Here is a 52,102-nt window from a genome sequence, read left to right as displayed (position 1 = left end):
TAAAAATACATACAAATTACACACAGAATGAGTGATGAGACAAAAGATAAAGAAATAAGTGTTTCTAAAATACACAGATGTTGGTTAGGGAGGAGAACTGCAATATAGTAGAGATTGGATCTCTATCTAATTATAACTCCTAGTATTATGTATCCAGGTATTCTTCGGAGGGAGATATCACAGGGAGTATGGTATTCAATTGTATGGATACGGAGTAAATTTCAATCTCAGTATTGAGAGTGATGCTTAGCTTAATGGCATTTGCCATTAAGCTAAGCATCACTCTCAATACTGAGATTGAAATTTACTCCGTATCCATACAATTGAATACCATACTCCCTGTGATATCTCCCTCCGAAGAATACCTGGATACATAATACTAGGAGTTATAATTAGATAGAGATCCAATCTCTACTATATTGCAGTTCTCCTCCCTAACCAACATCTGTGTATTTTAGAAACACTTATTTCTTTATCTTTTGTCTCATCACTCATTCTGTGTGTAATTTGTATGTATTTTTAATTTTTCCAATATTTTTTGCTGTTTATATGCCGCCTCATACTATGATACAAGGCATTTTAAATTAAATATATAACTAATAAAAGTTACGTTTTAACTTTCAGTGCGTTCCCCTATACAGCCTTTTTCTCCTTTGTCAAAATATATCGTATTTCTGTTGGGAACAGCACCCCCCTTGGTATAAATACAAATTCGGGGGTCTCTCTTGCCATATTTCAATTAAAAATCTTAAATAAGGTTGTGCGGGTATATACCCAACCCTGTAAGGGGTTAATCCAAATGTGTTTAAAAAGTGACAGGAGCTGATTGGTTGGTGCTTTATCTCCATCCACTTAGGGATTAGTAAATAGACCTAAAACTAACCAGAAACCTATCATTATTTTACTTTAGAGCACACTTACCTGCATTTTTTGCTCTTCTACATTTCAAGGGTCGGGGATGGAGTTGAAGTCATCATTTGGGGATCTTAGAAGAAGGGGTGGGGCTAAAATAACTAAAATTACATACATGATTTTAATCATCTTAGCCCCTCCCCAGAGAGCTATGATTGCTGTTATTTGACTGGCAGAGGAGGGGTATGTGGGTGTGTCTAGAGGCATGCAGGAGGGGATTAGTAACATTAGTACTACAAAGGGTAGCTCTCCCGATAAGAGCTTCCCCTGTGCGATTGCCGTCAGTCCCCGGACTTTCGCATTTATGACCCATCTGCACATGCACAGAGTGACACAGCTGCCGCAGGGGATACTGGCCCAATGCGGAGAGAAGCCCATAGGCTTCTTAAAAGTAACACAAGCTTTTGCTGGCAGCACACTCCACATGGGAAACCCTGCATCTGGGGCTTAGGGCCCAATTCAGCCCTGATCGCCGCCATGATGGTTATTGGAGGACCACGCATGCACACAGTATGCATGCGTGAGCCCTCCTTGGGGCCACAGCCAGTGCCGTCTTTTGATCGCAGGCCATACGCTGACTAATCGTGGGTGGCATCACATCGTTTTCTTGAAGTGCTGCCCAAAAAAACCGCAGGCGGGCCCAGCTGTTGGGAGGGATTCTGATGTCTCTTCCCACGGCCATCGCAGTGTTGAGTAAGTATTGACTTTCGCGGCGCTGCATAAGGTGGGAAGGGGGTGCGGTTACTAAGAGGATGATTGAGAGGTGGGCGTCTTTGGATCATTGCACGTCCTGCAGGAAGGTGTTACCGCTTAGTGCCAATGATGTATAGACCACATTCAATAGGGATTTGTGCAGTTAGCGCTGTGTTACTCGCCTTCTCCTACTTCAAGTTAAACAGTAAAATATAATTTTCTATTTGTCTTTATTTTTTTTATAATTTTTTTATTAAAGTATCACTTCACAATAAATAGTAAACACTCAGTAATCATGGCATGTAAGAGGAAATACAATGAACGATGACCACAATTACATAGAAAATCACATAAGCAGTATGTGGGGTTCCAGTAGTCATCGTATCATCATACTGTATATGGAACATCATAGTTATGACGTGTAAGAGAAAATACAATAAAATTATATGGAGATAAACCTAAAGATATATAAGCAACAGCATGTTGGGTTTTATTAGTAGTGTATCCTCATATATAGAGCATTATGTTGACCAATAATTAAAGCCTAACTGTTATATATATATATATATATTTATATATAACGTGCAGAAAGAAGCGTCACTCCAGGTACTTGTTCCATACCTCCCAACTGTCACGATTTTAGAGGCATTTGTCCCACCCGCGGCAGGCATTGTCCCGCTGCGGGGGGGTGACAGTTGGGAGACCCCCAATCTAGTAGAATAGACGCTGTGCGCATGCGCACAGCGTCTATTTTCGTATGAAAATGAGGTTGTGGCTAATTAGCATAAGCCGCACCCTCATTTGCATACGCCCCGCCCCTTTTCGGACGCTCGCACGGCTTTGCCGCGCGAGTGTCCCTATTTCATACGGACAGAAGTTGGGAGGTATGCATTGTTCAATAGCAGTTTACTGTAAGTCAACAGTGTTTCGGGCCAGAGCCCGTCTTCAGGACATAAACCTCTGGCCCGAAACACTGTTGACTTACAGTAAACTGCTATTGAACAAGTACCTGGAGTGACGCTTCTTTCTGCACGTTATTGACAAGCGCTGGTACAGCCAGCGAACAGCGGGCACCCAGGTCAAGATACACAGTGGAGCAGGGGCAAGTGGGGAGTGCCGGACCTCGAATAATATATTTATATATATATATATATATATATATATATAGTCATGGAGACATGGGAGGACCGCCACCCCACAGAAACCACTTCACCAGGCCTAAACACCGAATGATAATGATCTATGTAATTGGGGGATCCCCCATGAGTTCTCTTGTTTCATAGTATTCTGTATTTTGAAGAGAGCTTTTGATTCTGCCCTGGAAATCACCAGGGAGGGTACTAATGTAGGTCTCCCAAGTTGCAAAGAAGCCAGTTATTGGCTGAATTTTATGTAATGTTGTTTCTAACCAATCCATAAAAAAATATATGTTGTAGCTTAATTTTTAACAAGTCTAGAGTGGGTAGGTTTCAGGGGCAAACGCAGGATTTTCAGAAGGGGGTTTCCAGAGGGGCGGAGCAAAGTATGGAGATGGACACTTAGGCGACCCTGTATATTTTTTATGTCCCGCGGGTGGTAGGGGGTATTATATCAATCGCTCAGCATGTAGGGCCTGGATCAGTAATTTCCACTAATTACCCCTTTACTGCACAGATGGTGGGAGATGAGGTGGGAGAAGGGGGCATTGGGCTGAATAAAGGGGCCCTGATACATAACTTCCAGGGTGGTAGGGGATGTTTAATATGCAGAGGAGGGGTGTATAGTGGAGTGGGCTTATTATTCATAATTTTCTGGTGGGAGGACAACTTGCTTGACTGCAGATATCTCCAGTTCCCGGAAATAGATTTCTTAGATTTTAATGGAATTAAAAACTAGAGAATCCCACCTACCAAATGGTATTGGGGATGAGGGGATCAGATTTCAGGAGGCAGAGCAATCTGCCAAGGAGTATATAAAACTACATAGCAGGTGTGTGGAGCTGGAGCAGAAACCAGCTGCTTGAAGGCTGATATCTCTGGTTCTGGGAACAGTAGAGACAAGCTACTAGTGTCCCTCAAAGGTGGCGAGTCCCAGCTTTTGGGATATACCCTCAGAAAAACTCTACATCAGACAGAACCTGAAATATCTGACTGGGAACAGCAATTAACAGGCTTGGATGGGGACCACTGCTTTGAAGTCAGATATCTCCGGTTCCCAAGGTCCAATTTTAAAAATTCTTGTCCTCTTGGAAAGAGGGGACCCTCAGCTTTTATACAATAGCCCTAAGACTCCTGGGGGGGTTTCTGGGTACTCGGAACCCCCCCCTGCGTGTGCTACTGCGTTTGGAGCGATCCATGACTGTAAAATAGCTTTACCTGCCGCTCATTCTTTTTTTCCCAACTAGGTACATGCGGAACGATCTAAGTCGGCTTCAGATCCGGTGTAATAACTGCAGGAGCGGCTGTTCAATGGTCTGCTCTCTGGATTCCATAGACAAACATGAGAGGGAATGTGAATATGGCCACATGTCCTGCATGAACGCTGGTTAGTTTCTGCAAACGATCATTCATAGCATTTCCATTTTAGATATTTAGGGACAGATTTATCATTATTCTTGTTATCACTCCTTTGCCTGCTCTACTTTCCCATAAACAACTCTATTGTAAATCCATGAATTACCAGAAAATGGCTGGAGCGGCCATTTTCCTGGTGGTTTCTGCTGTTCTCCGGCCACTACAGGCTGACGGAGCAATAACTATAATTAAATGGGCACAGGCGTTGCAGCTTGTGGCCCCCCTTCCAGGATTTTATTATTATTAATATTAATAATACATATAATAACAATGTTATTTATATAGGCCTCTATCATTAGCACTATCTCATAGGGTTATATTTTGATTTCTTCAACATGATGGCAGAAGAACCTTCTAAGTATAATCCATTAGAAGTTCCCCATATAAGTCATGTGGCTCTGATCCCTGGAGGTCATTCCTCAGGGACTGGCAGTCAGGGGTCAGGCAGACAATGGTGTTTTTTTTTCTGAACCATCAGCAGGGAAAGTCACAGTCTTCAGGTCATGAGCGAAGGTTCTCACAATATGTATGGGTGTTTGGAGTCATGAACTCCTGGGTACAGGCATAATTTCCCTCCGTGTCGTAACTATAAATTTTGCTCCCCCTGCCAAAAAGTTTGTGGCGCCCCCCCTCCAGGCTCCTCTCCAGCATGTTTCCCCAGCGTGTGACGTGATGATGTCACACGCATAACAGAGTAGCTGAAGCAGGAGAGAGGAAGAGAGACCAGCAGACACTGCTGCTTCATTTGGCTCTGACGCATCCCAGGCCTCCCTAGCACGCCCATCCGCCCATCCTGTACACAGTAGCCAATAGCCAGCTCTGTGTACAGTCAATTGAATCAGTGGGGGGGGGGGGGGATTTGTTGTCTATGCCATGGCTCCACCTGCGCTGTGGCTGACTCGCCTCCAGTGCTCATTCAGTGGGCAGCGGCAGGCAGCAGCATGTCAGTGCGTCGAGTGGGTGCTGGCGCTCACACAGACCCTGCTGCTGCTTGCTCCCCCAAGCGGCTGCTGGGGCTGCCTTACAGTAGTTACACCACTGATTTCACTCCATTGCAAACTGTTTTAGGACCTTGTGCAGATTTGAGCCTTCTAGAGACTGGGGAAGGACAAAATCACAAACCCTCCCCTACAGTGCCTGGTTGCGGAAAATGCAGGTTGTTTGTCATAACCACACTAGTGATTCTGTGACTGAAATCCAGGATGATCAGATAAGAGGAGTCCCAGGCATGGTTAATCAGCCCTGATAGTCTGTTGTCCATTCTGAGGCTGTTCCTCATGGGGGTCTGTGGATTACATTTGCAGACCAGCCTCCTATTTTTTCCTTACAAACATTTTTTATGAAGTTTTCAATTCCGACTTTGCTGTTTTTCTGGACGGTGTCTTTTGTAGGAAGGTCCTTCAGGCAGCTGCTAATTCATATTCACATTGCTCTCTTCCCAATGAAGATACTGCTGAAGGAGAAAAGTGATTTTTGTACTTACTCCCTTTATCTGAGGCAATAGGGAGACACAGACCAAACCGAACCCACAGACCTACCTAGGAAGGAATAAGTGTCTCTCTTCTTCTCCACTCTGACATGGGAACAATTGTACAAGAGGTCAATCCAATTATCGCTGACTTTACTGCCGTATAGTACACTGGCAGGCTCACAGACTTTTGTTCACACCCCCATAGGGCTGCAAACAAAAATGTGCAAGTTCAGGGTGAGATCGGGCCACAAGGGGAGAAAGGGGGGGGGGGGGGAGAATGTAACCCTTTCTGGGTAGGCGTGTACTTGGATAATGTAATTGAACAGTAAGTGTATAATTGATTGAAATAAAGCCGTATGAGATTTGTTCTGCATGCGTCTCCCTGTTAGGTTGCCCTGCGCAGTTTGAGAGAAGACATCTGAATGGTCATCTGTCAGTTTGTGAACATCGGAACCGGGAATGCCCCAGTGGCTGTGGCTATACCATCCTTAGTACTGAGGATTTACAGCATAACTGTATAGCTGAGCTACGAACAGAGCTTGAACTTCTAAGGTAATAGCAGCGACAAAGGGCTACATGTATTAAGCCTTAACATGTGATAAAAGAACAACCAATTCGGTGTCCATTCGATACACTTAGAAGTGCGCGGTGTCCGCTCGCTTCAGGCACCATGCCGTAGTGGATGATAGGCCATGAAAAACCTTGGAAAACTCATGTCCACCTTTTGACTGTTGAACTTTCCATTTTCGATATAATGATTGTGTTGAACTTCCAACCCTGTTGACCTTAGCCATGTCTACCTATTTCAGGTATCGACCTAAGTCCTATAAACCTTCAGTGATCGACAAGCACAAACCCCGACCATAGGGGCAGGGGCCGAATTCGGTTCACTCGGTGTGAACCAGACTCGTCCCCATAATACTTTGATGCATTAAAGTAGAATTCTCCTGTGTGAATACAAGAACCAGAACCAGATATATATTATAAAAAGGCAAATTGAATAACAACAGTGTTGCATGGGACTCTCTCCTCTCTCGGGGCTGGCACACAATCTCCCTCTACAACAGGCATTCCTAACACGGTCCTCAAGGCACACCAACAGTGCAGGTTTTAGTGATATCCAGGCTTAAGCACAGGTAACTTAATTAGTACCTGAGGGATTCTGAATAAACCATCTGTGCTGAAGCCTGGATATCACTAAAACCTGCACTGTTGGTGTGCCTTGAGGACCGTGGTTGGGAAAGTCTGCTCTACAAGATGTGAGGCATATACTCCCCCCCCCCCCCCTCCCGATATTGTGCATAGCCGGTAGATCCTCGTGTAGTGTATATGGGGCTTTACAATCAATTTGTGAAAATGAAAGAGCTAACACTTGTGTAAATCACAAACACCACTGCATAACGAGGCATGTAGTACTGCAGCAGTCACCACGCCTATGTATCCTTTGTCTCTAGATCTGAAATGATCTGCAGACTTGAGGAAACCAAGCAGGAGATGGAATCTAGACTTGACTCTCAGAGAAGACACATGGTGCAGAAGGAGAGTGTTATACAGAGTGACATGGAAGAGCTGAAGGTAACATTGAACTTGGCCTATTATATAAAATTAACTTATGTTCTGCCCATTTGCCACTTACATAGACACACGAAGGGGGGGATTAAATTGCTGGTTGCCTGCCATTGAGGGGGCCCGGCGTCTCTTCTTGCAGTCTTGGTGTTACACAATAATAGCCACTTTGGGTCCTATAGTCATAAGATTTTAAATAGAGAGACAACTCACCTGGAGACACCCCAAGATCCTCCAAGGATCAGCATTCCCACCAGACCTGCGGACCTGATCATTTTCCCAACAATGGGGCAGATGTATTAAGCCTTAACAAGAGATAAATACAAGGGTGATAAAGGGGCAGATGTATCAATCTCCCCTTAACGGGTGAAATCTAACGTTTCCCACTTCTCCTGGCATAACGCTCAGGAGCAGGGACAGATTTCACCCTAATGTATTAAGCTGATGTTAGTGAGTAACGTTAATCGTTAACTCCCCTCTTGTCTTTAATTGCCTTTTTTTTACATCCCAGTTTATCGTCCTCTTTCAGCCAATCAGTGGCTGCCCGGTCTTTTGATTAGGATTTCGGCGCCACCGGCTGCCCGCTCCAGTCCCCCCTTCCTTCTCTTGTTTTTTTCTCATTTTTTTTCAGCTCCTTTGCTGCCCTCTCCCATGCCGTCAGCATGCCGACAATTGTCTCTCCTGTCAGCATACTGGCGCCGCTCCAGTCCCCCTTCCATTATTTATTTTTTGGTCCCTGCTGCTTTCAATCCAACACCCACCTGTTCCCCAAGAGAGCGGGGACACGGCGGGAGAGTTGTCAGAAATAATAATTAAAAGACCGGGCATGCGGTCTCCTGAATGGCGGGGACGCGGCGGGAGAGTTGTGAGAAATCATATTCAAAAGACCGGGCGGCCGATGATTGGCTGAGCTCTCAGCCAATCAGCGGCAGCACAGTCCTTTGAAAAGGATGGTTTCTATTCTCCCGCTCGCTGTCGGTACCGCATCAGGGTATTGGTAGCGGCGGGAGAATAGAAACCATCCTTTTCAAAGGACTGTGCTGCCGCTGATTGGCTGAGAGCTCAGCCAATCATCGGCCGCCCGGTCTTTTGAATATGATTTCTCACAACTCTCCCGCCACGTCCCCGCTATTCTGGAGACCGCATGCCCGGTCTTTTAATTATTATTTCTGACAACTCTCCCGCCGCGTCCCCGCTCTCTTGGGGAACAGGTGGGTGTTGGATTGAAAGCAGCAGGGACAAAAAAACAAATAATGGAAGGGGGGACTGGAGCGGGGCAGCCGGCGGCGCCAGCATGCTGACAGGAGAGACAATTGTCGGCAAGCTGGAGGGGAGGGGGGGGGGGAGTTAAAAAAAAAAAAAAAACACCTAATGCCAGCATGAGGCTGACGAAGAAAAAACATGTGGCTTAATGTCAGGGAAGGCATTAATACATTGCCTGCAACGTTAAAGCTTATAACTTCAAGCAGGAGGACAGCGCCTGAACGTTAAGTTCAGGGCTGCCTCAGGGGGACGTTAAAAGCCCCTTTCATACATTGCCACAACACGTAAAAAAGTCCATTTACTAGTGTTAAGTGCTACTTAAGCACTTAACGCTGCTTCGTACATCTGCCCCAAAGAGAGATAAACGTCCAGCCAATCAGCACCTTACTGCCATGTTACAGGCTGTGTTTGAAAAAAGTCAGTAAGGAGCTGATTGGCTGGACATTTATCTCTCTTTATCACCCTTTCCTTTATCTCTTGTTAAGGCTTAATACATCTGCCCCATTGTCTTGATCACTAATAAAGTATCACAGCGTTCCTGCTTTTGCGCGCAGACTCTGACTCACTTTGGTTTATCCTGGCAGAGTCAGATGTCGCGGCTGATGACTGATGTGCGGACTTTGATGGTGTCAGAAAGGCAACATCGCCAAGACCTGGAGCAGGCAGGCCTGGAGAATCAGGAGCTGATGGAACTACTGAAAGGTCTACAGAGAGAGTGCAGATCTAAGAGCAACAATGAAATACATCAGGCTTCCAACAGCCGCTCCCTAACCCGCCTGGAAAGCATAAAGAGAAAGCCCAGGGAAGTCAGCGTTATATAACTGGTGTAACATTGCGCAGACTCAAACCAATATGAAAAATCTCAGGTATTCTGTCTGTTGGTTGACAGCACTCACTTGCCATCTGCTTGATTTAACAGAGTACTCTCTGCGGGATACGGTCAGTTGGTTGACCTGATGATGGTCGACAGTCATTAGGTCGACATACTGCAAGGTCGACAGGTGTCTAGGTTGACATGAGACAAGGTCGACACATGCGTTAGGTCAACATGGGGACAGTCAAAAGATCGACATGTGGTTTTTCACTGTTTTTTGAGCCGACATGTGCCGACAGCCAGTATTTCATGCCCTACCATTCACTAGGGCGTGGTGGGAGAATAAAATAGTGCGCCCGAAGCATAGCGAGCGGACGCGGTGCACTTAAAACAGTGTCCATGTCGACATTCGGGTCAATAAACAGTGAAAATCCCCTTATCGACCTTTTGATTATCGACCTAACGCATGTGTCGACCTAGACACCTGTCGACCAAGACACCAGTTGACCTTGCTTTATGTCGACACAACGGTGTCGACCTAATGACTGCCAACCATCATTAGGTCGACCCAATGATCCCAGGCCCTCTCTGCATAGACAGTGGGACTTATTAGTCATTCATAGTCTGTCCCCAGGGCCAGCACCAAAAATCTTGGGGCCAGGGACACTGATATCTCTGGTGACATACACCTATATATTACTTACCCCTCAGGAGTCGCGTGGCAGCATCTCTGCCCTGCAGACACAAATCACTCTGAAAATGAGTTTCCGAGTGATCTGTGCATGTGCACTGGTGATGTCCCCTTGGGAACAAGGTGCCAGTAACATGTTCCCAGAGACCTTTGCATGCACAGGAGACTCTGGCATAATAAAAACAGAGTAAAAGCTGCTCAATCAAATTAGTAATGCCCCTCAGGTGCTGAAAGGGAGGGGAAGTGTCCCCCCAGCACACCAAAGGGCATGAGTAATACGATTTGAAGAACCACATAATAGTAGGTAAATCAGAGATCCTAGTTACATATATTTGCAAAACTATGATAAGCCTTCAGGCCTTGGCAAGGCTTCTCTGATACTGGAGGTCCCTACACTGCATGATAACAGCACCCATTCTGGGCCATCTAATTGTCCACTGTATTGCTACATGATAATAGCACTTACCAAAATAACTAAATTGAGAGCCAGTCTATCAGGAGTCACCCATAAATCCTCCTCATGGCACCACAGGAACCAGCAAGCCCTCCAAAGGCAGGTTTCCTCAATGCCTCTTGCACATAATAACACATAATAGAGCGCTTATACTACCATTATTGTTACTAATATCGGTACTTGTTTCTTAGTATGGTACACGATGCCTGCAATGGACCTGATTTCTCTTGAAATCAGGTCCATTTTGCCGGCAAAGGCAAAATCGTGGGCATCGCGTCGGTCGCGGCCATTAACATAGCCCCCGACGCGACCGACGCGATTTTGCCATAGGCTTCAAGGTACTTGTGTATTTTGGCGGCGCCCCCGATGTCCGTCGTACGACGAACAGATCGCATCGCATCGCATGCCATGCACCCGATGGCATGCGATGCGATGCGACGCGATTTTGACCCCCTATACGACCAAAAATCGTATAAGCACCCTAAAGGGTGCTTTTGAGCACCCAAATGGGTGCTTACAATGTTAAATGCACCCCCACGCCACCCCCCACTATAAACGTGAACCCGAAGCGTGGCGAGCGCAGCGAGCCCGCGAGGGGCGGCGGTACGCGTCCTACGACCTTTTCATACCCCCACTATCCACGTCGGCGTGGAGTTGAGAATAGAATAGTGTGGCGAGCGCAGCGAGCCACCGAGCCCGAAGCGTGGCGAGCGCAGCGAGCCCCGCGAGGGGACGCGGATACCTTCACAGTTATACGCGTCCCCTCGCGGGCTTCACAGGTGTCCGTGGCGACGCGGACACCTGTGAAGCCCGCGAGGGGACGCGTTTACCTGTGAAGGTATCCGCGTGCGCTCGCCACGCTTCGGGCTCGGTGGCTCGCTGCGCTCGCCACACTATTCTATTCTCAACTCCACGCCGACGTGGATAGTGGGGGTATGAAAAGGTCGTAGGACGCGTACCGCTGCGCTCGCCACGCTTCGGGTTCACGTTTATAGTGGGGGGTGGCGTGGGGGTGCATTTAACATTGTAAGCACCCATTTGGGTGCTTAACATTGTATAAGCACCCATTAGGGTGCTTATACAATGTTTAATCGCATCGCATCGCATCGTATGGCATCGTATGCCATGTACAATGGCATACAATTTCAAAATTGTATGGCATCGTGCACTATAGTACGATATCGCGTCGCATCGCATACCATCGTATGTGTTATGGTATGCGATGCGATGGGCGCCGCCAAAATACACAAGTACCGGCTTCAATGTTAAAATATTTTTTAACATTGAAATTATAATGGCACAAGATGAGATGGACTTGATTAAGTCCATCTCACATAGGAAACAATGTGAAATGGGCCAATATGACCCATTTCACATTGTATATGGCCCAGTCGTCACCCCACGATTGACGCGAACCCGAAGCGTGGCGAGCATGGCGGTGCACGTCCTCCGACCTTTTCATTCCCCTACTATCCACGTCGTCGGCGGAGTTGAGAATATAAAGTGTGGCGAGCGCAGCAAGCCGACGCGTATGTCTGTGAAGTAATATGCGTCCCCTCGCTGCGCTCGCCACACTTTATATTCTCAACTCCACGCCGACGTGGATAGTAGGGGAATGAAAAGGTCGGAGGACGCGCACCGCTGCGCTCGCCACGCTTCGGGTTGGCGTCAATCGTGGGGTGGCGTTGAGGGTGTCAAATTGGGGGTGTAGGGAATATTTTACATTGAATCAAATGTAAAATCGGGTCCTAGGGACCCTATTCACATTTGATTCAATTTAAAAATCGCGTCGGTCGCATCGCATGCGATTTGGTCGCATGCGATGCGACTGACGCGATTTTTCCGACACGACCACCCCGATGGAAATCGGTGTGGCCGTGCTAGGAAACAAGTACCCTAATATCAGTTGTGAACTTGACACTGACAGGAATTAATATTGCAATTGTGTAACCTTGTTGCCACAAATGTACACTGTCTTTGGGAACCAGATAAAGCCAAGGGATCCAAATGGATCTTTCACTGCAATCCCAATCTATGTCTTATAAGAAGTAGATGGAACTTCATGAATAGTTGTTCCCATGGACAGCATGTAACTAGGTCTGTGGAGGAACAAGGAATGATATCTCCTGCATATGATCAATGGGTCCAATACTTTATTTTGCTAAAGATGTTTGGAAACTAATACCCCTTTCACACTGAACATCAAATTATCGGCTGAAGCAGTTGTATTTTGTTCAATGTGAAAGGGTCAACCCGGGTCTTAAATCCCGGGTTGCCAGATTTGCGATCCGAGTTGACCCTTTCACACTGAACTGAAATACCGATGTAATTAATACCCTTTTCACACCAAGAAGCAAATTACAGAGTTAAAGCTTATTAAACCAGGAATTTGCTGAAGAACCCTGGTTTTTCTGTGAAGTGAAATGGTCAACCTGGGTCTTAAATTCGGGGTCGCCGACCCTGCTCTTGACCAGGGTCGGTGAGCTGGAATTTTCACACAACAGAAAAACCAGGGTTTATCAGTAAACTTCCCGGGTTGAAAAACTTTAACCCAGTAATTTGCTGATGGTATGAATTGGGGACAGTCTGCACCCGGCAAAATGACCCAGCATTAAAAAAATGCTGGGTATTTGCCAGGTGGGTGGTGTGAAAGGGGTATAAGCAACTTAACTGGGTCGCATATCTGAAAATCCCAGGTTATTGCATATAAGTGCTCATGTAGCAAAGCTTCCAGCCAGATCCAGTCACACACAGAGGTGTAACTCTGGGAGGCAATGGAGTCATCTTCCCCCGGGCTCCTGCTCCCAAGGGGGCACCTCTCCTCCCCTGCAAGTTTAAATCCAATAATCGAAAGCTATCGATATCACTTATGTGGCTGAGTTCTGAAATATATTTATGTGCTCTCTCTCTCTCTCTATGCCCCCATATACTATGCGATTTAAGCCCAATTTTGCCCGATTCCAATGGATCGGGCCATGAAATTGGCCCAAATCGCATGTGTAAAACATCCAGACATCCATTCCGTGCTCATCGGATGGGAGTCGGAGGTCGGACGGGCGCAACATAAGATAAATCTTAAACTTTTCTCAACTGTATTTGACTAAATATACACTAAACTATTAGGCACTTATTAAAAAACAGAAAACGGTGGGGGGGGGGGGGGGATAGAATACCTCTATTAAATAATCAGTACGGTGAATAGAGTTGGTTTAAAAAGCTGCAGGCTTCTAGTGTGTTGATGTCTACACACTTACTATTTTGGCTCTGTTTATATCTTAAGGTGCAAGCAGTGTCAATTTATAGAAATGAAAAAAGAGATGGAAGCACTGCGCTGAATTTAAATAGTCACACCACCTATCAATTTATGTATTTATTTATAAATTATAATAATTTGTTATGCTGGCCACCACAAATTAAAATATGTGCATTGATGAATTAAAATTTCAATAACTTCAAAGAGATATAATAACAAATATGGTTATGAAACATATAATATCTATTTGCTAAATGTAATTATGTCGTAATCCTTGTCAGCAAGCCCCCCCCGGCCTCATTCGGCAGATGGCAAAACAGAGGATATCGCTCACCTTCCACCAACATCACCACTCATTACAATCACCAGGACCCCTGCTGTGAGTACCGTGAGCTCGATACCACAGCAGTTACCTGCAGCAAAAACTGCACCAGCATTCATGGCAAGTAATTTGTTATAACCAAGTGACTCTGCACCGGGCAGGTTGAGGATTGTGCAGTGCATGTATGAATTTGATCTCACCACACAGCAGTGTTTGGATTGCTACATACATTTAGCAAATAGATAATAAATGTTTCATAACCAGATTTGTTATTATATCTCTTTGAAGTTTTTTATTTATTTCATGTATCTAATGCACATATTTTAATTTGTGGTGGCCACCATAACAAATTATTATTATAATTTATAAATAAATATAATTATCATACCAATCGATTGGTCATGTGAATTGATACGTGGTGTGACTATTTAAATTCAGCGCAGTGGTTCCATCTCTTTTTTTTTCATCTGTATTTAAAACAAGTAGTGAAATGTCAGTACATTATATAGCTTATATTTAAAATAATGGCATAAACAAATGCTGTAACTATATCAGAATATTATCTAGGACACTGAATGTACAAACAAGGAAACTGATTGGTAGCAGTTCCGTGTCAGACTTATTGTATAATACACATTATATAGTGATATTCCGAATGTCACTGATATTGAGTACAATACATGTCATTTTTATTCTCCCCCATCACCTGTATCATGTTTATGTACTACTGTAATCTCTTTATCTTCATTAAAGTCACTGAACTAAGACTAATTGCATTTTGTATGATTTGGCCACAGACATTTTGTCTATGTAAAAACGGTCGAGAAAATTTTTATGACAGAGAGCTTCTGTTAAACTGGATTACATGCAAATAATGGGGCGGCTCCGGAGGTGGAGCTGCAGCACTGCCCAGAATTTAAATAGGGGAGTCCCACCCACTGCCACTCCAAACAGACTCACTGGCAGTTGTTTTTACCCCCCTTCCTATTTGAATTTTGATCTCTGCTGCAGTTCCGCCTCTGTAGTACATGGAACTACCATGAAAGTGAAATGAAAAACTTACCTTCTGTGATTGTGTGTTGGTGAAGATCAGGTAAAGCTGATGTATGGGGACACATGATTGTGTCCCCTGGAGGGCCAAGAAGGAAGACATAGGAAATGTGGGCTGGGCCGATAAGATGAACTTGTGTGCATATTCAGGATGATCCCATATTGCATTCTTACAACATTTGGGGCATTTTTTGGATCGCTCGGTGCAATCCAAATATGGCCCCAACCCTGATGGTTGGGGTTTGAGCATGTGCATTTCTGCGCATGTGCAAACTCCGGCTGCGAACGGATTCTGCAAGATACTCACTTGCCAGGCTGTTCACTGCGGGGAGGGAGCGGACAACGGGCTGGAGCAGCGGAACAACCAGCATTTTATGGGCCTCTGTATGAAAATCAAGAACCTTTTTTGTGTTATCTGCGTTTCCAGTTTCCTGCAAGCTGTGGGACATGGGACTAATTGTTTAAATTAGCCAACTTTGTGTGTGCGAAAAACAGGATGGTGGACTAGGTAGAGCAATGGGCGTCTTTTACGGACCTTGCTGTTTTGGTGACCAAACTCTACTTTGGACGACTAGTGTGACCCCAGGAAGCTTGGAGCAGCGTCCTGAGGTAACCTGTGCAAAGAAAAGGAGGGCAAGGGCCCGTAACCTGGGTGCGCATGCCAGTAAGTTAAGAGACAGAGGAGATAGACCCTGGAGTCACAGCAGGGAAGTGGTGGTCAACTCTAGTAGGCAGAAGTCATGTGGTGCGTACCCTTTACTGAATGCAGTGCAAATTGCCCTTATGAATCAGCCTGTTTATGAGTGAGCATTAGAGAAGGGTAGTTACTAAATCCCTGGGGGCTAAAAGACCTTTCACACCCAGCACTGCCACTACCCACACCTCCACTGGTTGCCTTTAGTAACCAAGTGGTGAGCATAGTCCATTCGGGCTTCCCAGCTCCTCCTCCTCCTCTGCCCTGTCACATCAGGTCTAGACCTAACAATGAGAGAAGGGGGAGCATGCTGACCGCAGCTATCAGCAGTACAGGGAGAGTGTTGTATGTTCTTAACCCTATAAGCTATATTATTACCAATCAACATTCAGTCACATCATCCTGTACCTGCTCCGTGCATGCGGTTGTTGATAATATAAAGTAAGCTGCATGTACAGGCGACAGAGGACATTGTTATCAGCCCGCGGGAGCACGCACCATTAACGATATTACAAACAATATTGCACAGAAGGGACAAAATGACTGATGATTTAAACTATCGCTTACGGAGTATGGGGCTTATGGCTGGTGCCACAGAATGCTTCAGTAATAAACAGCTCCATAACTTTCTGCAATAGAATAGGGATTTATTTACTAAGATGGGATGTTGCTATGGGCAACCACTTATGTGGTTGGACACGAACATGTGTCACTGACTTCATATAATAGAGGAAGACAGAAACTCCATACACACTAGCTGATGGGGGCAGTGGCTGATATGGTTAACCATATCGGCCGTCGATATGGTCTGTACACACTGAACAATATCGGCCGCCGATATCGTTTAGTGGGTCCTGGTGAGGTCATCTTTAACCGTGCACATTGTTACCAATATTGAGTGTACACATTAGACGATATTGTGAATATCGCGCAGTAGTCCCTTTCTATGGGGTGTGTATGGGGCTTGACACACGACCCAGGATTCCTGGTAATTTTGTCCCAAATCAAACTGATCCAGAACTTATGGGGCATACACATGTGACAATATGTGCTTAGCGATCTGGGCTAGGCGGATTCCCTTGAACTTCCTGGTTTATCTGAACAAATAAATCCATTTCACTACATATCTTAAGATATAGAAAACTAATATATGGGACTGATGCACTGAGCTTTAAAAAGTGATGAAGGGGAGAGTGAAAAACAACCAGCCAATCAGCTCCTACCTGTCATGTTACAGGCGGAGTTTGATGTGCATGGCGACAATCTTTGTCCGCCTAATATACTACACCAGAATTGTATCATAACTGACATAAATTATTCAATGACTTTTGCATGTTAAGAAAAAAAAACACCTATAGAATGTCAATTGTAAGGCAACATGAGGGACAGTACACCTTATGCACATGGGTACATACATGTATACATGTACTCCGCCAGAATACATTGATCGGTGCTCGCTGTGACAAACTGAAATGGGACAATACGTGGTCCTTCTTATTTTAATTACAAAAACTGCTCCGAAGGAATAAGACCAACACAAAAATTACTATACTGTACAGAAAAATAAAATGTTTTACACACGACTTGTGTATCAAAATACATTTACTATCTCCAGACCCAAGAGCGCCATCACAAAGCACCTTCGTCTGTTGGTCCATTAGTGCTGCGTCTGCCGCTTTCCCACAATCTTAGAAAATATTCACATATATAAGATGTCCAGGAGAGAGAGTTCCTCCCCTATCGTGTAAAAGACCGTATGTGACGCCCCCGGTTGCCATTTCCCCCCATAAACTTTCCCCGAGAATTGTTTCCACCTCCTGCGGCGTTTGTCCAGGATGGTCCAAGGCCCCCACGGCCCCTGGCGGCTCGCTCGCGTGGGTTAAGACGGTACCCTAAACAAGAAATATGAAGATCAGCATCTGGTAAGGAAACCTTTTACAACGAAGATAAACATACACCGTACTCTGGATTGGATAAAACCTATACAATGTATAGGTGGTTTTGTTTTTAGGGGGTTATTCAGAATTATGCGAATTTTCAAGCTGATCGATTATCGAATGACATGCAAGCATCTTAACCGCAGAACAAATGCGCGATGCCAAACAGAGGGCAATTTTTTTTTATTTTTTTAATCAGCGCATTTTTTCGCAGTTCACCCACAGTTTGATTGACAAGGAAGTCACAGTTTGTGGGTTATAACTGCCCGTTTCCTGAGAGTGACCTAAAACACACAGGCAAGCCCAGGCCTTTTCAGGGAGGTTGTGTGACCAAATACAGCAGTGACCAAATACTCCAATGTCTACTAGTAATGCATTCAGTTATAAGCTATAAACAGAATTATAATGTTCATGTTTCCTTTAAATAATTATTGGAGGGTTATCTATTCATATTCACACAAAGGTCAGGAGAGTGGAGATGAATGGAAGAACATACCTGCAGAGCTCTGTCTAAGAGGAGGCAAAGGGCCCCTATCAAAGTTGCTTTGAGCGCCTCTGCTTTCCACATAAGTGCCCCGCGGAGCAGCCTGCGCGGCCCAGTTCAGCACCCGGACTCCTTCACGACGACTGTAGTTCACTAATCACAAGACAAAGACAAATCACTGAGATAATAGGCAACATCTGGAGACAGGAACCTTATGTAGGTGACTCGCATGTATGAAACAGTGATAAGAGTAGAGAAGTATAAAAAAGAAAGCCATATAAAATTAGAACATAGCCCCCTCAATCTGTATGCATTTGATATATTTTTATTAGTCTAAAGGTGCCCCCCCATACACTACGATTTGGGTTCTTTTTACCCAATCTCTTGGCCCAAAACGCTCGAATCGGGTGAAAAGTGTCTAACCTCCGTGCAAATGTGATCAGACGCAGTGATGGCCATGGCTGCCATAAAGATTTATCAGATCCCGCAAGCATGACTGCGATCACGTACGATACATTGTATCCAAAAGTACTGCATACAATGTATCGTATAGGATCCTGCTGCCAGGAAAGCTGCTGGGGAGTTCAGGGCAAGTCGCGTGCCACCTTTAGCCTCCTAGAAGTCACTTGTGTATAGGGGCCTAACACTTAGGGCGGTATTCAATGTCAGGGTCACGGCAGTCGAGCTTGCTCGACCGCCGTGACCCAGTCCCGTTCTCGGTCAGCTCGACCGCGAACACGCAGGCGGGATTCAATGTCCCGCCTGCCGGGGAGCGAAAAGGGGGCGTGGCGGCGAGTTGCGGCCGGGAAGAGGCGAGCTGCAGCCGGCAGCTCGTCACTTCCCGGCTGTTCTCGGCAGAACGAGCCCGCCAGCTTGTGATGTCGGGCTCGTTCTGCTGAGATACCCTGCTCAATGCTGTCGGGGAAGACAGCATTGAATAGGGCCCGGCGGGCATCTCCCCGGTGGGAGGTGCTCGCCGGAGATTGAATATCCCCCTTAAGGTCTAACCTGCCAGGACTGTCTCTGTAGTAACATTAAATGTGTCTTTATTATGAGCATCACAGAGCCTAACACTAATTTTTAATAATGATTTTCGGACTATTTTGTTTTGATCATTAGTAAAGGACAATGAATATTCATTGAAAACATGCATTACCACCAGCATTGGTTTTGCCCATTACATTGACCCGAAAGTTTGAAATGGTCCTGGACCACCAACCCAGGACACCCGTCTGCAAGTACCCCAAGGCATCCAAAGCTGACGCAGCAGCCTGCTTGGGAACCACTAGGACAAAAAGCTGGCTTCAGACGTATAGGACCTAAAATATGGCAGGCATCATATTTATTTATTAACAGTTTCTTATCCACAAAAAAATCCTAGTATACGAGAGTATACATGGCCAAATAAAGTTATTCTGATTCTAATGCAGCATATTCCCTTGCGCTTTACAAAAGGAGACAGTGATACAACAAACTGGGTATTTACAGACAGTCAAAAGGTATGAGGGCCCTGCAAGCTTACAATCATATACTCAAGTATAGTCCTGCACTAAAAATCTAGACTCGCACTTCAGCAGAATAGTGGAAATGGTGAAAGATGCTGTAGATAAAATATTTCCCATGTTCGAGAACTTTATTTTATTTAAAGTCTGAGGTCTCTTCAGTTGTCTTCTATTCTTTATTTGCCTTCTCACTCAGCTAATGTAAACTGTGGAGAAGCAGAAGCAAAAAGCGATGGAGGAGTTTCACGCTTTCCATCCAGTGCCATGCCCCTGAATGTGGACTATACCTTCTACAGTACAAAAAAGGATTAAAAAGCACAAAAATGCATTTATTAAATCTTCATGATCGAACGATTGGCACCAACCTTTGGGAGCAGGCGGAGTGAAGAATCTGCTCTGATTATGGAAGAGTCCTCTGCCTCCTCGATTCCCGGGAAAGCCACCCCGGGACGAAACCTTCTGAGTGACTTTTGGTGGCCGCTTGGGCGGAAGGATACCCACTGGAGGCACCACTTCTTTTCGCTCAGCAGCCACAAAATCATCCACGTGCATGGAGGGCGGGCGGCTTGTGTTCTGCTTCCTCTGGCGAAAGAGATCATGAGGACGCATTGCCTGTCCAAATCCTCCTCTGCCCCTTCCCCGAGGTAGAGGCACAAAGTGGGCTCTTTTTGCTGGCTCAATGTATTCCGACTTGCCACTGGAGGGAGAGAGAATATAGAATTACTGATAATCATCAACCAGTTAAAGTCTAAAAGTGTCTAAGCCCCTAGTATGCTAAGCAAAGGCGATTTCCCTGCCTGATGGAGCCAAAATCCCGGCGGTCGAAATACCGACGCCGGAATCCCGACCGCTGCAATGCCGGGAATTTCTCCCTCTATGGGTGTCCACGACACCCATAGAGGGAGAATAAAATAGTGTGCCCGGTGTAGCGAGCGCGCAAGGGGGGGCCCTCCCTTCTCGGTATTTCGGCGTCAGTATTTCGACCGCCGTAATTCCTTCCCTGCCATGTCTTCTAAATCCATAGAATATAATTCCGTTCCTCGCTTGTACCCACCTTGTAATAAAGGTCTCATTTTTGTGCTTTCCCAGTTTGAAACCTTTGGAGGCTTTCGTCCGACCCGGCGAAGACGGCTCCAACATAAAGGATTTTTCCAGCTCTGCTCTTAAGTCAAAGTCGCTGCAGCATTTTGCAGAAAGGTCAATTAAATCAACTTTCACCTTTAGATAAAAGAAATTCCCTTATTACAACAGGTAGATTGAACGTATTTAGGAACATACACCAGGTCAGATGGCACCCGCTTTTGTATGTCGTACATTACATGGAGTCTGAGATAACAGTAAGTGTGGGCACCACAATGGCACAGTACAAAGAGATTGCGTACCGTGTCAAGGTCAACGTCTGCCTCTTCTGGTTGGAATGGTGAAAAGGACAGAGATTTCAGCTGCTCGTCCATCACTTCTGCTAGAACGTACACAGATCTACAAAGCCATAAATGCATTGGTTATAAACCTGGGGAAGGTGGAACGTAAAGCAACTTATACAGTAAAGACTCTCATAGGGGGCACACGCGGTGCTATTTTGCTTGCGATTCGATTGGGATCGAATCAAGTGGTACACAAAATGCATTTGATTTGACTATATAGTACAGATCTGCACAATATAGTCTTGGCTGCCAAGACTATTTTATTATTCGATTTACACTACATGGGAGCGAGCATTGGATTCTATAAGCAAAATCTAATATCTCACCATGTGTACCCTCTATTAGGACTACATACATGAATTAGAGCATTTAATATAATAAATACTGATGCCAAAATGGCTATCCATCTCTTCTGTAACAAAAACACTGTTTTTAATCAGAACTGTAATAAAATGAATAAAATATTAAACTAAACAAAAACTAATACACTTCCAGTCTCAATCAATTTCAATGAAACCTTTCAGAGCAACAGAACATCTTACAATAGGACCCATCAATGGTTCTACTAGCAACAGTATTAACATATGAGTCACTTGCTCGGTTTCCTTCCAGCCTCAGAAAGGGGTATGGGTCATAGGCTCATCAAGAGGAAGGTCAACAAGGGGTTATGTCAACAGGGTCATTAGGTAGACACTAAAATAAGGTCGACATGGGTAAGAATTGACAGCCAAAAGGTCAACATGGGTTTTTCACTTTTTTTGTTGTCCCGAATGTCAACACTGTGCCGACAGGCAGTATTTCATCCACTAGGGCATGGAGGGAGAATAAAATAGTGTCGACATTCGGGACAAAAAAAACCATGTTGACCTTTTGACTGTCGACATTCCTTGTGTCGATCTAATGTATGTCGACCTGATGACCCCGTCAACCTAACCCCATATCAACCTTCTGAGGTGTTGACCTTGGTGAACGTAGACCTTCAGCGGTCAACCCAATGCATTTCGACCTTCCTCTTGATGACTTGATGACCTAATGACCATATACATCGGAAAGGAGGGCTACAGGCTGCAACCGTTAAGCAGAAACAGCCCAGTTCTCCTTCAGTAGTTGGACTGTAAAGATGATGGACTGTCCCTTCAATGGAGGACATATACAAAGGATCAGTTACCTGTTATTGAACAGATTCTGCAGAGAATCTGTTACAGGAAGAACCGGCTCCACCTCCTGGTCACTCAGTGGTAAAGGCTCTTTGGCAGTTTCGAGTATCTGTCTAAACCCAGCCACATTGTCCAACAGAGACTCCAAATTCTCATCTTCTTTTGACTGCTCCTACAAATGACACACCGAAGTCAGGAAAAGGATTTAACGTTGCACAGCTCCTCCGCCAAACCCGAACATCCAAACTCACCAGAACAAGCTTCTCCAAATCTAGAAGCAGGTTCTGTGCCGACTCTTCTTTGCCGAGAAGCAGCTGCTTGATCTCACCAGGGCTGAGCCCGAGGGTCTTTGAGGGGTGAGCGTTGTCTACTTCCATCAGTCCTCCATCGTCCGTCTGCACAAGGAGAATGATGCACAGAAACCATATTGTTTTCATTTGAGTAAAGCAAGTCTAACATTGTTCAGTGGCACAATACAACGGTGATCATGACACTAATTCCGGCAACAAGGACATTCGCATTGTAAAATCAAAGGTCGGGGGAAAAAAACGGAGACAGAAATATACTGTAGTTAGAGCAGGACTACTTACTATTGGGTCAGAGTTCAGGATCTGTCTCATGAAATCCAAGAATGAGGAGGCCAAGTCCCCGGTGTCTTTCCCGAACCCACATACTACTCTTTTCAGAAGTAAGTAGATGGCATTGCTGTGCCGCCTGAGGGAGCTGAAACACGTGAGCAGTTAGGTTACAGAAATCTAGTGGTTACACTGCATATAAGGGGGATTTAAGAGAGGTGCTTTGTTGCTGTGTCCAGTCGCTTAGTGGGACCCATATAATGGTAGAGAATGAATCAGTGCGGACACACACTCACAGGAGGTGGTCAGGAACTGAACTTGTTAAACGATGCAGATCATGAAATTCAGTAGGAATTTTACACTGTATGAAAAAATATGGTGAATTAGTAACATTTAGGAAAGCCAAATGCTTATTGCTTAGTTGCCTATTTCTAAAGCTCCGTACACACGGAGCAATATTACTGGCAATAGATTGCTGAGCAATCATATCGCTCAGTGTCTCCTTTTCATCAGCGACCAATCACCCCGTATGCACATTCCTGATAGAATCGCACCGTGTGTATGGGGCTTTACAGATGCCAAATTTACCAACAGTGCACACAGGGTTGTCTGACAAGCTGGTAAGAATGATTTATAGCAGTGGTGTCAAACTCATGGTCCTCCAGCTGTTGTGGAACTACTCGTTCCATGCCATGCCACAGGTTTTATATAATGGATTGCTAACTGTGGCAGGGCATGCTGGGACCTGTAGTTCCACAACAGCTGTAGGGCCATGAGTTTGACAACACTGACTTATAGGTAAGCAAGCTGCTGTGTAAATACCATAGCAACCAGGCACTACTTACCATTTTGGGAGCCATTTATCTACGAGCATGATATTAGTGCTTAGAATCGCACTGCAGAATATGATCACATCGGATGAATCTGACAGGAAGCCGTCCTGGTGATGTGCTGACTGCATGTCCAGGGGATCTGTACATGTGAGGTCAGCCAAACACAATGCACAAGGGACAATCCCGGCAGAGGGGTTCCTAGGGAACCCTGCCAGAACTACATCTGAAGACGTTTTCTGGTAGCATCACATTCCCCATAGAAACCTATGGGAGGTATGGCTGCGGACAGGAACGGAGGGGTCACAGCCAGTAGCAGAAATAATTGTCTGTGATCCCTCCTTAATACATTGTAGAGCTACATAATAGTTGTGTCAACCCCACCTAAAACACACGTCCTACATAGCTCCAAATATCAGTTGATAAATGGGCCCCATAGACATTAAACCAATGGCTGCAGAGAATCAAGCTGTCTACTGACAAACTACAGATTATTCCCTCTACTATAGAAGCTTCTTTCCGTTAGCCGTCCATCACCTGAACAATCCAATCAAAGCAAATGCAATCCCAATATCAACAGCCAAACAACGTGTCCCTACTTGGCGACCTGACCACCATAGTCGTAGCTAGAAATGAAATGCTTGTAATGTCTTTATGTAATATACTCCCCCCCCCCCCCCCCTTTTCATCCCTGCTTGATGCTGCACTGTAATCCACAAAAAATTCCTAGTGTGCACAAGCATACATGGCCAATAAAGTTGATTCTATTCTATTTGATTCTATTCTATCACAGGGCTGATCGCACCAATACTCACCCCTGGGGACCACAGTACTCAGTAACCATAGGTTACCTATTTGACTGTGGGATGAAAGCACAAAATTTGTGCTTTAATGACAATCTCTTAAAATTACGAATGGCCAACAGCCTAGGTATCATTACGTAAGGCTCTCAATTACCCTTTCAGGTGGTAGAAGCCATAATCGTGCTCCGAGAGGAACATCATAGTCCTGATACAGGTAAGGAGGGAAGTGTAGTTGCTGTCACTGTTCACTAAAGTCTCCAACAAACTGTCGCAGATGGAAGGCAGATGTTCTTTGCTGGGCAAGCAATTGGAAAGCTGCTCCAATTCCGACACGGGAGCTTCTCCTGAGCTTGGTATAATGAGGGCAATATCCTATGAGAGAATAAATCCAAGTTACAATACAAGCAAGTAAAGCGCTGACGTTCTGGCACATGGGTAGAAAAGGGAGAGTACCTGGTCGCAGAGGTACTGCACAATGGACGCCACATATTCTGCACACTGCTGGCGGATGACGGTGTCCCCTGAGGATTTCATCAGGGTCAGCAGCTCCTGGAAAAGCTCGGTGTAGCGTTCATCGCCTTTTCCTCCGTTTATCAGGTGTAAGATGACCACTTTACATGCTCTGTGGGACGCTAAGGAGTCCAGGAGAGCCAGGAGCCGAGCAGTCTGACCTGTAAACGGTTTCTCCTTGTCATCTGGACCGCTGCAAGAAATAGTAATAGGCTCTCAGCAAACTCCAGCGATACGTTTGGTACTACATATATTATCACACATGTGCCTGCATATTACGCAGGACATTTCTCATTACTTCTCAGTTCTAGGTTTCCCTTAAGAACACAAATCAAATATTGTTGTTGTTGTTTTTTTTCATCTAATTTGTGGACAATGGAAATTTGGGGTATAGTCTCTATCTGTCCCAGTCAACAGCGAAGCTCTCTCCGGTAATTGCATATCCATAGAAGTGAATGAGGATACCCATGCAAAGGGTAGCTCCGAGATATCCCCAAGGCTTCCAGTGTTAACCAAATAGGTGAAAGTACAAATTACATTTTGTAAGAAGTGAAATCTTTTCCCAGTCCATAGGACAACAATGGTGTGTATATTGTTGCAAGAGGACTTTCGTTTTATTCCTCTTCATTCTGTCCTGTGGAGCATGGTTAAGGGCCCCATACATCAGCAATTAATTGTGACAATTTTCAGATATGGAGATGATTGCCACAATTAATTTTAGATGTGTGGGCTCCCCCTTTTGGCAATCCCAATCAAAATCGCCAATCGATTGCTTAATCAGGTTTTTAAACATGTTTAATAATCTGGTATTATCTGCAGATCTTTTTTATATGTGTGGGCATTCCCAATTCGTCTTCTTCATCTATTTACATTATGAACAGCTGAAATGACAATCGATTGGGGCAATTTCCAGATGTGAAGATGCAATTTTTAGATGGAAAAATCTGCCGATCACTGAAATAAATCTGTAATGTGTGGGCAAAGTCAGATAGATTGTAAAATCCATTTATCTGGCCAAAAAATCCCTGTATCTGGAAATCCATAAATTGTGATTGCTGATGTATGGGGCCCATTAGACTGAAAATTGGATTCTAACAGGCAAGGGGAGTGGAAGTATTAGGTAAAACACTTTTATACAACTAGCAGCACAATGTCCATAATCTGGAAATAGAACATCATTCAGAAATCGGATATTACTTTGCTGAGAGGTGCTCGCTTTTTAGGAGTGTTTCAGCCAATCGGTACACTCGATGGTCCTACCCAACTTAAGCTGGCCATACATCTACAGATCGATTGTCATATTGGGGTGGTCGGAACAAAATCCTGGTAATGGATGAGAGCAAATGACAGTTGACCATTTGCTTTGAAATGCTTGAAAACTGCCAAAAGCTGTCATTCAGATATTACCAGGTTTTTGTTCCAATCAGCCCAATCTGACAATCGATCTGTAGATTAGGCCATTAGGTCATTTCCAGGCAAATTGGACAAATTGTGCAGTGTGTATGCACGATTGCAAGTTAGATCCCACACGCTGTATCTTCTGGTTGACCGTGCTGCATTGCTAATCAGAAAACATAGTGTGTTGTGATTCCGCAAGGATCAGGGCAGGACAGGGCGCAGGTGTCACCAAGATGGGCCCTGCCTTCATCAATGATGGGGTACCAGTGGAGGTACTGGACTTCCTCCAAGCTCCCTGATTATATTAATAGAGGTCATGTGAATGCTCAGGGCATGTAATGACATAGCGGCGGCAAAGGCATGGGCAGGCTGTGTTAAAAAGGTGTGGCGCCTTCTTTGTTCCCAACACAACTTCAAGCTGTTCGCTGGATGTTGCTTGGGCTTGAGAAAAGAAATACATCTCAATAATAATGAATAAGAAAAGTCCATTACAAGACCAATTAAATGATTAAAATCAACTTGACATACCACTGCCGGTCTTCCACAATGAGATCCAGCACTGTCCGCATGATCAGGATAGCGGTGGGGGTGGCCAGGTCACACAGCTGGATACAGATGCGTCTGATCATGTGTTCTAGAGGCTGACACGACGTCCCAGAGAAGGACCTCACAATGTCCTGGAGAAGCTTGGCCTGTACATGCAGATGCATGCTCCACAGTTTCCTGGTGTTCAAAGCCACTGCAATGTCCTGTGGTTCAATAGCCTGGAATACAGCACAAAATTTACATTCCAGAACATTTCATTGCAGAACAATGCTTACTGCTCATTGCTTTTACCGGCAAACCTTATGGGCCTATTCTGCGATAAAGATAAACCATGACCAGAATCATTACCTGTGTTGTCTGCATCGGAAGTGGGAAGGGTAGAAGCTCGGATAGTATAATAAGTCCAGAAAAGAAGCCTTCGGGTACTTTTAAGACCGAGGAAAGAACCTCTTTCAACATCAACGACCACGTATTGTTGGCCAAAGTCTCCTCTGATATAGTCAACTGTTCATTGACTCCTTGCGTAAAGGTCAGTAAAATGTCTATGATATCATTCTGGATTTTTTGCTCCTCACCATCCAGCCGCCCAGAAAGAGGTATAGAACATAAGAGCATGTGTAAGTTGACCAGCGTGCATGGGACCCGCATGTCCTTGAACTCAAAGGAGCCGCCTCTCAGAAGCTCTGTCAACATGGTCTTGAGCAGAGAAAGGGTGCATCGAGCCACAGAGATGGTTATTGCCCGGTGCAGCGTAGTCCCAAGGTTGACGTGAAGTCTCCACGGCTGGATGAGGATGCTATTCATTTTCTGTAGGATTCTAATGAAAGTGTCCAGTCCCTCAGCAGAAAAGAGCTGAATAACAGCGAGACTCCACTTAAGGTCCTTCTGTTGCCCTAGAAGGTCATAAAAGTGATATAAGTCAATTTTAACACTTGCTGCAATACATTGATCAATATGTTGGCCATGTCTGCTTGCCAATGGCTAATGTCTGGCCAAAACTATGGTTCCGCTGCATTCAAAGCCTGTCAAATGCAATCACTCTATTTGAACTGCCCTTCTTACACTCTCCATGGTCCAGAGTATTATCTGGATAGTGATCCTGAAAATAGAGGGCACTGGAAGTGGTCACATTGCACAGTGATATGTATAATGACAACTTGGGAAGAGACGGAGGGGCTCACTAAAGAAGGGGCAGCGCTCTCTTGCTTGTTGTGAGTTACAGAGGGCACCACAGTATTTGGAAAATAGTGCACCCAGGGAGAGGACAACAACAGGATGCAGAAGATTCTACAAAATGTCACATTTAGGGGAGTATTCAATCTGGATTCCAACTGTCGGAACCTCCAGACAGTCGGAATCCTGGGCTGTAACCTCGAGACAGTCGGAATCCTGGGCTGTAACCTCGAGACAGTCGGAATCCGGGGCTGTAACCTCGAGACAGTCGGAATCCGGGGCTGTAACCTCAAGACAGTCGGAATCCGGGGCTGTTTTCGTTTCTCTCGACTGCAACTTAATAGTCATAATTCAATAGACTGTCGGGAAAGTCCAAGGATTGGCGAAAACGGCCACGGATTGTCAAATATCGGCTATGAATTCGCCAATCTGCGGCTGTTTCCGACAACACAGATCCGACTTGTTTTAAAGTAGGATCGGTTTTGTGGGAAACTGCGTTCAATCCTGTCAGTAATGGAAGCATTGAATGGGCTGGGGCCGCTATTTCTACCCTTAATCTGAATAGGCTACAAAGAACTAGCAGCAAATTATTCCTGTGTGAGGTGTATTATTATCAGCCAGGAAAAGGACATGCTGATCCCCTATAAATCCAGGGTCCTGGTGTCTTGAGTGGTAGGGAATATACTTGGGACCAATATTTCATGAATAGATCAGTTGCAATTACTAAAAATACACTGAGGTTAAATCCAGAGTATATATAAATACAACAAACTGAACAGATGTTATTTTCAGCATTAGCCCTTAAAAAAGCATAGAACTGTGCTTAGACAGCCCGCATCTCTACAGCAATTGTGGGATTTAAAGTACATGTGTGTTCAAACTGTTGTAGAATCTTTAACTCTGCAACCGCCTGTGAACCACCAGTTTTGGTACAATGAACACAAAGCTCCTATTCCTTACCTTCAACAAGAGTCGGTGGGCACGCCACATGGCAAAGTACCCTTAGAGCAGTTAGCAGCCCAACCCCTTCTGGTGCCATCAGATTGTCTAAATTCTACAGGGAAAAAAAAAAAAGATTTCAATAATACACACAAACAGTAACAAATTCACTGAAAAAGACAAAAATAAATAAAATCCCTTTTCAAACAAACAGCTGCATTACCACCCAACTGGCAAATAAACACTGCAATCGGCCACTTTTAAATGGATATTGAGTGAGGGAGGGTGTGACCACGAAAACCAATCAAAATCCACAATTACAACTTCCAACTGATCTTCATGCTACACCCCTTCCCCACATCATAAAACCACAGCCCGGCCAGTGCTGTAAGACAAGTCACTGGCATTCTGGCGAGTAGACGGAAAAGGAATACACATCCCAGCATGCCCTGCTTTTGTTTTGCTATTTGACCATGCTAAAGCTGTTGCAGGGCATGCTGGGATGCGTGAAAAAGTGGTATCTATTACCATGAAGAACATTATGTGCAAAGTGATAATGTACCAGCCAATCAGCTCCAATATGTTAATTGACAGTTAGGAGCTGATTGGCTGGTGCATTATCACCTTGCACATAACGATCTTTATGGGGTAGATACCACTTCTCCAAGCTTCATACATTTACCCTTCAGACCCATTGCTGCTCTGACTTATATATTATATACACACTACACCAGGCATGTTCAAACTATGGCCCTCCAGCTGTAGATAAACTACAAGTCCCATCATGCCTTGCCACAGTTTTGCTATTAGGGAATGCTAAAACTATGGCAAGGCATGCTGGGATGTGTAGTTTCACGACAGCTGGAGGGCCAGTTCGGACATGCCTGCACTACACTAATTAGCTAGAAAGGAGTAACGTTAAAAACAAATACTTTACAGATGAAGGATTCCCGCAGTACAAAGGATTCATCAGATTGTAAATTATACCCCTTTCAGACATACTACCTGGGATTTTAGACGCGGTGCAAACCCAGGTTTTTAAAATTCCCGGGTCGATTGCAGTTGCGCAGGACCCGGGATTTTAGAGGACTAAAATCCCGGGTAGAGCCTTTCAGACATACACTAGTCCTGGGATTGTGCGCGTGCATGTGAAAAATCCCGGGATTTTACCATATGTCTGAAAGTGGTATTAGCGAGCAGGGCCCGCCACCTCTGACTGAGCTCCCCAGTTTGGCTTTATCAATGTTTCCAATTGTAAAGCTCAACATGATTTTCTGCACTACATAAGAAGCCATTAATAAATTAGCCATCCTCTTCTTTATGGGAGCAGTTGGCCTTTAGCCGCTTATAAATGAGAATATTTTAAAAATAAATAATTGGTTCCACTCACCTGTTTTATATAGTCAATGAGGCCAGGGATGCAATTTATATCAAACCGAAAACTTTTCAAAGGCTCTAGCCATTTACCAAGCTCTAGATAGGGAAATAAAAAAAATATATATATATGAAGTGTAAAAAGATCCCTTCTTGGAAACTCCATTAAACACTTAAGTCGCACAAATTCCTCCGACGTACCCTGTAGTTTTATATTGATTTCATCCGCCTTGCAGAGCTTCAGCAATGGACCGGAGTGACTCTCCAACATCTGAACGTCATTGGTGGTCTGTACCACCAGCAGCACGAGCAGACAGGCGTAATTATAAGCTACAGATTTCTTTGACTTTGCCTCCCTGGAATAAGAGAATTGGCATTTTGCCAGATACGGTCATTACACTGATATTTCATATACTAACATTCGCTACATTGATCAAGGTTTTCATATTGCCTGGGACTAAACAGTGAGCTGCGGTAACATACTAGTACGCAGGTTCTCAAACTCAGTTCTCGGGACCCCACACAGTGTATGTTTTGCAGGTCTCCTCACAGAAACGCAAGTGAAATAATTAGATTCACCTGTGGCTCTTTTAAAATGTGTCAATGAGTAATGAATGCACCTGCCGGGTGGCCTGGAAACCGTGAACTGTGTGGGATCCTGAGAACCCCTGTACTAGTAGAAGCATTTTCCAAGACTGGACACCAAGGGCCGGATGCACTGCGGGGAGAGTTCAGCACCCGTGCAGGATGCCAGCTGAACTTGGATGATTAACCCCTTCAGTGGTGGGTTTTTTTTTTGGGAACGCTCCCTACAGGGCCAGTTTTTTATGAGGAGCGCTCCCTTAAAAAAAAACACCACTGTCTCCCTGGGTCCCGGCAGCGCCGCTGCACAGACCTGCTCTTCCCGCACCGTGTCCCTGTTCACGGCAGCCGGCTTGTCATAAGCCAGCGCCAGGGACTTTATACAAAACCCGGAGGGGGGAGGGGGAGGGAGCCGGAAGCGCCGCAGAGGGGAGTTCAGTGATTGAACTCAGCAGCGCTGCCCGGCTGTAAACAGTGGCAATCCCGAGAATTTTCTGGGCTTGCCAGACTGGGCACTGAGGCACAGCCCGGAAAATTCTCGGGATTGCCACTGAAGGGGTTAAAGGGGCAATCATTTATAAGGCATGTTTTTGCCTTGTAAATGATGGCCACTTTAATATAAACTCTGAGTTCGGCTCGCATCCCACGCGACTACCAGCCTCGTTATTTGCAAATTCCGTATACAGATCATTGCTGACATTGGATTACATATGCAAACAAAGAGAGCAAATCAATTACCCCAGAGATTCCTTCGAGCAGAACTCCATCAAGGTTATTAGGCACTGCAGGTTCTGGTCCAGGCTGAAAACATGGGCGACAGCAGACCTGCCTATAGGATTGAAGCTGATCAGATAAAGATTGTGCAGGAGCCTCAGCAGGTTGACATGGTCAGCCTCCTCCGTGGCTGCACAATGCTGGAAGTGGTTAAAGAGTTCAGAGATGTACTGGAGAGCTTGGGTGGCGTGCAATAGCCACAAGGCACACGAGTCCTCATTGTTCCCCTCAGACTGCAGATTGTCCTCCTGGTCCTGCTCAGATGCTTGGCACAATGCTCTGGCGATCAGGTTTGTTGCTTCATTCTCAAATAGCAGGAACAGTAGTCCTTTCTGAGACTGTGCCAAAAATCTCAGGATCTCCCGCACAGCGTGAACGACACCTGGGTGGGCGCTGGTCCCCGGCAGAGACAGGAGCAATGTGGCGGACTCCAGGAACTGATGATTGTGCAGGTACCTGAGAGAAGAGAACATACAGAGTCACATACACAGAAACATCACTTAATGGAAAATACAACACTAGATGTATAAAGTATTCCGCTTTCCCCATGAGTCTCCTTGTAGTTGTGTTGTTGGAGTGCACCTGTAGGCTATACAGTAGCTATTATGTAAATGTAATTCAGTAGTCCCACAGGAATCGGCCAGCACGGAGACACTAAGCAATGTCATAGGTCCCTGATGAATGAAAAGACTTTGTACTCAGCCATGTCTGGTTCCTAGAGAGCGGAGAGGCTGCATTATCAGGAACATCACCCTACACAGTGGCTGCTCTGAATAAAGGAGTCCTACTGCTCTCTCCTGTCACAACGCTCAAGGCCAACAGGGATGCTGATACAATGACGCATATATACAATAGAAATGATGTTATTATGGCCATTAACTCTTCTAAATAATATCTATGTAAATAGTGTTGTCTAGTACACAACCCACAGTGCTAAAATCATGGATACCAAGCGGTTTATTTATGAAGAGTTTGGACAGTGTTTCTACCTGATATTTAAAAGGACAATGCATTTACTAGCAAGACATGGCTATTAAAGCATTGCCTTTTTAAAGAACAGACAGAAACAAAAACCAAACTGATAGGTTATACAACCCAACCTATTCATAATAGGCTTCTAGTGTATTGCTTTCTCTCTCTCTGGCCAGTATTCAATGGTTTTATTCACCATGTGCAGCGAATCCTGTTTAGGATCCGCTGCACATTCGCCGGCATCCGGTGGGCTGGAGGATTCGCAGCCAGCTCTCCCTCTCCCCCTATTCAATGCATCAGGGGATCACTGCTTTAATTTTAATCCCCCGGAGAATGCCCTATGGAGCCGGGAGGACGGTGGAAGGCAGGGAGCTGGAAGCCTCCCTGCCTGCGCCGGATGCTTAAAGGCCCCCATACACTAGGGCGACTTGTCCTTAGGACAAGTCGCCCCCGACTTTCCCCTGAGCTTCCCCGGCTGCTCCCCGGGGGAGCTTGATTAGATTGGCACTTGATGTGCCATTTTTTACATGTGATAAATCGTCTCGATTTATCACATGTAAAAAACCCGGGGAGCAGGGGGGGACTACAGAGCAGGGCTGGGGACGCTGGGAGCAGGGGGAGGGGGGGGGGGGGCTACAGAGCAGGGCTGCTGGTGGGAGCAGGGGGGGCTGGGGACGCTGCGGGGGACACAGGCGGCATAGAGACGTGCAGAGGGAGCCGGGAGCTGTCAGTGCTAGAAAAAAAAGCCTATACAATGAATGGGCGGCCTGTGATTGGCTGAGCGCTCTCTCAGCCAATTGCTGACTGGCTGAGAGAGCGCTCAGCCAATCACAGGCCGCCCATTCATTGTATGGGCTTTTTTTTTTTTATTCAGTACTGACAGCTCCCGGCTCCCCCTGCCCGGCTCTATGCCGCCTGTGTCCCCCGCAGCGTCCCCAGCCCCCCCTGCTCCCTCCACCGCCGCGCCGCCCCACTAGGTCCCAAGTCGGGTGGTCGGACGTGCAGCAGGTCCGACCACCCGACGCAGATCCGATGCGCACGGGACCGCGCATCGGATCTGAGGGGACATCAAAACTAGCCGATTTTGGTCCGATTTCGGCCAGATCCTACTGATCTGGCCGAAATCTGATCAAAATCGGCTAGTGTATGGGGGCCTTAACACAGCAGCAGGGGGGAGAAGGAGGGCTGGCGGGGACACAGGCAGCAGAAGCTGCCTCCCTGAGGAGACTGGGCAGGCTGGGTGGTGGAGGGAGAGCTGCACTGGTCCAGCTCGTGCATATGTAATGAGTGGCTCCCCACCCCCCTGATGAAGTCACGTAAAAATAAAAATTAAATATATACTCATGTGCTGCAAGTACATGAATCCAAATAGCAAGACCCTTTGCGTTATAAAATTACTGATTTTTTGACACCCAAAAAATAAATAAATAGAAAACCTTTATTTTAAAAGAACACATTCCAGTTCACCTTAAAAAGATGTCAAATGCAAAACGGTGAATCTCAGCGAAAATCATGCTGAAAGCAGTTCTCCATCCTAGCATTGAAAACAGTGCGAATCCCAGTGAAAACGCCATTGAAATACACCAGCGAATTGCAGCGAGCATGAAACGGAGAACTGGCCGGCATTCACTGGTCGCTTTCGGCGAACAGCGATCGCTGAATAAGATTTTCAGTGAAAAGATTTTCCGATAGAGCACGAAAAGAGCCCCAATCGCCCCCCACCCAAAAAAGCGGTATTTAATACTACCCTCTCTCTCTAGTAAAGGACAATAAAATGAATGAGGAATTTAATTAGAATGGTGAAGAGATGGATGGTTGAGGATTCATATTGTGGATGGTGACAGGATTTAAAGTTTCCCCCACAAAGGCATATCCAGCTCTTTGAGCTAGCCCAGGTGCAAAATATATGGGGGATAAAATGCAGTTTCCCATATTTAATGAGCCAGTACTTTGAGGTGGCACGGTTTCTCAATATATGGGTAACAAAATGTGTATTTAGAACCAGCATCAGGCTCCATTAAGAGGGGGGAGGGGGGTAATGTCGCAAACAGGGGACACACTTGACTGGATAGCCCCAAGGCTGGGGTTTCCTGAGGAAGTAGGGAATCCTACAATAAAGGACACTCAAGGCCAGGGCTGAAGCCAAAGTAATCTACAGTAATACCTGTAGATGTTGTGCCCGGGTTTGTCAGTTTTTTTACTTCCCAATGCCTTCCCATCTCTCTCCCTCCTCTCGCTCTCCTCCTCTTATTCTGAATAGTAGAAGAGCTTTCTCTCAGGGGCTGGCTGATAAGCAGGGTGCTGCTAAAGGGGGAGCAGCCTTTAAAAATTGATCTGTTAAAACAGCCTAGCGGGAACACTACATACAGGCCCTTATTCCGATCTGATCCCAGTACAAATGTGTTCTCAAAATGGGCAAAACCATGTGCACTGCAGGTGGGGCAGATGTAACATATGCAGAGAGAGTTACATTTGGGTGAGTTATTTTGTTTCTGCGTAGGGCAAATACTGGCTGCATTATTTGTACACTGCAATTTAGATTTTAACACACCCCACCCAAATTTAACTCATTGCACATGTTACATCTGCCCCACCTGCAGTACCCATGGTTTGGTACTTGTGTAATATCTGGGTGCCCGATTTTTTCATCGCATGCCACTACTTAAGGCATGCGATGAGACGCGATGGGACCCGATTTTCGGGCTTTTTAGACGTTCCTTGTACAATGAAAAAATCGGTTGCATCGCATGCCATTACAATGGCATGCGATGCGACGCGACCAACCCGATTTTTACATTGTACCCAATGTTAAATGGCCCCCCAGACCAAATTTTTAATTGCATACCCACCATGATGGTTCATTATTAGGTAAAATGACCCCCATTGTTAACGCAATGCCATGATAAACGCGAACCCGAAGCGTGGCGAGCCCGCGAGGGGCGGCGGTATGCGTCCTCCGACCTTTTCATACCCCCACTATCCACGTCAGCGTTGAGTTGATTTCACCGCTCGCCACGCTTCAGGTTGGCGTTGATCGTGGGGTGGCGTTAACAATGGGGGGGCATTTGACATAGTCATTACCCATCAGGCTGGGTATACAATGTCAAATGCCCCTCCATGATCAACGCCAACCCGAAGCGTGGCGAGCGGCGGCGGTGGTACGCGTCCTCCGACCTTTTCATATCCCCACTATCCACGTCGGTGTGGAGTTGATTTTATATAGTGTGGCGAGCACAGCGAGCCCGAAGTGTGGCGAGTGCGGCGAGCCCCGCGGAATACATGTGAAGTAATGCGCGGGGCTCGCTGTGCTCGCCACACTATATAAAATCAACTCCACGCCGACCTGGATAGTGGGGGTTTGAAAAGGTCAGAGGATGCGTACCACCGCCGCCGGCCACGCTTCGGGTTGGCGTTGAACGTGGGGTGGCGTTAACAATGGGGGGGCATTTGACATAGTCATTACCCATCAGGGTGGGTATACAATCAAAAATTGGGTCTGGGGGGGGGGCATTTAACATAGGAATCAGGCATCTGGGTGCGTGTACAATTAAAAATCGGGTCCAATCGCATCGCATGCGATGCGACCGACTTTTGGTTGTACAATGCCCTAAGATGAGAAAACGGGCGCCCAGATAATACACAAGTACCCATGGTTTTTCCTATTTTGAGAGCAATGTAGTACAGAAATAGATCATGGATGGAATCAATTCCTTGATAATGTCTGTGGAACCATTAACAAACGCTATACAGATTTTGGCTGTTACCAAACAAGGAGTTCCGCCGCTTGTGTAATTATCCAAGATTAACTCACAAACAAGTGGAATTAAATAAAACAAAGTCTAACCGTAGTACTAATAAAATATGAAACACATGGCATCTTACCGAAACAAGACAGGATAAGGATCATCTCTTTCTGGTGGGCCGGTGATTCTGGCTAGTGTTGGGAAGGACTTCACAGGAGGCTGGATCATGGTGTGCGGTGCAGTCAATAAAAGATGGAATATCTCATTCAGAAGACCAACCAGTTTCTCCAGGTCTCCTTCACTAATGTTGGAGGCTTCCAAGAGACGATCCATATCCATGGGAACCTCCACATCATTGTCATAATCTCTACTACTTTTCTCAACTGCGGTCCGGGTGTCCTGGACCGGGTCTCCGTGGCCTTGAAGAGCCGTTGTGCTTTCAGCTAGCTGATCTCCCATCCTCTTCACATCAGACAGAAGTTCATAAAAGTGGCATTTCTGCAGAACAGCTGAGCAAGCCGTGAACACCCGTACTGTCTGGTCCAACAAGATCAGCTCCAAGAGTTTTTGATATCCACTCTTTCCCTCTGAATCGGGATGACCTTTTAAAAACACCTCCATCCCTTCAGTTGTGCTAATGATGCTGTCCAGGGATTTAAACGCATTTAGTTTGAGGGAGGACGACACATGTTCTGCAAACAGTAAGCCATACAACTTGCCAATGACATCTGCGTTCACCAGCAGATCTACAGCCTGAGTGCCGCATTCTGAAAGAGAGGACACAAGCTTAGTACCCGCTTTGAGCTGCCTAACGTTCAAGGCAATAGGTTGCTGGAGAGCCAGCTGCAAGTCCAGCGCTTGTATAGCCCAGTCAACTAACTGAGGAAGATGGTCTCGTCCTGGCTCTTTCAGCTGCAGGAAACTTAGTCCTTTCACTATTAAGCTGGGTACTTCTTCTAATGCTGTAACCCACTTAGCACCCCTGTCTTCTTGATACAGATCCAGGAGTTCCAATAGTTTCACCGAGATCTCGCTTGCTCCAGAGCTATCCTTATCCAGGTCCTGGTCCCGGAGCTTGCCGATTTCATTCTCATAGGAAGTTCTATATGGACAGCTGAAGTACATAAGCGGGCCCAAGTCACGATCATAGGGATCGTAAGTCATGGTGGGTACAGAGGCTAAATCCTCTGGGGTGTAATCAATATCGAAACTTGGGTATTTAAATGCTTCCCGTTCAAAGTCAGCGATCCCGTCTTCATCGCTGGATATCTGTTCATATCCATCGTCCCCTGAAATAGAAACCCCTATTATCAATATGTATATATCATGGTCATGACTGGTAAATAACAGCAAAGGGTAGACATTCACGATTGAAATAGGATTACCTGCAGCACATTGGATGGAAATGCTTCTGTTATATGGTGTAATAGTTGATGCTGAGTGCTGGTTGGAGTAGATCTTACAGGGGATTGTATTTCAGATAATAGGGGAAATTTACTGAGATGGGAGTACTGTGTCACATGGGGTGTTGCTATGGGTAACCAATCAGAATCTACTTATTTGTTTAGCGGCTTCTAGAAGATAATAGATCACATCTGATTGGTCTCCCACAGCATAACATCCCATGTGAAATAGAACTCCCATCTTAGTAAATTTATACCAATGTAAATGTCTCTGAGAAATTAAATACTTGTAGTACAAAACATAAGTCAAAACTTGAAGCCATTTAAATAAGTCATAAACCTGTAACGGTCTCATTCAGGGAGGAGAAGTGATAAAATGTGCCTAGTACTTTATCACTGGCCAATCAGCTCGGGACTGTTAAGTTACAGGCTGGGTTTAAAAGGGAACAGTTGGGAGCCGATTGGCCGCTGATACAGTACCAGGCACTTTATCACTTCTCCTTCCTTATTCACTGCTTCATACACCAACACCTCAGATACAGAGGGTAACGCACAGCCCGTGTCTATGTACTTTGAAGCGCTGTTATAATATGCCAATGATGCAGGTAATTTAGGTAAATTTTGATTAGGTAAACAAATGCCTCCTGCCGGCTTTACTGCTCCTGTTGCGTCGGAGGATGTAGCATTAGACCAGTGGTTCCCAACCTCGGTACCCCCAACCGGTCACGTTTTCCAGATCACCCAGCAGGTGCACTCATTAATCACAGACACATTTTAAAAGATTCACATATGGTGCTAATTATGTCACTTATGATTCAGTGTGGAGACCTGGAAAACATGAACGGTTGGGGGTACTTGAGTAACCGAGGTTGAGAACCACTGCATTAGTACATCTGTATGAACACTGTGCATTTAAGTAACCATCAAGTTCCTCAGGACAACCGGTCAATTCTCGCTTTGGCCGGTGAAGCTTCAGCGCACCCAGAAAACAATGCAGACACTCCCCAATATTCTGAAACGCTGGTTGTTACGCCCCTTCCCCACCCCCAGATATTTGTGTAAATATCTCAATAAGAAAAATAGGTGGTGAAATGATAAATCACATCTTATTAGACCTACAACGAAAGCATTGAAAGAAGCACCGCTGGTACCTAAATGTATACTGATCATTCTGTAGAACATAGGGTGCAACATAAACCTGGCTCTTGTACGACTAGCTTTATCCTAAGATATCAAGAGCAAGTCAAGATCACCTTCAATTTCATCCTCTTCGTCGTCATCTTCATCAACTATGCTGTCCCCTGTTTGGACATCGTCGTCATCTTCATCATCGTCAGCATTGAGGTCATCGTCCTCATCCTCCTCATCATCATCCTCGTCTTCATCCCCATCGTCTTGAGGATCATCGTTCCCATCCTCATCATCTGAGTAATTGCCATCGGGGTGGATAGAAACACGATCAGGCGAGATCGGCTCGAAGTAGACTTCCCCCTGTTCCCGATCGTCGTCCTTTTCTCCGCCTTATGTAAATAAAATAAAAAAGCACGCAGAACAAGTGATAAATATTAATACCATGCGGTCAACTTGTGCTCTTCCATTTACCTGAACAGAACAAATGCCAGTTTTTATGCTAATTTCTCATTAACAACAGTTTCTTAAGAACAAGAATCTCAAGTTATCAATATAACAGCATAAAGACAGCACATTACTCTCCTATGACACACCTAGGGGGTACTGTATATTTATGCAGCGCTTCCGTATCCTATTATGATCAAAATTTTAAAGGGCAATGCTTTGACATTAAATGCATTGTCCTTTTAAACTTCAAGCTTAAACAGGGCAGGAAGAAGCTGCTTTAAAGGGCCCGACCCTTAGTAGATGAACAAATTGGTTATAAAAGGAACAGTTAATAGAAGTTTTCTGCATATTATTTGTCATGTCTTACTATATGAACCCTAACAATTCAGTTAGTACTAGTTTACTTGATTTTGATTTAATATAGAGTTAGTCTAAGGGACAGTCATTTATTTATGCACATCATCAAAGGCTCAGCTGACGTTGACTTGATGTACCGGCATAAAACCTGGAAACTCAGGACGCTCTTATCAATTACCAATCAAACACTAGAGGTCTACCTGCAGCTGGCATTGGCTCGTCATCATCGTCATCGGGAGGTGGAGGACCCGGTGGAGTTCTGGGCCCTCTTGGCTGCGGTCTTGGTGGACTACCATTATACTGGTCTTCTTTGTCTTCTTCGACTAACAAAAGGAGAATGACAAATGCAACCTAAATGATTTAATATGTAGCCACAAGCACGCAACGAAGAATGAGAAGACAGGGGGAGCGGACTATGAGCCTGCCAATGCCAAATATGCAGAACGCCATTCTACCAGCTAGTGTTACGCTATAGAATTAGGAGACCATTAAGAACCGGTGAGCAAGCACGGGGAGGAAACAGAACCTGGGTTTCATATTGGAGTTTGATGCGCTTGAGATTTCAAGGCAGCAAAACGTATCATTTACAATGACGGGGATGGGATGCCATGCATTAAACCCTTTCTAGACAGTACATATAGTAAACACATGCATCATATTACACGCGTGCTCTAAGGCTGAACCCTAAGTGCCTAATTAGCGGGGACAAGCAACGTAAACATGCATAGAGATAAACATTGTGGTAAATTGGGGTAAATTGAAGATGGGATGTTGCCATAAAAACAAATCAGATTCTATTATCTTCTAGAATGTGCTAAAGAAATAAGAAGAATCTGATTGGTTGCTATGGCAACATCTCATCTTCAATAGATCTCCCATCTTAGTCAATGTACCCCATTGTGTGACTGCATATATGATCTTTCCCTGCCAGATGGTGATAACACCTATATTATTATTGCCTCTGTATTGTTAATTATATTTTCTCTTTTATTAATGTCAGAGTGGTGTAAGTTTATGCTGGAACTACAGAAATGATTTCAGATAACAAGAGAACTTAGATGTTACCACCATGACCAGCGTGGTCCTCTTAACTACCATAAACCGCTCAGCTATTAGGCTCTGGTGAAACGGTTACCAAGGACAAGCCTACCAAATCACTTAGAAGACTCAAATGTATACTGCTCGCATGCTTAGGAAGATTCCCATCAATGTCAGCCTGTCAGTATGACGCAAGACTTCAGAGAGCATGCTGCAAGGTCACCTAACTCACCGTGCTTAGGGTTCCTTTTCAGGGGGATCGGTTGGTGCTGCGGAGGTGGTGGTGGAGGCGGCGGAGGCGGTGGCGAAGAGTCTCGCTCGTGTTTTATGATAACACGATCTACCGACCCATAGACAGCCAGAGTCAGACAATTGTACCATCCTTTCAGCACAAGCCCATCTGTATTAACCTGTCCGACATAAAAACTAGTCAGGGGATACATCATCACGGTATTGAGATGTGTAAGTAATGCAAACATAAGATAAGTAGAATTCACAAGTGTCCGGCACCGGACACTCTCTACGGCAGATGGAATTCACCCAATAGCTCTCGCAGCTCCATAAAGTTGCATGCAATTTTAAGTTAATTCGGTCCTGCGGACGGTGTGAGATCGCGTTAAATGAGGTGCAGTTGCCGGCGTTTAAACACGTTGGAATGGCAGTCTAGAAACGGTGTGTAAAATGAAAAGAAAATTAAATCTAACTAGAACTGGCCCTTTGCAAGGGAAATTAAACCTGCTACACACCCCAGCACTCTGGACACACTCCCAGCTAGACAGAGCCCAGGAACATGCAGGAGGGGTCCGACAGTAGGGACCCACAGGGACTCATGCCCAAGAAGGCGTTTGCAATGAAATTCGGTAAAAAAAAAAAATTAAACCCGGGAGCCAGCAGGAGACTCTGCTCGCCGGGAGGGCCTCCGTATGTGGCGACAGCTGTGGCTCCCAGGCTGCGGTGCCATTATTGAAGCCAGTAAGCGGGCTGCTGCAAAATAAATATGCCTCAGAGGTAGGTCAACAGGCGTGTAGGGCCCCTCTGCTAGAGCCAGGTGGACACTTCTGCAGAAGCCTCAGTGCACATGCTCCTACCTACTCTGTGCCTCTTCTGCTGGTACTAGCTGGAGCTGGTGGGTGGCATTAGTTCCAACAGTGTATCTATATAGTGCATGCTCCTCAGCCTCCCCTCTAAACACAGAGTCTGCAGTGCTAGGAGTCTGCAGGTGAAGATCTTGCTTACATAAATACAGGGTTTCATAAACTCAGTCCACAAGGCAACCTTACAGTATAGGTTTTAAGGATATCCAAGCTTAATCACAGATGGCTACCTGAGGTACTCACATGTGCTTATACATCGACATACGTAAAAACCGTGGCTGTTCGTGTACTTTCAGACCAGAGTTCACGAAACACTGCATTAACCCTTTAAAAGTAATGAGCAGAGCAGTATCCTGCAGCATCCATTAGTTACCTTTGTATTTGGCCGGAAGATGATAGAACTGTTTTCATCATATTCAAGACTGTTGATAAAGAAAATATCACAATTCAAAGTTGCGCATTACAGTCCAGTTCTAGGCTAGAGGTTTTCTACATAACAAAGAGCATATAACACACAACAGCCTGGAAGAGTATATAGCTGCAGTGGTTAGTTTCACTGTCTATAAGCAATGAGGTCATGCGTTCAGATACCAGTCATGGACCATTCATGTGGAGCTTCAGCTTATCCCTGCACACAGAGGCAAATCCAGGGAGAAGCGATCAGTGCAAGACTCCCCCATAACACTTCTCATCTGTCCACTATCATTGGCCGCTGTATAGCACAGCAGGCATTGCAGCACATGTGCTGGGCTGGGGAGGGAAGCTGCTGCGGTCTCCTTTCTCTCCCAGCATGATGCGCAGCAGTGGCTACGATGCTATACAGCAGTTAGTATTAGTGCACAGGACAGAAAAGATGCAGGGAGGGAATCGCACTGATAACCCCCCCCCTTCTCGGAACTGTCCCCAAAACATTCTGATAGATTCATTGGAATTTGACTAAATGAACACTACTGTATGCTTTCCTGTATATTTTAGTATTTAGATAGTAAAACAAATGGGGTCAGTAATCTCTGGTAGCATTATATAATAAAACCTACCGGCTGATTCAGTATTTCTGACACCATTACATATGAATGCATCTTGCAGAGCTGCCTGTGGGGTAATGCAGTGGGATACAGTCACTAGGTCACCAACCACTGAAGTTCGACATGACTGAAGATCAACATGATTGAAGGTCGACAGGAAACTAGGTCGATATTTTTCACTTATTTTTGAGCCGACAGGCGATATTTCATGACCTACCATCCACTAGAGCATGGTGGGAGAATATAATAGTGTGCTGACCCGTAGCGAGGCATAGAGTCCAAAGCATGGCGAGTGCAGCATGTTGCACATGTTACATCTGCCCCACCTGCAGCACAGCGTGGTTTTGTCCATCTGCAAAAAATCCAGACTGGCTAACATTTCTAAATTAGGTGGTGATCAATAGGTCATTACTTTGTGTCAGGCCATCCTCAGACTGCAGAGCGATACCGCAGAGGTGTATAGAGCAGAATATATCTGCTACTGTCTGCGTCTCTGCCGAAGCTACAGCTTTCTTATATCAGCCATATCACCTGCAGTTTATAATCACAACAGTAAGTAATGTTGTGTCTGGGGGGGGGGGGAACGGGACGACAGGTTGCTATACTAGGCGAGCGAGTGCATTTATACTGTTTCTGTGCAAGGTAAATACTGGCTGATTTTGCATGTAGCCCACGTGTTAGACTGCTTGATTTTTAACTGCAATTCAGATTTCAGTTTGAGCAATAGAAATGTATCTGGATTATGAGCATAAGGTAGATAGCAGCGGATACAAACCTCCCCAGTCTGTCAAACACGGTGGCGCTGGGCTTATTGACATTGTTGAAGAACAAGTCCAGATGAAATGTATGCGGAGACGTCTCGCTGCAAGAAATAATATATACATAAGCCCGGACGCCAGACAATAGGACAGATCATTACCACTTTACAAAGGTGTGACTGCTATACATCTATAGGAGAGGAGATACAGGTTACACCTGGAAGGAGCCCTAACATTTGCCTGATATTCTTACCAAAGACAGACGATAGGATAGGATAGATGCAAATTATATACTGAAATGTATAAATGATGTGGAAACTACGCAGTGGGATAATTCAATGTTATTGGAGTCACAATAATCATATAGTAATGGTATGTGTAGTTCTTTAGGGAGATCTCTTTCTTAATATAATAGTGTTCTCCCATTTGGCCATGACTCAGAAGGGCCCTCTACCCCTCGTCTGTTATCTAGCCAATGACCGAGGTTGAGAACCACTGCTCTATGCGATCTCAGTAGATCGCTTACAAAATGCCTCTACATCGCTCCATGTGTAGGGGCCATAGCGATTTGCAGCCCCACGCTTCTAGCACAGTGTGGTCTGTATATCAGCACTGATGTGCAAACCAGACCTGTGCTAGAAACACCACAGCAGACAGCGACACCTCAGGCAGGGAAGAGGAACTGCACAGATTTTCAAAGATAGCAGGTGCTAGAATAACCACTAGTCATCTATATAACAGAAATAGAGCGATGACTGCAGATGAATAGATTCATACACACAAAGTGCAATTAATGATCCTCACCACAGTAGAACCACTTTAGAGAATCTTGGAGATTAGGTGAATGAGAAAATACATTATCTTACTAATTATGGTCCAGTAGAACGCATAATACAGTCTGAAGAATTTTACTATAGAGCACGAGGCTTCATTACATTTATTTGTACTGCACAAACATTTATTTTGTATTCCGTTTAATACTCACCCATAAGCCCTGCTGTCTGGCAGGCTGCAGTGACCTCTCACCCCTGGAGGGATCACTCGGACTTCATTGATATATACCACACATGGAAATCGGACCACGTCTACATTGCTGCCTTGCTGCAAACGCAATGTAACATATACAGAATTAACACAGTATTAAGATTCAGCCTTATGAAGAGCATAATATACAGCAGTGTGCAGAGTGTTCACAGAACCTTGTCAAACTGCATGACAACCACACTTGCTTATAGAGATGCATCTACATTTAAATGCAGAAATATTGTATGTGTGTAGAACCTGCAGAGGTTGTTCCAGCTCTTCTTACTTATTTGGTGCAGCATGCAATTTGATTAATAGTACTAAAACGTTAGCAAAAGTTTTTGTGCAGCGGATTGAGAGGAGGACGTTATAGCAGTCATGGTGACTATGTACTTCGCAGCTACACCAAAATATGTCATAGCCCAGGAGGCATTACAAGTAAAAAGACACCCAATGCAGGCTTCAGTGATCTGCAGCTGCTCCCGTATATTTATAACACGGCTGCAGCCACCACCACAGCAAAATGTTATAATAATGCATAGGTGTGGGCTAACAGCCTGGTTGATGGTCTACAAGTGTCAGCATGGCATGATGGGATGTTCAGTAGCTGGAGGTCCCCTGCTTTATATACCATCGATAGACACTATACGTGAGGGAATTTCCTGCTTATGACCCTAATGACCCTCCTATATAGTGGGACCAGGGACTGACAATATGCATGATTACTTCTTTGCCCCCTGGTGCAGAATACATAGGCCTCAGGCCAGCTTCTGCCCATCTGCCTTGCTTATAAATACCTCCCTCCTACAGCCCCCGTCTCATAGCACACTATTACAGCCCGACCAGATCTCTCACCTCCGTGTTTTGGTGCTTGAAAGTATCTATAAACAGCAGCTCCATTGCGGAATCACCCGCCATGTTTGGAGCGGGCGAGATTTCCGTTCAGGTACAAACACATCCGGGGCAGCTCTGCTCGATAGACCAATCGTGGTGCATAGTCTGTCGTAGTCCCGCCCCGCAAGGCATTGTCGCCGGCACAGCTCATGGCCGCCATGATAACGGTTGGATAATATGAAAACGGTCATTTACGGACGATGTGGGAGTAATTTCTTTGTTAGTGCTTCACTTACCCACATTATCATATTAATATAAAGCGGGAGAGAGAATTTTCCATGCATACAGGAAAAATACCTGTGCACATTACAATAGAGTTGTAATCTAGACCACTAGGGGGCATTATAAACGGAGAAACCAGTTCTGGATTCTGTAGGTTTTTGTGGGGCATGGGTCATAGCGGTTGACAAGAGGAAGGTCAGCAGCATGCACTGGGTCGACCACTGAACCTCAACATTCATCAAGGTCGACATCTGTGAAGGTCTACATGGAATTAGGTTAATAGGGTCATTAGGTCGACATAAGCATTAGGTCGATGTGGGCAACGTCGACAGGCAAAAGGTCACTTTTTATCGCGAATGTTGACACAGTCGACATGGGCACTAAAAAAGTACATTGTGACCCCTCTGAAGGCTCGCTGTGCTCGCCATGCTTCGGGAACGGTGCCTCGCACGCTATTTTATTCTCCTACCATGCCCTAGTGGATGGTAGGGTGTGAAATACCGCCTGATGTGATAGTAACTGACCATCGCATCAAAATAATTAGCTATAAAAAATTCATATGATTTAAGCATTTAAAAATAATCCCTTTTTCGCATGCGCAAACATCTTCAGCATGGCCACGCATGCGCAGAACCATTGAATGTTAAAACTACTACCATCAGAATGGAAACATTGATGTCTATCCCAATACTTGTGCTGTCACTAATATATGGGGTGGTCTCAGAGGGTAGAGGGGCATCAGGTCCGCCTACCAACCCCTCCGCGAAGACAGGCAAGCCTCCCGAAATTCCCCCAGCCTCCCGCAATGCCCACTCAGCGGGGGGTCTGCGGGGACCCGATGACGCAAATCCTAGTCTGCAATGCCTGAAATACCAGCACTGCAATGTGTGTGTGGGGAGGGGGGGGGGGGGAAGTGGTTATGATGACAAGATCGCAATGGACACGCCCCCAAATAACACATAACATTTCAGTAATTAAGGGCACACACTGGACATCAAAACAAAAGTGGTCCACATTTTATTTTATAAGCGGTGCCCGCATAACTAAAAGATATATATATATATATTATTTTATATGTCTCAGAAAATGTTGAAAAAAATATGGAGATTGTCTCAGCTGCACCTGTGGGTATCTGCTATATAGGGCCATTCCTATCCAAGGTCTGTTACCAGCAGTTACTCTGGTGAGAGGTGGGGCAGTTGCCCTTTTAAACCACACAAACCAGTCCCAATTGTAAAGTGCTGCAGAATATGCTGAGGCCTTATAAATAAATGTAAATAATTGAGACTGAGCTGAGCAGCAACGGAAGGCGCAATGGTTAGCAATTGCTGCCTCACAGCACCTAGGTCATGGGCTTTAATCCCACCATGACCTTAACGATCGGCGATACTAACCAGTCGTTGTCTCCCTTATCTGTGTATTCCAAAACTGAAATATTCTGAAAACCGTGGTTTTTCAGAATATTTCAGTTTTTTTGTTGTGTCCTTTTTCATACTTACCTTGTCCCCCTATGTCCACGGCGGCCTCCGAGATCCTCTTCAGCGGCAACTCCGGTCCCATAGATGCTGCTGAAGGGGACCCTGAAGGCCGCCGTGGACGCCAGGACACACCCTGAACATAGGGGGGCCACGGGGCACCACCAGGAGACCAGGTAAGTATGGGGAAAAATTGTATTCCAATATCTGAAAAAATCCCTTATCCAAAATGCTTGCGGTCCTGAGAATTTCGGATAAGGGATAATCAACCTGTAATTCATGGAGACCACATGTAAATGCTCCCCCTGCTGGCAGTTTGGTGCTTGCACTATGCAGAGGTACAGTGGCTTGTATCAGTAATACTGTAGTAGCAGTTTTCCTCTGTACTGGGAATATGACAGGATCTGCTGATTGTTTGAGTTACAGCAGTCTCTCCTTGTGCAGAATATTTCCCACATATAATTACACCCAGCATTAGGGAACAAGCGAAACCTGCTTTTCCGCATCTAAAACTTCATTGCACCTGCATACATGAAAGTGGTTTCTTAACCTATGATGAGTGAGGATTTGGAGTTTACAGATAAATTTAGCTTGTCAGTGGGAGACTGAGCCAGATTCTCTAAACTTCAAAAGTGATAAAATGGAGAGTGATAAACAGCCAGCCAATCAACTCCTACCTGCCATGTCACAGACTGTGTTTGAAAAATGTCAGACAGGAGCTGATTGGCTGGTTGTTTATCACTCTCCATTTTATCACTTTTGAAGCTTAGAGAATCTGACCCAATGTCAGGGACAGTACTGTAAGTGTATCCAGACTGGTGATATATATTTTCCCTGCAGTAGATTATGTAATTAGCCAAATCTATTGACCTGTAAATTACAAAAAATTATAAAAAAAAAGATATAATTATATCATACACAATTATATCATACAGAAGTAGAGATGTTTAGAAGACGGTGCATAGTATGTAGTTAAGTGGTCGACACTTATAAAGTCGTCAGCATCAAGATGGTTGCAAAATGCTGACACAGTAATTTAAAGCAATTTTACTGTATTGGCATTATAACTGCAAACATAATGCTTTACCCAGGGCAGCTGTGATGGGGGGGGGGGGGGGGGGGGGGGGTAGGTACTAATCACCCAGGCTTGCTGGAGGGGCCCTGCGGGTGCACTCGTCAAACCCCCCCCCCCTTCCCCTCAGTCCCTCCTGGGCAGCAGCAGCACACACCTCTACAGCATGTGCTGTGCTGACAGCAGACTCAACATGAGCATCTCACTGACAGCATGAGAGCTCATGCTGAGCCATGCTGTAGGTGTGTGCCGTTGCTGCTGAGGGGGGGGGGGGGGGGGGATGGGACAATATCCCCTCCCCTAGACTTTAGAAGTTTTTCACCTCCCTCAAAACTTTTTGGGGCGTGGCCTAAGTGCGGGAAGTGGCCACTCCTCCAGTGCTTAGGGTATAAATTTTTATCAGGGCCCGGCTTACCTCTCGGCTGCCCTGGCTTTACCATGATGTTTTCAATTATAATATTGACACAGTAAAAATGCTTTAATGGCATTACCACCATTTTGGCATTCTGCTGTCGGCCCCTTTGTTCCTGTGAAATGACTTTGCAGTGCCCGTTCCTGTGGTCGCTCGGTTCCTGAGCATACACCATGCAGACTCTGGTGTCAGGTGGAGAAAAATGGCATCTTCTGATTACAGTCCATGATATTTATATTCATCTATTCATCTGTAACTTTATTCACATTTCGAAAACCCAGGATTGGATCACCTGTCGGCACATGTCGGCTAAAAAAAACCCCTCATATCAACCTGTCCAGAACATGCAATCTAACATCTGGGCATCATGCATAGCGGCCTACTCTCCTGCATTCTGCAGGAGACTCCCTGAAATAGCAGCAATCTCCCTCTCTCCCTCATTAGTCTAGCAATCTCCCTAATTTCATCAGCCCACATTACATTGTTACATTTTTAGGGGAAAAAGGAATGAGATAGATACATTTACATTGAATCATCAACGCCATTTCCCAGCACTTTGGCAAGTATAGTAGCTCTTACTAACTGCTCTGGGGCTCATCTACATTTGTATTTCTAAGTCATTTTACAAGATTCCTTTCAGATGTGGCAGTACACACCCACGCGTCTAGGTGACATGTTCACAATCTCTCCATATATGGAACTAGACACGCCCTTTGGGAGGAGCATGACACACCCCCTCAATGGGGAGCTGTTCAAAATTCTACTACCAACTATAATCTCCATGAAACTAGTTTTCAAAAGTAGGCAAGTATGGCATCATGTCATGGGATGATTTTGTACTTTGTTATTATAAAGCATATATATATAATAAATATCTCTTATATATTTAGCCAGATCCGTCAGTCAAAGCAGTGGCCTCTGTTCTCCACAAACCCCGCCCCACGGCTACACACCGCGCCCCCCCCCCACACACACACATCATCCGGCCGGCACACAACCTCCCACACTACCCACCCCCTCCAAGCCCAACACCCCCCCTATGGCCGCCCATACACGGCCAGCCCCAAGGCTACACACCGCGCCCCCCCCCCCCCCCTCACTCTCATAACATGTACTTGCTAACGAGCGGGGGAAAGGGGGCGGGATCTGGGCGGAGTGCGGACTCCTGCGCCCGGAGGCTGGAGGGTGAAAGAGGTCAGCAGGGTGCCATACACTGCCCCCCCCGCTACACACCGCGCGCCCCCCCCCTCACTCTCATAACATGTACTTGCTAACGAGCAGGGGAAAGGGGGCGGGATCTGGGCGGAGTGCGGACTCCTGCGCCCGGAGGCTGGAGGGTGAAAGAGGTCAGCAGGGTGCCATACACTTCCCCCCCCGCTACACACCGCGCGCCCCCCCCCCCCTCACTCTCATAACATGTACTTGCTAACGAGCGGGGGAAAGGGGGCGGGATCTGGGCGGAGTGCGGACTCCTGCGCCCGGAGGCTGGAGGGTGAAAGAGGTCAGCAGGGTGCCATACACTGCCCCCCCCGCTACACACCGCGCCCCCCCCCCCCCCTCACTCTCATAACATGTACTTGCTAACGAGCGGGGGAAAGGGGGCGGGATCTGGGCGGAGTGCGGACTCCTGCGCCCGGAGGGTGAAAGAGGTCAGCAGGGTGCAGGTGGGCAGCAGCACGGGGACGCAGGTGGGAGAGACCTGCTCTCCGCACAGCGCCGGTCCCCGCCAGCAGCAGCACGGGGGCGCAGGTGGGAGAGACCTGCTCTCCGCACAGCGCCGGTCCCCGCCAGCAGCAGCAGCACGGGGGCGCAGGTGGGAGAGACCTGCTCTCCGCACAGCGCCGGTCCCCGCCAGCAGCAGCACGGGGGCGCAGGTGGGAGAGACCTGCTCTCCGCACAGCGCCGGTCCCCGCCAGCAGCAGCAGCACGGGGGCGCAGGTGGGAGAGACCTGCTCTCCTCTCCGCACAGCGCCGGTCCCCCCCAACAGCAGCAGCACGAAGGCTCCCATGTGCTGGCCACCCTAACCTGCGCTCTCACTGCTGCCAGGGAGAGGAGGGAGCAGCACCAGCAGCAGCGCATAAGGAGGACACTGTAACAGCACAGCAACGGGGGCCTTATACACAGCCCTCACCCAGCTCCAGCACATAACCGCCCCACAAACAACACTTCCACCCCTCAGCAAGCACCACTCCCCCTCTCAGCACAAACACCGCCATACCCCCCGCCCCACCGAAGCACAGCACGCCCACACCCGCACCCCCTTCACCACTAAGCCTGCATCTCCCTCGGCCCGTCCTCACCACCCCTTCCAGCACTACACGCCCTGATACTAGCTGCCCCCCCCCCCTGCCCTCACTGTCGGAGATCCCATCCCCCACACCCGCCAGCATCACTCAGACGCACAGCCTTGCCGTGCGCCCGCCGCTGGCACCTTCTTTACCCAGCCAGCCAACCAGTGCCTTCGCTCTGTCGGAGGAGCCGTCCCCCCACACCCGCCCGCATCTGTCACAGACACACAGCTCATTGCCGTGCGCACGCCACAAGACCCGCCCCTGCCCACCCACTGCCGTCTCCACATACCCGTCAAATCAAGACATTGCCATGCGCCAGCCGCTGCCCGTACACTGCCATGCTCCAGAGGAAGACCCGTCTCCCAACACCCACCAGGATCTACAGAGCCGCACACTACATTGCCGTGCGCCCGCCACTGCCACCTTAATTACACCGCAAGCCGCCCATAGATGACGAAGAGCAGCACTCTCCCGGACCCACGGACTGCTGCTGACCACCACTGCACAAGACTGTAAGTACTATGCCATCCACCCCATACCACTACACCACCATGGGGTAGTGGGTGCCATAATATGTGTGCTAAAGTAGTAAAACAGCAGCTACCCCTTACACATTACCGTGCTGCATTTACTACTTTAGCAGACGTATGGCACCCACCACCCCATACCACTACACTACCAACACCTCTTTATTTATGGGGTGCCGGTCAGCCCCACCCTCCATAACCTGATCACGCTGCACTCTCACTAACCAGAGGCAGAACTCTGGGAGGCAATGGAGTCATCTGCCGCCGGGCTCCTGCTCTCAAGGGGGCACCTCTCCACCACTGCCAGTTTAAAACCATTAATTGAAAGCCATCAAAATTGCCTCTGTGGCTGACTTCTGAAATATGTGTTCTCTCTCTCTCTCTCTCTCTCTCTCTCTCTCTCTCTCTCTCTATATATATACAGTATATAATATATATTTCATAACAGACTATATATATTTTGATTAACATTGT

The 52,102-nt window shown here is 46.1% G+C and overlaps 2 protein-coding genes across 3 annotated transcripts in view; one reads left to right on the top strand and one right to left on the bottom strand.

Moving 5' to 3' along the window:
* Positions 1-10,872, top strand: part of LOC146080127 (E3 ubiquitin-protein ligase NRDP1-like) — a 19,859-nt gene extending 8,987 nt beyond the window's left edge. For both annotated transcript variants that reach the window (XM_083187049.1, XM_083187048.1), the window contains 4 exons: positions 3,989-4,128; positions 6,018-6,180; positions 7,083-7,203; positions 9,042-10,872. In XM_083187049.1, the coding sequence (XP_083043175.1) occupies positions 3,989-4,128; positions 6,018-6,180; positions 7,083-7,203; positions 9,042-9,278 (661 nt within the window). In that variant the 3' untranslated portion in view covers positions 9,279-10,872. The remainder of the gene's footprint in view (positions 1-3,988; positions 4,129-6,017; positions 6,181-7,082; positions 7,204-9,041) is intronic.
* Positions 10,873-17,218: 6,346 nt separating this feature from the next.
* Positions 17,219-45,742, bottom strand: VIRMA (vir like m6A methyltransferase associated). Its single transcript, XM_083187043.1, has 24 exons — positions 45,590-45,742; positions 44,697-44,812; positions 43,729-43,815; positions 42,302-42,350; positions 41,067-41,244; positions 39,997-40,119; positions 39,115-39,381; positions 36,598-37,747; positions 31,708-32,199; positions 30,589-30,743; positions 30,404-30,486; positions 29,035-29,128; positions 27,250-27,794; positions 26,884-27,119; positions 24,901-25,150; positions 24,602-24,819; positions 22,830-22,962; positions 22,491-22,634; positions 22,251-22,411; positions 21,041-21,137; positions 20,713-20,876; positions 20,024-20,355; positions 18,169-18,309; positions 17,219-17,627 (listed from the first exon to the last, which is right to left on the bottom strand). Exons 1-24 carry the CDS (start codon positions 45,650-45,652, stop codon positions 17,473-17,475), a joined length of 5,433 nt encoding a protein of 1,810 aa, XP_083043169.1. The 5' UTR covers positions 45,653-45,742; the 3' UTR covers positions 17,219-17,472.
* Between the last annotated feature and the right edge of the window lie 6,360 nt (positions 45,743-52,102).

This window comes from Crinia signifera, chromosome 5, assembly GCF_055691185.1.
Source record: "Crinia signifera chromosome 5, ASM5569118v1, whole genome shotgun sequence".
Lineage (NCBI taxonomy): Eukaryota > Metazoa > Chordata > Amphibia > Anura > Myobatrachidae > Crinia > Crinia signifera.
Note: the sequence above shows the minus strand (reverse complement) of the source record. Positions and strands in the feature narration are given on the sequence as shown.

What these genes read in the sequence shown, in the direction of transcription:
- VIRMA (XM_083187043.1), bottom strand. Translation starts at nt 45,652, where the DNA reads ATGGCGGGTGATTCCGCAATGGAGCTGCTGTTTATAGATACTTTCAAG. An exon ending in TGCAGTACCTCTGCGACCAG is followed by an intron (nt 24,820 to 24,900) that starts GTACTCTCCCTT and finishes ATTCTCTCATAG; the next exon opens with GATATTGCCCTCATTATACC. An exon ending in TCTTAGACAGAGCTCTGCAG is followed by an intron (nt 17,628 to 18,168) that starts GTATGTTCTTCC and finishes TTTCTTGTTTAG; the next exon opens with GGTACCGTCTTAACCCACGC.